At 42.5% G+C, this 72,089-nt stretch overlaps 1 protein-coding gene across 1 annotated transcript; it reads left to right on the top strand.

Moving 5' to 3' along the window:
• The first annotated feature begins 34,961 nt into the window (after positions 1 to 34,961).
• Positions 34,962 to 58,186, top strand: LOC139181030 (P antigen family member 3-like). Its single transcript, XM_070783745.1, has 5 exons — positions 34,962 to 35,220; positions 53,637 to 53,716; positions 54,190 to 54,328; positions 54,743 to 54,868; positions 58,072 to 58,186. The coding sequence occupies exons 2-5, from the start codon at positions 53,645 to 53,647 to the stop codon at positions 58,080 to 58,082; spliced, it is 348 nt and encodes a 115-aa protein (XP_070639846.1). The 5' UTR covers positions 34,962 to 35,220; positions 53,637 to 53,644; the 3' UTR covers positions 58,083 to 58,186.
• Positions 58,187 to 72,089: the final 13,903 nt, after the last annotated feature.

Genomic DNA, 72,089 nt, shown 5'->3' with positions numbered 1-72,089 from the left:
GAAAAAGGTACTTAATAAAAGATGTGTGTGAATTGTTAGGAAGGGGAAAATAAATTCAACTAATAAATAAAGACAATGTGCTAGTTTACATAATTTTTAACATATATACATTTTTAATACTCTTCCTTTGTGATTTATCACAGGAGATTGGAAATAGTTCCCTGTGCTGTATAGTAGGACCTTGTTTTTTATCCATTCTGAATGTAATAGTTTGTTGTCGGAGTCCACCTCCAGCAACCAGGGATTCAACCTGAAGAGATGACGGTGTCAGCCAATGAGACAGCCTCTCATTTTTCTATGGACTACCTGTTTATTCCAGGTTTAAGATTCTCTTTTATACTTTTACAAAAATATTAGGCCAGAGGTTTGACATTTTCAGTTCCCCCTATCCCAGATTTATTATCTCCATAAATCATTGTTGCTCTTCAGAGTTCCTGCTTCAGTGATTCCTCGGAATCAGCCTTATCATCTATTATCTACCTCCTCTAATGTGTCCTATAGTTAACTTGTGATTACATTGTAACTAATGATACATTCGTCAGTTTACTACTTATCTTCCTAAATCCTGTTTGCCCCTAACATCCTGAGCTCACTATCTCTTAAAAAGGCTACTAGCTATAGTTTCTCTAAAAATTCCTAACTTCTATCAGTTCAGTTCAGTCGCTCAGTCGTGTCCGACTCTTTGCGACCCCGTGAATCGCAGCACACCAGGCCTCCCTGTCCATCACCAACTCCCGGAGTTCACTCAGACTCACGTCCATCGAGTCAGTGATACCATCCAGCCATCTCACCCTCTGTTGTCCCCTTCTCCTCCTGCCCCCAATCCCTCCCAGCATCAGAGTCTTTTCCAATGAGTCAACTCTTCACATGAGGTGGCCAAAGTACTGGAGTTTCAGCTTTAGCATCATTCCCTCCAAAGAAATCCCAGGGCTGATCTTCTTCAGAATGGACTGGTTAGATCTCCTTGCAGTCCAAGGGACTCTCAAGAGTCTTCTCCAACACCACAGTTCAAAAGCATCAATTCTTCGGCGCTCAGCCTTCTTCACAGTCCAACTCTCACATCCATACATGACCACAGGAAAAACCATAGCCTTGACTAGACGGACCTTTGTTGACAAAGTAATGTCTCTGCTTTTGAATATGCTATCTAGGTTGATCATAACTTTCCTTCCAAAGAGTAAGCATCTTTTAATTTCATGGGAGCAGTCACCATCTGCAGTGATTTTGGAGCCCCCAAAAATAAAGTCTGACACTGTTTCCACTGTTTCCCCATCTATTTCCCATGAAGTGATGGGACCAGATGTCATGATCTTCGTTTTCTGAATGTTGAGCTTTAAGCCAACGTTTTCACTCTCCTCTTTCACTTTCATCAAGAGGCTTTTTAGTTCCTCTTCACTTTCTGCCATAAGGGTGGTGTTATCTGCATATCTGAGGTTATTGATATTTCTCCAGGCAATCTTGATTCCAGCTTGTGCTTCTTCCAGCCCAGCATTTCTCATGATGTACTCTGCATAGAAGTTAAATAAGCAGAATGACAATATACAGCCTTGACATACTCCTTTTCCTATTTGGAACAAGTCTGTTGTTCTATGTCCAGTTCTAACTGTTGCTTCCCAACCTGCATACAGATTTCTCAAGAGGCAGGTCAGGTGGTCTGGTATTCCCATCTTTTTCAGAATTTCCCACAGTTTATTGTGATCCACACAGTCAAAGGCTTTGGCATAGTCAATAAAGCAGAAATAGATGTTTTTCTGGAACTCTTTTGCTTTTTCCATGATCCAGCGGATGTTGGCAATTTGATCTCTGGTTCCTCTGCCCTTTCTAAAACCAGCTTGAACATCAGGAAGTTCACGGTTCACGTATTGCTGAACCCTGGCTTGGAGAATTTTGAGCATTACTTTACTAGCATGTGAGATAAGTGCAATTGTGTGGTAGTTTGAGCATCTTTGGCATTGCCTTTCTTTGGGATTGGAATGAAAACTGACCTTTTCCAGTCCTGTGGCCACTGCTGAGTTTTCCAAATTTGCTGGCATAGTGAGTGCAGCACTTTCACAGCATCATCTTTCAGGATTTGAAATAGCTCAACTGGAATTCCATCACCTCCACTAGCTTTGTTCGTAGTGATGCTTTCTAAGGCCCACTTGACTCCACATTCCAGGATGTCTGGCTCTCGATGAGTGATCACACCATCGTGATTATCTGGGTTGTGAAGATCTTTTTTGTACAGTTCTTCTGTGTATTCTTCCCACCTCTTCTTAATATCTTCTGCTTCTGTTAGGTCCATACCATTTCTGTCTTTTATCGAGCCCATCTTTGCATGAAATGTTCCCTTGGTATCTCTAATTTTTTGAAGACCCTTTTGAGTCCTAGCCCAGTGTCCCATGAATCCTGAGGTTTTCCACTCTGGGTGACTCAGAAAGGCACTATAACCATCCAAGTCCAAGCACTAGGCAGTGTCCTCTCTACTCCTTTCAGATGTACTTTCCCTGGCCTCACATGCATGGGCTGAGTAAATGAGGGGATCACTTTGATGATCCCTGGGGTTCTCTCGCTTTGTGGCTTTCTGCTGTCTGGCACCCATTGACTTCTAGTTGCCTTCATCTCCTCTGACCTCAGCTCTGTCTTCTGATGTCAGGTCTCCATTGGCTCCAGCTAGGTTCCCCTCCATTAGCTGGAACAGACTGAAAACTCTAGGCAGTAAGCTGGGGCAGTCACTGTTCACACCTCTTTTGTTTCTTCTCTCTCAGGGATCACTGTCCTTCATATTTCCTTATGTACCACGATTTGCCAATCACCGTTTCATATATGGAGTCTGGGTTTTGGTTGTCACAAGTGGGACATTACCACTAGTTATGCAGTGTCAGCAAGAAGCAAGTTGACAGCCAACATTGACTCAAAGATTCCACAGTAACCTTGCACACTGCACTGAGAAGTGTTTCACCCTTTAAGATGCTTCCACCCAAGCTTTAATCCTTGTCTCTCCTTCAGTGGGGTTCATACCAGAATCCAAATCCAACGGCTCTCCCAACTTTCCCTTAAGTCTCACTTTCTCGTGCAGTTACTTCCCCTAATAAATTTCTTGCACTTTGATTTTTGCTTTAGCATCAGCTCCTTGAAAGGTCTGCACTGACACAAAAAGCATATGAACGATACTCTAACCCCACAAAAAACACTGGGGTATGGGAAGTTACGCTCTTTGTGATGTTAACGTTTTCTGTAAGTAGGTCCCGTGTTTTAATGAGTGTGGCCTGAAGATTTGGAGGCATACTTAGAGTTTTAAATGTAAATTACTCCATGCATGAAATTAGGCAGCTCTATTAGGACGAGATGGTTGGATAGCATCACTGACTCAATGAACGTGAGTTTGAGCAGGCTCCGGGAGATGGTAAAGGGCAGGGAGGCCTGGAGTGCTCCAGTCCGTGGGGGTCACAGTCAGATATGACTGAGTGACTGAACAACAAATTCAATCAAATGGCCTTCCCTGGTGGACAGATGGTAAAGAATCTGTCTTCAATGCGGGAGACCTGAGTTTGATCCCTGGGTTGGGAAGATCCCCTGGAGGACGGCATGACAACCCACTCCAGTATTCTTGTCTGGAGAATCCCCATGGACAGAGGTGCCTGGCAGGCTACAGGCTGTGCTGTGCTTCCAGTGAGTCGGCACCTTGAATCAGGTGGCCAAAGTATTGGGGCTTCAGCTTCAGCATCAGTCCTTCAAACAAATATTCAGGGTTGATTTCCTTTAGCATTGACTGGTTTGACCTCCTTGCATTCTAAGGGACTCTCAAAAGTCTTCTCCAGCACCACAGTTCAAAGGCATCAATTCTTTGGCACTCAGCCTTTTTTATTGTGTAACTCTCACATCTGTACATGACTACTGGAAAAACCATAGCTTTGACTACATGGACCTTTGTTAGCAAAGTAATGTCTCTGCGTTTTAGTATGCTGTCTAGGTTTGTCATTGCTTTTTTTCCAAGGAGGAGGTGTCTTTTAATTTCATGGCTGCAGTCACCATCCTCAGTGATTTTGGAGCTTAAGGAAATAAAATCTGTCACTGTTTCCATTGTTTCCCCATCCTTTTGCTGTGAAGTAACAGGACAAGATGCCATGATCTTTGTTTTTTGAATGTTGAGTTTTAAGCCAGCTTTTTCACTCTCCTCTTTCACTTTCTTCCAGAGGCTCTTTAGTTCTTCACTTTCTGCCATAAGGGTGGTGTCATTGCATATCTGAGGTTATTGATATTTCTCCCAATAATCTTGATTCCGGCTTGTGCTTCATCCAGCCCAGCATTTCACATGATATTCTCTGCATAAAAGGTAAATAAGCAGGGTGACAGTATACAGCCTTGATGTACTCCTTTCCAAATTTGGAACCAGTCCATTCTTCCATGTCTGATTCTAACTGTTGCTTCTTGACTTGCATACAGTTTTCTCAGGAGGCAGGTAAGGTGGTCTGGTATTCCCATCTCTTTAAGAAGTTTCCACAGTTTCTTGTGATTTACACACTCAAAGGCTTTAGTGATGTCAATAAAGCAGAAGTAGATTTTTTTTGGATATCTCTAGCTTTTTCTATGCTTCAATGGATGTTGACAATTTGATCCCCAGTTCCTCTGCCTTTTCTAAATCCAGCTTGTATGTCTGGAAGTTCTCAGTTTACATAGTGTTGAAGCTACCTTGAAGGTTTTTGAGCATTACTTTGCTAGCATGTGAAATGAGTGCAGTTGTGAGTTACTTTGAACATTTTTTTGGCATTCTCCATCTTTGGGATTGGAATCAAAGCTGAACTTTTTCAGTTCTGTGGCCACTGCTGAGTTTTCCAAATTTCCTGGCATATTGAGTGCAGCACTTTAATTACATTTTTCTTAAGATTTGAAATAACTCAGCTGGAATTCCATCACTTCCACTAGCTTGGTTCCTAGTGATGCTTCCTAAGACAAACTTGGCTTCACATCAAGGATGCCTGGCTCTAGGTGAGTGATCACACCGTTGTGGTTATCTGGGTCATTAAGATCTTTTTTGTATAGTCTTATTTGTATTCTTGCCACTTCTTAATATCTTCTGCTTCTGTTAGGTCCACGCCATTTATGTCCTGTACAGTGCCCATCTTTGCATGAAATGTTCCCTTGGTATCTCCAATTTTCTTGAAGAGACCTCTAGTCTTTCCCTTTCTATTGCTTTCCTCTATTTGTTTGCATTGTTCACTCAAAAAGGCTTTCCATTCTCTCCTTGCTGTTCTCTGGAACTCTCATTTAGAAGGGTGAAAATATACAGCCTTGACATATTCCTTTCCCAATTTGGAAGCAGTTCATTGTTCCATATCTGGTTCTAACTGTTGCTTCTTGACCTGCGTACAGATTTCTCAGGAGGCAGGTCAGGTATTACCATCTCTTTAAGAATTGTCCACATTTTGTTGTGATCCACACTGTCAGAGGCCTTAACGTAGTCAGTGAAGCAGCAGTAGATGTTTTTCTGGAATTCTCTTGCTTTTTCTATGATCCAATGGATGTTGGCAATTTGATCTCTGGTTCCTCTGCCTTTTCTAAATCCAGCTTGAACATCTGGAATTTCTCAGTTCACGTACTCTTGAAGCCTACTTTGGAGAATTTCGAGCATTACTTTGCTAGCGTGTGAGATGAGCACAATTGTGTGGTAGTTTGATCATTCTTTGGCATTGCCTTTCTTTGGGATTTGAATGAAAGCTGACCTTTTCCAATGAAAACTGACTCTGACGTTGTGGAGAGGCATATCTGAAGTAGAATCCCAAGTCTGTCACTTCGTGCGTGAGCTTAGACAAGTTGCTGTGGTTCTGGCTGCCTGGGTTTCATGGTGTATATTTGAGGGGTAGGAGATATGAGAGGCGGAGGAGGCAATGGCACCCAACTCCAGTACTCTTGCCTAGAAAATCCCATGGATGGAGGAGCCTGGTAGGCTGCAGTCCATGGGGTCGCTAGAGTTGGACACGACTGAGCGACTTCACTTTCACTTTTCACTTTCATACATTGGAGAAGGAAATGACAACCCACTCCAGTGTTCTTGCCTGGAGAATCCCAGGGACGGCGGAGCCTGGTGGGCTGCCATCTATGGGGTCGCACAGAGTCGGACATGACTGAAGCGACTTAGCAGCCGCAGCAGCAGATATGAGAGGCCTAGGCACATTTTGAATTCATGTCAGAGACTTGATCATACCACGCCATTTTCCATACATTCTGTGAGGATGGGGCCCTGAAGCCCAACACTTCCTCCTTTTCCCCCCACCCCCCAGCATGGGAAATGTAAGATGCAAACAGCCTGGTTATGGTTCAGAAGATGTCATAAACCTCAGACCCATGAAACACACATCAGTGAGGAGGGGAAGACTGCCAGAATTCTCAAAAATCTAGTTTAGTTTCACTGCACTCAGCAGTGTGCTACAGCCAGATCACACAAGAATCGTTTACCTGCTCATCCCTAAATTTCCAGGGGTTTTACAAACCGAGTTGTAGATTGTTAGCTGCTCAACATTAGCAGTGGTGACAGTATTTACACCACAAAAATTATTCAGCAAGTGCTACAGACCAATGAAACTCTCTCACATCCCACCGCAGCCAGTTTATCAGTGCAAAACCAGAGTACTGGAGTGGAGGGAGTAGGTGCCATAGCTATGCTGTTCTTTCTTTTTTTAGTTTATTTTGGCTGTGCTGTGTCCTCGTTGCTGTGCCCAGGTTTTCTCTAGTTGTGGCAAGTTGGAGGCTTCTCTTACTGCAAAGCACAGGCTCCAGTGCATGTGGGGCTCAGTATTTGCCCCACGGTGTTTGGAATTTTCCAAGAGTAGGGGTAGAACCAATGTCCCCTGAAATGGAAGGCAGACTCCCAACCCCTGGACTACAGGGAAGTCCCCTATGCTGTTCTTTTAGTTTACACACCAGGGCACAGACATCACTGAGTTGACATCAGGTGAGTTGTTAGGTTGTTGTCATTTTTCAGTTGATAAGCCATGTCCCACTCTTGGAGAACCCATGGACTGTAGCACACCAGGTTCCCCTATCCTTCACTGTCTCCTGGAGTTTGCTCACATTCGTGTCCATTCAGTCAGTGATGCTATCTAACCATTGCATCCTCTGTGGCACCCTTCTCCTTTTGCCTTCAATCTTTCATAGCATCAGGGTCTTTCCAGTGAGTCAGTTCTTTGCATCATGTGGCCAAAGTATTGCAGCTTCAGGTTCAGCATCAGTCCTTCAGACAAATATTCTGGGTTGATTTCCTTTGGGATTGAGTGGTTTGATCTCCTTGTATTCCAAGGGAATCTCAAGAGTCTTCTCCAGCATCACAGTTCAAAAGTATCAATTCGTCCGCATTCAACCTTCTTTATGGTCCAACTCTCATATCTGTACAAGCCGCCGCTGCTGCTAAGTCACTTCAGTTGTGTCTGACTCTGTGCGACCATAGACGGCAGCCCACCAGGTTCCCCCGTCCCTGGGATTCTCCAGGCAAGAACACTGGAGTGGGTTGCCATTTCCTTCTCCAATGCATGAAAGTGAAAAGTGAAAGTGAAGTTGCTCAGTTGTGTCCGAGTCTTAGCAACCCCATGGACTGCAGCCTACCAGCCTCCTCCATCCATGAGATTTTCCAGGCAAGAATACTGGAGTGGGTTGCCATTGCTGGGAAAACAGTAGCTTTGAGTAGATGGACCTTGGTCAGCAAAGTGATGTCTCTGCTATTTAATATACTGAATGGCAGAAAGTGAAGAACTAAAGAGTCTCTTGATGAAAGTGAAAGAGGAGAGTGAAAAAGTTGGCTTAAAGCTCAACATACAGAAAACTAAGATCATGGCATTCAGTCCAATCACTTCACGGCAAATAGATGGGTAAACAGTGGAAACAGTGGCTGACTTTATTTTTCTGGGCTCCAAAATCACTGCAGATGGTGATTGCAGCCATGAAATTAAAAGATGCTTACTCCTTGGAAGGAAAGTTATGATCAACCTAGATAGCATATTCAAAAGCAGAGACATTACTTTGTCAACAAAGATCCGTCTAGTCAAGGCTATGGTTTTTCCAGTGGTCATGTATGGATGTGAGAGTTGGACTGTGAAGAAGGCTGAGCACCGAAGAATTGATGCTTTTGAACTGTGGTGTTGGAGAAAACTCTTGAGAGTCCCTTGGACTGCAAGGAGATCCAACCAGTCCATTCTGAAGGAGATCAGCCCTGGGATTTCTTTGGAGGGAATGATGCTGAAGCTGAAACTCCAGTACTTTGGCCACCTCATGCGAAGAGTTGACTCATTAGAAAAGACTCTGATGCTGGGAGGGATTGGGGGCAGGAGGAGAAGGGGACGACAGAGGATGAGATGGCTGGATGGTATCACTGACTCGATGGACGTGAGTCTGAGTGAACTCCGGGAGTTGGTGATGGAGGGAGGCCTGGTGTGCTGCGATTCATGGGGTTGCAAAGAGTCGGATACGATGGAGCGACTGAAATGAACTGAACTGATGGTAGTTTTAATTTTAGTTTTTTAAGAAAACTTCATAGTGTTCTCCATAGTGACTGTACCAATGTACATCCCCACCAACAGTGCACTAGCGTTTCTTTTTACCACAACCTCTCTAGCACTTATTGTTTGTAGATTTCTTTTGGTGATGGGCATTCTGACCGCTGTGAGATTATACCTCACTGTAGTTTTGATTTGCATTTTTATAATAATTAATGACATTGAGCATCATTTCATGTTTTTGTTGACCCTCTGTATGTCTTCTTTGGAGAAATGTCTATTTAGGGCTTCTGCTTCCATTTAGATTCAACCTGTGTTGGATGAACAAGAATTTGATGTATGATTTCATAACTGATTATTTCCCCATTCTAACATCTGATACTGAACTATGACACTGAATATGTTAAACAGTGTCTCCCAGATTATGTTAGGCTCTGGGATTCAAGGGTGGAAAAGACACACGCAATCTCCACCCTCAGTGACTCCTAGTCTGTTTGGAGACATTCAATAAAACAAGCACTGACAAGGAACTTGGCAAGTGCTTTCTATCAGAGAGAAGGTAATTATATGGACTTGTCAGTACATACCAGGAAATAATCTAATTTCAGAAGGACAGAGAAGCTCCCTAGATAAAGACAAGTCCTGAGAGCTGAAGGTAAGGAGTTCCAGCCAGATGAAGATGGAGGGAATCATCCCTGACAGAAGATAATGAAGTTGTGGAAATTAGAGACCATGGGGGATGTGATGACTAGAAAGAGGTTCAGAATGGCTGGAACATGCCATGCGGGATGTTGATTTGAGATCCTGCCTGAAACATTGTGGGCTTACTGAGTATATATTGAGTTGAATAATCTTTTTATGCTCCTGACTGAAAGAACACTCCCTCAATCCTTGAGTCTGTATGGAGAAGATATCTGTGAAGTCCCCAGTTTATAAAGCATAACCAATTGTTGGACAACCTCTTGTACTCAGCTGCGAGTGTTGCAGGAATAGAATTTTGACTTACTTTACTGTGTTATCACACAAGTAATACAGTTATAATCCCATTGCCATGCCAACATTTACAGGACTCAGTCATTTCCAGAGAAGTTTTAGGATTATTGGAATATATGATTTGGACTGAAATGTTATTTAATTAGTTTCTTTACTTATATCAATTTCAACAGCTTTATTGTTATAAATAAATTGTTACAAATTACATTTACTTTACAAAGCATACAATGGAATCCTTGAACTTGAACATGTCAGTAATATTTAGTATACTCACAAAATTGTGCAACCATCAACACAACTTAGCAATATTTTAATCGCCCAAATGAGAAACTCAAATGCTAGGCATCTACCAGTGCACTTTCTGCCTTTTCTCAACATTGCACATACATGCAATCACACAGTATATTATTCTTTATGACTGGTTTCTTTGCCTTAAAAATAGTTTAAAGGCTCGTCCATGATGTATTTCATTTTTTATTATTGTTGAACAACATTTCACTGTGTATATGTACCATATCTAGTTGTAAAGTTATGGGTATTTCTATTGTTTGTACTTTTGGTAATGATTGATGCTACTGTGAACATCATATACAAGTTTTTTGAGTATACATATGTTTTCATTTCTTGGGCGTATATACCTGAAAGAAGAATTGCTGGGTCATATGATCACTCTCGTTTAACTTTTGGGAAACTGTTGCGTTGTTTTGGAAAGGAGATGTACCATTTTAAACGCCAACCAGCATTGAATCTGGCTTCAAATTTCTCCATGCTTGTTTTTATCTGTCTGCTTTATTGTAGCCATCCCAGCAGGTGTGAATTGGTATCTCATTGTGACTTTGATTTTCATTTTTTTGAAGCTAATGATGTTCAGCACCTTCTCATGTGTTCAGTGGCTATTTGTATATCTTCTTAAGAGAAAGATCTATTTAAGTCCTTTGCCCATTTTTAATTGTGTTTCTTGTTTTTGGATTAAGTTGTGAGATTCCTTTATATATTATGGATACATGTCCCTTATTATGTACATGATTTGCAAAAAATTTTCTCCCATACTAGAAGTTGTCTTCACTCTCTTTTGTTGTTGTTATTTATTTATTTTTTAACTTTGGTTTTTAATTGGTGCATAGTTGACTTAAAATGTTGTGTTGGTCTCTGGGGCACAACAACTTGGATAACTGTGTACACACACACGCACACATCCACTCCCTCCTGTGCTTCCCTCCCACTCCCCCATCCCACCCATCTAGGTCATCATAGAGCACCAAGATGAGCTCCATGTGCTATACAGCTGCATCCCACTTGCTATCTGTTTTACACAGGGTAATATATATATGTCAATGCTACTTTCTCAATTCATCACACCCTCTCACTCCCCAAACTCCATGTCCACAAGTCCGTTCTCCACATTTGTTTTTCTATTTCTGCCTGAAAGTAGGTTCTCAGTACCATTTTTCTAGATTCCATATATATTTTTAATTTTTCTAGATTCCATATATATGCATTTTTCTAGATTCCATATATATGCATTCTTCTAGATTCCATATATATGTATTCTTCTAGATTCCATATATATATACATTAATATATGAAATTTGTTTTCTCTTTCTGACTTATTTCACTCTGTATGACAGATTCTAGGTTCATACACATCACTACAAATGCCCCAATTTCATTCTTTTCAATGGCTGGGTAATATTCCATTGTACATATATACCAAATTTCTTCATCCGTTCATCTGTTGATGGACATCTGGGTTGCATCCATGTCCTGGCTATCATAAACAGCTCTGCAATGAACACTGGCTGCATGTTTCTTTTTGAATTATGGTTTTCTCAGGGTACCTGTTCAGTACTGAGATTGCTGGGTCAAACAGTAATTTTGTTCCTAGTTTCTTATAGAACCTCCACACTGTTGTCTGTAGTGGTTGTATCAATTTACGTTCCAAACAACAGTGCAAGAGTTCCTTTTTCTCCACATCCTCTCCAGCATTTATTGCTTGTAGATTTTTCTTCATGATGGCCATTCTGACTGCTGTGAGGTAATACCCTATTGTAGGTTTTTTAATTGGAAGGTAATTGCTTTACAATGTTGTGTTGGTTTCTGCAGTACAACAATGCGAATCAGCCATAATTATACATATATACTCTCCCTTTTGAGCCTCCCTCCCGTCTCCCATCCCACTCTTCTAGGTCATCACAGAGCACCAGGCTGGGCTCCCTGTGTTATATAGCAGCTTCTGACTAACTATCTACTTTACTCATGGTAGTGTATATAAGTCAATGCTACTTTCTCAGTTCATCCCACTCTCTCCTTCCCCTGCAGTGTCCACAAGTCCACTCTGTGTCTGCATCTCCATTCTTTCCCTGTAGTAGGTTCATCAATAATTTTCTAGATTCCATATATATACGTTAATATACAATATTGGTTTTTCTCCTTTTGACCGATTTCACTCTGTATAACAGGCTCTAGGTTCACCCACCTCATTACAAATGACTCAATTTCGTTCCTTTTTACGGCTGAGCAATATTTCATTGTATATATGTAGCACATCTTCTTTATCAATTTGTCTGTCGAGAGATGTCTAAGTTGCTTCCATGTGCTGGCTGTTGTCAATAGTGCTTCAATGAACATTGGGGTACAAGTGTTTTTTTCAGTTATGATTTCCACAGGGTATATGCCAAGCAATGGTATTGTTGGGTCATATTTTAACTTTACTACTAGATTTTAAAGGAAAGTCCTTACTGTTTCCCATAGTGGCTGTGTCAGTTTACACTCCAAGCAACAGAGCAGGAGAGTTCCCTTTTATGCACATCCTCTTCAGCAGTTACTTACTGTTTGTAGACTTTTTCTTGCTGGTCATTCTGATTAGTGTGAGGTGAAACCTCATTGTACTTTTGATTTGTATTTCTCTCATAATGAACGAGATTGAGTATCATTCCATGTGTTTGTGCACCATCAGTATGTCTTCTTTGGAGAAGTGTCTGTTTAGATCTTCTGTTCATTTTTTGATTGGGTTGCTTGTTCTTCTGATCTTGAGCCCCATGAGATGTTTGTACATTTGTGGGATTAGTCCCTTTTCAGTTGCTTCATTTGCAAATGTTTTCTGCCATTCTGAGGGCTGTCTTTTCATTTTGTTTATGGTTTAGCTTGCTGTGCAAAAGCTTTTAAGTTTAACTTGGTCCCATTTGCTTGTTTATGTTTTTATACTTGTTACTCCAGAATGTGAGTCAAAAAAGGTCTTGCTATGGTTTAGGTCAAAGTGTGTTTTTCCTGTTTTCCTCTAAGAGTTTTATAGTGTCCAGTCTTACATTTGGGCTTGCCTGGTGGCTCAAATGGTACAGAATACGCTTGCAATGCCCAAGACCCAGTTTCGATTTCTGGGTCAGGAAGATCCCCTGGAGAAGAGAATAGCTACCCACACCAGTATTTTTGAGTGGACAATTCCATGGACAGAGGATACTGGGGGGCTAAGAGTCTGACAAGACTGAGTGACTCACACTTTCACTTCATTACTTGCAATTGAACTGTTTATATTTTCTAATTCTTCCTCGTTTCGTCTTAGAAAATTGTATCTTTCTAAGAATATGTCCATTTCTTCCAGGTTGCCCATTTTATTGGCATGCAGTTGCTTGTAGTGTTCTCTTATGATCTTTTGTATTTCTGTGGTGTCAGTCATAACTTCCCCTCCTTCATTTCTAATTTTATTAATTTGAGTCCTCTCCCTTTTGTTCGTGAGCAGTCTGCCTGAAGATTTTTCAGTATTGCTTATCTTTTCAAGCAACCAACCTTTCCTTTTAATGATCCTTGCTATTGTTTACTTCATTTCTATTTCACTTATGTCTGCTGTGATCTTTATGATTTCTTTCTTTCTCCTGACATTGGGTTTTCTTTCTTCTCCTTTCTATGGTTGCTTTAGGTGTAGGGTTAGATTGTTTATTTAAGATTTTTCTTGTTTCTTGAGGTGAGATTGAATTGTTACAAGCTTCTTTCTTAGAATGCGTTTTGCTGCATCTCACAGGTTTATGGTCTTTGTGTTTTCATTGTCATTCTTTCTATGCATTTTAAAATTTTCTCTAATTTCTTCAGTGATCACTTGGTTATTTTGCAGTGCAATGTTTATCTTCCATGTACTATTGTTTCTGCAGTTTTTTCCCTGTAATTATTTTCTAATGTCATAATACTGTGGTTGGGAGAGACGTCTGATACAATTTCAATTTTCTTAAATGTTCTGAGGCTTCATTTGTGACCCAGGATGTGGTCTCTCCTGGAGAGTGTTCCATGTGCACTTGAGAAGAAAGTGTACTCTGCTGCTTTCAGGTGGGATGTCCTTTAAATATCAATGAAATCATTCTGGTCTATTGTTTCATTTAAAGATTGAATTTCCTTTTTAATTTTCTGCATGGATGGTCTGCTCATTGGTGTAAGTGGGCTGTTAAAGTCCCCCACTATTATTGTACTATTGTTGATTTCCTCTTTAATAGTTGTTACCATTTGCCTCATGTATTGAGGTGCTCCTATTTTGGGTGCATACATATTTAAAACTACTATATCTCCTTCTTGGATTGATCCTTTGATCATTATGTAGTGTCCTTCCTTATCTCTTGCAAAAGGTTTTATTTTAAAGTCTATTTTATCTGATATGAGCATTGCTACCCAGCTTTCTCCTGATTTCCATTTGAATGGAATATCTTTTTCCATGCCCTCACTTTCAGTCTATATGTGTCCCTCAGTCTGCAGTGGGTCTGTTGTAGGCAGCATATGCACCGCTCTTCCTTTTGTGTCCATTCAGCCAGTCTTTGTCTTTTGGTTGGGGCATTGAATCCATTTACATTTAAGATAATTGTTGATATATATGTTTCTATTATCATTTTCTTAATTCTTTGGGGTTTGTTTTTGTAGGTCTTTTACTTCTCTTGTGCTCCCTGCCTTGAGAATTTCTTCAGTATTTGTTGTAATGCTGATTTGGTGGTGCTGAATCCTCTTAGCTTAAAGTTTTTGATTTCTCCATTGATTTTGAATGACATCATTACTGGGCAGAGTCATCTTGGTTGTAGGTTTTTCCATTTCATCACATTAAATATATGCTGCCACTCCCTTCTGGCCTGCAGAATTTCTGCTGGAAAGTCAGCTGATAGCTTTATGGGACTCCCTTCTATGTTATCTTCTGCTTTTTCCTTGCTGCTTTTAATATTCATTTTTATTTAGTTTTTGTTAGTTTGATTAAATATGTCTTAGTGTTCTTGCCTGGAGAATCCCAGGGACGAGGGAACCTGTTGGGCTGCTGTCTACGGGGTCGCACAGAGTTGGACACAACTGAAGCGACTTAGCAGCAGCAGCAACAGCAGCAGTGTATTATCCTAGTGTTTATCCTATATGGGACTCTCTGCTCTTTCAGGACTTAGGTGGCTACTTCCTTTCCCGTGTTAAGGAAGTTTTTGACTATAATCTCTTTGAATATTTTCTCAATCCCTTTCTTTTTCTCTTCTTCCTCTAGAACGCCTAAAATTTGAAAGTAAATATTTTTAGTGTGCCCCATAATTCTCTAAGACTGTCTTCAATTGTTTGCATTTTTTCCCCTTTATTCTGCTCCTCAGCAGTTATTTCCACCATTCAGTCTTCCAACTCACTTATTTGTTCTCCTGCTCAGTGAGTCTCATATTGATTTCTTCTAGTGTATTTTTCATTTCAGTTATTGTGTTTTCAACTTTGTTTGTTTGTGCCTTATTTCTTCTAAATCTTTGTCAAACATTTCTTGTATTTTTTTAAATCCATGCCTCCATTGTATTTTCAAGATTTTGGATCATCTTTAATATCCTTACTCTAAATTGTTTTCCAGGTAGTTTCCCTATTTCCTCTTCATTTATGTGGTCTTTTAGGTTTTTTTTACCTTGCTCTTTTGTCTGTAACATATTTTTTGTCATATCATTTTTTTTTTGTTAGGCGGAACTGTGTTCTTCTCTCACTGATTGATTGGCCTAAGAATTTTAGCACTGGAGTTTGCAGGCAGTTAAGTAGGGCCAGGACCAGGTGTTGAGATGTGGCCCTCCAGGAGACCTCACTCCAAATAGTATTCCGTGAGGTCTGAGTGTCTCTGTTAATCCAGCAGTTTGGACTTGGTCCTCCCACCACAGGCGCTCAAGCCCATGAATCAAGATCCTGCAAGCTGTATAGCAAACCAAAAAATAAAGGAAAAGAAAAGAAATGTGGAAGACAATGACAAATAATAAAAAGTAAAATAAATAAGAAAACTAACAGGTAAATTAGAAAAATTAAACATATAAATGAAACAATCACTGGAAGGTAAGACACAGCTACACTAGCAAAATAGGGAAATTTTTAAAAAGGTAGAAGAAACCTTTGCTGTAAGGGCAGGGCTTAGGTGTGGTGGAGCTCAGGCAGGGTGGGCTTAGGCAGGGGTGTGGCCTATGCTGAGTGTGGCCTGGAGGGGGCCCCAGAGTGCCTCCAGTTTCAGAGTACAGAGGAGTAAGCCCCAGGCCTCAGCAGGTTCCTGGAGGTTGAATGGGGGGAGTGGGGGCAGAAACACCAGGTGCATTCCTCCATAACCCCAAAGGTCCTTCCCCATCCCCACAGATCCCCTCGAGGCAAGAGTGCCTCTCCAGGTGTGGGAACTTGTCCTCCCCTAGCTGCACCTCAGGAGCACTGATCCCACCTAGCCTGCACATCTCCTTCCCCCTCGTTTCCCCCTTCCCCACACCATACAGGGTTGTTTGGGTGTTCTTCTGGTCTGCCTGGGATTCAAGGCTCCTTGCCAGTATCCAGTAGGTGCCCAGGATGTTTCACTTTTTTGATAGTGTCCTTTGAAGGATAAAAGTTTTCATTTTGATGATTCCAAATTGCCTGTTTTTGTTTCTTTTGGTGCTTGTGCTTTTGTATCATATCTAGGAAATCATTGCCTAATCCAATATTAACATTTACATCTCTGTTTTCCTCTGAGTGCTTTATAGTTTTGGCTCTTATATTTAGGTTTTTTATCAATTTTTAGTTAATTGTTATAAATAGTGTGAGGTATAAGTCTAAACTGATTTTTTTGGTTGTGAACATCCAGTTATCCCAAGACCATTTATTGAAACATTATTCTTTGTCATTGAATGGCCTCTGCACCCCTCACAATAATCAACTAACTACAGAGATATGGTTTTGTTTCTTGCATCTCCATTCTATTCTGTTATCTGTCTATATACAATCCTTATGTCACTACCATTGAAGGAGGAAACAGGACAGGCTCCATCTTGAAAGCAGGACTCCATCTTGGGCTGGACTGTGGACTTTGAGCTATATGCCCAGTATCTATGGAAACGACATACCAACTGGAAAACAAGAGCCCCCAGGTGGAAGAGCCCCAGGGCTCATACCTAGACTCTCCATCACCTAAAGAATACCCTAATTATCTGTGTAACTGAAGAGAATCATAAATTCTATTATGCTTATTGGGGTATGACCACAAACCTATTGATAATTGTCCACTGTTAACTACCTATGCTTAAGGCATATGAATCACGGGTTAACTTTGACTGTACCTTTCTTTTCCTTTGTTCAGACTAATTTCAGGGAATTTGGGGAAGTGGGTTTGGGCACATACACTTAGGGTATACAAGGTTTTCACAAAAACTGGTCTGGGTCCTCCGCCAAGAGGAGACTCTGCCTTGGGCGCGCCAGTGTAATAAACTGCATTCCACTATCTGTATTGTCCTTCTGAGTGAGTTTGTTTCCTGGAACGCGTGGCTACAACACCATATAATGTCTTGATTATTTTGGCTTTGAAGTGGGTTTTGTAGTTGGGAAGTGTAAGTACTTGTTCTTTCTTCACACTGTTTTGGCTATCCCAGGACCCTTTCAATTCTTACAATTCTAGGATCAGTTTGTTGAAATCTGTGGGGAAAGAACAGTTTGAATTTTGATGGGGTTCTGTTAGGGGAGTACTGCCATCTTAACACAATAGTGTCTTCCAATCCATAAATGTGAGATGCCTTTCCACTTATCTAGACTGTCTTTAATTTCACCCAGCAATGTTTTGTAGTTTTTTTTGTACAAGTCTTGAATGTGTATAGAAATATATCTGCTCTTTGTATATGAGCTTGTATTCTGTAAACCTGTTGAGTCCCTGTATTGGGTCTAATAGTTTCTGTGGGGAGAGGGTGATTCTTTAGGATTTTCTATACACAAGATTATGTCATCTGCAAATTGAAAAGTTTTACATCTTTTCCAATGTAAATTCATTTAATTTTTTCCCCTTGCTTAATTACCCTGTCCAGAAGCTCCAGAACAATGTGGAATAGAAGTGGTAAGAGATGATATCCTTGTATTGTTCCTCATTTTCAGGGGAAGTCAGTACTTCTGCCTTTCATCATTAAGTAGGATGATAGCTGTGAGTTTTTCAGAGATGTTTTATATCAGGTTGAAACTGTTGCCTTCTACTTCTAGTTTGAGTCTTTCTATCTTGAAGGGGCTCTGTATTTTGTTCAATGCTATTTATGTAGGTACTGAGATGATAACATGGTTTTTGTCCTTTATTCTGTTGATGTGGTATATTAATGTATGGATGTGAGAGTTGGACTATAAACAAAGCTGAGTGCCGAAGAATTGATGCTTTTGAACTGTGGTGTTGGGGAAGACTTTTGAGAGTCCCTTGGACTGCAAGGAAATCCAACCAGTCCATCCTAAAGGAGATCGTTCCTGGGTGTTCACTGGAGGGACTGATGCTGAAGCTGAAACTCCAATACTTTGGCCACCTGATGCAGAGAGTTGACTCGTTGGAAAAGACCCTGATGCTGGGAAAGACTTAGGGCAGGAGGAGAGGGGGACAACAGAGGATGAGATGGTTGGATGGCATCATCGACACAACAGCCATGGGTTTGGGTGGACTCCGGGACTTGGTGATGGACAGGGAGGCCTGGCGTGCTGCGGTTCATGGGTTCGCAAAAAGTCGGACACGACTGAGCAACTGAACTGATGATGATGACTGATTAACTTAATTGAGTCTTAATATTAAATCAAAGTTGCATTCCTGGGATAAATCCTACTTCCTCATGCTATATAATTTGGTTTGCTAGTATTTTACTAAGAATCTTTGTGTCTATATTCATAAAAATATTGGTCTGTGGTTTTCTTTTCTTGTGTTGTCTTTTTTGGTTTGGTTTGGTATCAGGGTAACAATGGCCTCATAAAATGAAGCAGAAGAATTATCTTCTTTGGGGCTTCCCAGGTTGCACTAGCGGTAAAGAACCTGCCTGCCAATGCAAGAGAGGTAAGAGACGCGGGCTCAATCCCTGGGACAGGTAGGTCCCCTGAAGGTGGGCCTGGCAACCCACTCCACTATTCTTGCCTGAAGAATCCCATGGACCAAGGAGCCTGGAGGCCTATAGTCCATAGAAATGGAAAGAGTCAGACATGACAGAAGCAACTTAGCATGCATGCACATTAACTTCCTTAATCAAGTTATTCATCCTTATTTATTTTTGAGTGACCTTGGTTAGTCAGTATTTTTCAAGAAATGTTCTCATTTTATCTAAGTATCAATTTTTTGGATGACATTTTTCTGCTCTCCTTTCTTAAATAGTTTATTGAAGCATAATTGATATACAACAAATTGTATATATTTACTGTGTACAATTTGATGAGTTTGGGCATATGCACACAATGATAATATCATCACCAGAATCAAGATAATAGACATATCCAACCCATCCTAAAATTTCTTTGTGCCCCTTTTTGTTTGTTTGTTTTATGTTAAAGTGTGTGTGTGTGTGTGTGTGGTGAGAACACAATTTTAGATTTACATTCAACAAATTTTGGGTCTTCCCAGATGGCTCAGTGGTAAAGAACCACCTGCTAATTCAGGAGACATAAGAGATGCAGGTTCGACACCTGGATCAGGAGATCCCCTGGAAGAGGAAATGGCAACCCATTCCAGTATTTTTGCCAGGAAAATCCCATAGAGAGAGGAATCTGGTGGGCTATAGTCCACAGGGTCACAAAGAGTCCAATACGACCAACCATGCAAAAAATTTTGAATAACATTTTTAAAATCTTCCTTCATTGTACATTTAATATCTGAGAGCTCTGTACTGCTGTCTCCTATGGTATTACTGAAATTGGTAATTAGTGTCACTCTTCCTTCTTTCTCTCTCTCTTTTTTAATCAATCAGGCTATAGGTTTATTATCATATTAATCTATTCACAGTATCAGCCACTGGTTTCAACTGAATTTTTTGGTACTACTGATTTTCTGGTTTCTATTTAATTGATTTCTGCCAAGATGTTTGTTATTTTATTTATTTATTTTTTTGCTGGATTTGGGTTAAATTTTGTTGTATTCTAGTTTCTTAAAGAAGATTATTGATCTTCGAATGATAATTGGCCTTTTCCCTTTTTTAATACAAACATTTAATGCTATAAATATCCCTCTGTGAAGCTTTGGCATCACCTCATAATTTTGATATATTGTATTTTCTATTTCTCCGTTGATCCTTGCATTAATTTGAAGTTTTGTTCAATTTACAAGTAGTTTGTGATTTTCCAGGCCACTTTCTATCAGATCAGATCAGTCGCTCAGTCGTGTCTGACTCTTTGTGACCCGATGAATCGCAGCATGCCAGGCCTCCCGGTCCATCACCAACTCCCAGAGTTCACTGAGACTCATGTCCATCGAGTCAGTGATGCCATCCAGCCATCTCATCCTCTGTTGTCCCCTTCTCCTCCTGCCCCCAATCCCTCCCAGCATCAGAGTCTTTCCCAACGAGTCAACTCTTCGCATGAGGTGGGCAAGGTACTAGAATTTCAGCTTTAGCATCATTCCTTCCAAAGAAATCCCAGGGCTGATCTCCTTCTGAATGGACTGGTTGGATCTCCTTGCGGTCCAGGGGACTCTCAAGAGTTTTCTCCAACACCACAGTTCAAAAGCGTCAATTCTTCGGCGCTCAGCCTTCTTCACAGTCCAACTCTCACATCCATACATGACCACAGGAAAAACCATAGCCTTGACTAGATGAACCTTTGTTGGCAAAGTAATGTCTCTGCTTTTGAATATGCTACCTAGGTTGATCATAACTTTCCTTCCAAGGAGTAAGCGTCTTTTAATTTCATGGCCACAGTCACCATCTGTGGTGATTTTGGAGCCCAGAAAAATAAAGTCTGACACTGTTTCCACTGTTTCCCCATCTATTTCCCATGAAGTGATGGGACTGGATGCCATGATGTTCATTTTCTGAATGTTGGGCTTTAAGCCAACTTTTTCACTCTCCACTTTCACATTCATAGTTAATCTTTATTTTAATTATTTTTTGGTCAGGAAATATATTTTGTGTGATTTCAGTCCTTTTGAACTTAGTAAGGTTTTTAACTGGCATATTTGGTTGAACTTCCATATTCACTTCAGAAGAATATGTATTTACTTGCTGTTGCTCAATAAATGGGCTTCCCAGGTGGCGCAGTGGTAAAGAATCTGCCTGCCAACGCAAGAGAGGCAAGAGACGCGGGTTCAATCTTTGGGTCTGGAAAGTCCCCTGGAGTAAGAAATGGCAACCCGCTCCAGTATTCTTCCCTGAAAAATTCCATGGACACTACGGTCCATGGGGTCTCAAACAGTCGGACACAACTGGGACTGGGCACGTTCTATAAATATCAATTAGGTCAAGTCGGTTAATAGTATTGTTCAAGTCTTCTATATAGTTTTTCATTGTGTTGCTCACTTACTGTATTAATGGCTGAGCGTGAAAAGTGAAAGTCTTCAACTACAACTGTGGATTGTCTGTTTCTCCTTTCCATTCTATCAGATTTTGGCTCCTGTATTCTGAAATTGCATACACATTCCTGACTATTATGTCTTCTCAGTGAATTGAATTCTCTATCATTATGTACTGCCCTTTATCTTGCGTAAAAATCTTCATTCTGAAGTATACTTTTATGATGTTAATTCAGCCTCTCCAGCTTTCGTTTGATTTGGGATTTGGAGGTATAAGTATTTCCACACATTTAATTTTAAGTTATTAGCTTATTTAAGGAAGGTGAGATTATTTTTTTACTATACATAATGTGATCTGACAAAGAAGGTCTTTATTTTTTATCTGGCTTCATGGGTCTTTGCGGCTGCACTCAGGCTTCTCTCTAGTTGCAGTGTGTGGGCTTCTCTTGCTGCGGCACAAGGGCTTAGTTGCCAGACCAAGGATCAAATCTGTGTCCCCTGCATTGGAAAGCAGATCCTGAACCACTGGACACCCAGGGGAGTCCCCCAAAGTAGGTCTTATAATTGACATGTGTAGGCAACTTACAATTAGTGGGTAAATCGTTCAGTTTTAAATCTACTATCTGGATATGCTTTTCTTTATATCACGTATATTTTTTAGTGACAAGTTTCCCGTTTCTTTTCTTCATTTAGATTGGTTATTTCTTTACTAGTCCATTTTATTGCCACTATTGGCTTTCTAGATATACATCTTATTAAAAATCTTTCTAGGGAATTCCCTGGTGGTCCAATGATTAGGATTCGGTGCTTTCATTGCCACGGCCCCAGGTCCAGTCCCTAGCCAGGGAACTAAGATCCCATGAGCTGCATGTATAGCCAAAAAATTCTTTCTAGGGTGGCTCTAGAGTTTACAATATGCATTTTATACTTCTTACAATATGCCTTCGATTAATATTATACCCGTTTCATACATAAGAGCCTTCAGTTTAGTTCAGTTCAGTCACTCAGTCGTGTCCTACTCTTTGTGGCACCATGAATCACAGCACACCAGGTCTCCCTGTCCATCACCAACTCCCGGAGTTCACCCAAACTCATGTGCATCGAGTCGGTGATGCCATCCAGCCATCTCATCCTCTGCCGTCCCCTTCTCCTCCTGCCCCCAATCCCTCCCAGCATCAGGGTCTTTTCCAATGAGTCAACTCTTCGCATGAGGTGGCCAAAGTACTGGAGTTTCAGCCTCAGCATCAGTCCTTCCAATGAACACCTAGGACTCGTCTCCTTTAGTATGGACTGGTGGGATCTCCTTGCAGTCCAAAGGACTCTCAAGAGTCTTCTCCAACACCACAGTTCAAAAGCATCAATTCTTCAGTGCTCAGCTTTCTTCACAGTCCAACTCTCCCATTCATACATGACGACTGGAAAAACCATAGCCTTGACTAGACGGACCTTTGGTGGCAAAGTAATATCTCTGCTTTTGAATATGTTATCTAGGTTGGTCATAACTTTCCTTCCAAGGAGTAAGCATCTTTTAATTTCATGGCTGCAAGCACCATCTGCAGTGATTTGGAGCCCCAAAAAATAAAGTCTGACACTGTTTATACTGTTTCCCCATCTATTTGCCATGAAGTGATGGGACCAGATGCTATGATCTTAGTTTTATGAATGTTGAGCTTTAAGTCAACTTTTTCACTCTCCTCTTTTACTTTCATCAAGAGACCTTTTAGTTCCTCTTCACTTTCTGCCATAAGGGTGGTGTCATCTACATATCTGAGGTTACTGATATTTCTCCTGGCAATCTTGATTCCAGCTTGTGCTTCTTCCAGCCCAGCGTTTCTAATGATGTACTCTGCATACAAGTTAAATAAGCAGGGTGACAATATGCAGCCTTGACGTACTCCTTTTCCTATTTGGAACCAGTCTCTTGTTCCGTGTCAAGTTCTAACTGTTGCTTCCTGACCTGCATATAGGTTTCTCAAGAGGCAGGTCAGGTGGTCTGGTACATGGTGTATTTCCCTTTTCTTCCTGCTATCCTTAGTGCTATTGTTTTCTACATTTTATTTTTACATGTGTAACAAACACCACATTGCGCTATTAATATTTTGCTTTAGACGATTATCATTTCAAGACATTAAATATTTTTAAAATGTGTATTTATAAAAAGGTTTTCACCATTTCCAGTATTATTCACTTCTTTGTATAGATACAAAGTTGCTTCTGATATTATCTTCCTTTTCCCTTAAGAACTTTATTAACAAACTTTATAGGGCACATCTGTTAGCAAAGAATATTCCCAGATGTTTAGTTTAATAATCATCGGTTTAAGTATTTCCACTTCATCTTCATTTTCAAAAAGGTCTTTCCACTAGTTATATAATTCTGGATGGCATAAATTCTGATGAGAATTTTTCTGCCTTTCTTAATTTTGTTCCTGTGTATGAAATGCAGCTTTTTGTTTCTCTTTCTGCCACTGCTGGTGTCACATCAGAATCACTGCTGATGTTTGAGTCAGTCTTCCCATTTGTTGAGCCGACCTTCAGTTATTTTCTGACTATAGCTATTTTCAATCCAATACAATTTTTTACTATATGCTAGACATGGAGAATTTTACCTTGTTGGGTTCTGGATTTTAGGATAAGAGTAATAGCAATAATGATAATTCCTTTCAGTGATGTTGGCATTGATCCTGTGATGCATTTCAGATGCTTAGAAGGAGATTAATCCTTTTCAGGCTTGATTTCAATCATTGTTAGACTGGACAAGAGCAGTCACTAATCTGGGGCTAATTAGCCCCACTACTGAGGTAATAAGTTGCTGAGTAATGTACAAGACACCTGCATATTCTGAGTGTTTTCTTCCTTCTGGCAAGTAAGAAGAACTGTCTCCATCTCTCTCTGAGCTCTGGGATTCCTCCACCCAATCCTTTTCCGTGGTTCCTTTCTTGGCCTTAGGTGCATCCCACACACACATAAGCTGATCAGAATGTGTGGGGGGACTCCCAGAGAACCCTGTGCAAATATCTGTAGTGCTCGATCCTGTGCTGTCTCTCTCTTTCTCTTTCTCTCTCTGCGGTCCTCCTTACTTCCATGCATCTTCACATTCTGTTAACCTGTGTTCCAGGAATTTTACAATATACTCAGTTTCTCAGTTGTGTCCAACTCCTTGCGACTCCATGGACTGCAGCATGCCAGGCCTCTCTGTCCCTCGCCATCTCCCAAAGTTTGCCCAAGTTCATGTGCATTGCATCGGTGATAACATCCAGCCATCTCATCCTCTGATGCCCTCTTCTCCTTCTGCCCTCAATCATTCTGAGCATCAGAGAGTTTTCCAGTGAGTCAGCTGTTCACATAAGATGACCTAAATACTGGAGTTTCAGCTTTAGCATCAGTCCTTCCAACAAGTATTCAGGGTTGATTTCCCTTAAGATTGACTGGTTTGATCTCCTTGCTGTCCAAGGGACTCTCAGGAGTCTTCTCCAAAACCAAAGTTTGAAGGCATCAATTCTTCAGCACTCTGCCTTCTTTACGGTCCAGCTGTCACAACCATACATGATTACTGGGAAGACCATAGCCTTGACTATATGGACCTTTGTTGGCAGAGTAATGTCTCTGCTTTTAACACACTTAAGTTTCTCAGAGCTCTCCTGCCAGGAAGCAAATGTCTTCTGATTTCATGGCTGCAGTCACCTTCTGCAGTGATTTTAGAGCCCAAGATGGGGACATCTGTCACAACTTCCACCTTTGTCCTTCTATTTGCCATGAAGTCATGGGGCCAGATGCCATGATCTTAGTTTTTCTAATATTTAGTTTTAAGCCGGCTCTTTCACTCTCCTCCTTCACCCTCATCAAGAGGCTCCTTAGTTCCTCTTTGCTTTCTGCCATTAGTGTTGTATCATCTGCATATCTGAGGTTGTTGGTGTTTCTCCTGCCTATCAGGATTCCAGCTTGTAACTCATCCAGCTGCGCTTTTCTCATGATGTACTCAGCATATAGATTAAACAAACAGGGTGACAGCAGACAGCCCTGTCGTAGTCCCCTCGTTTACTCAAATATTACATGAGTACGGGGCTGGAGAAAGATTTCATTAGTGTATCAGTACATGGACTACACAGGTCATCACACTCCACATTCTCTGCTTCCAGGGCCTACCACAGGGGTTAGTTATTGGTGCCTCCCTGTTCCTTTCAAACACGTTTCTGTGTATTTAAACCGCACACATACACACTCACACAGAAGAGGCCCCACTTTGGGCTTCAAAATGCTTTTGCTTCCCCTCCCTCAAATATTAACAACACGACCTGAACAAGTTCCCTCTGAGACAAGACAAGGATTTATAACGATTTTTCACCCTGATAGATGCTGCCACAATGCTGTCCATCAGTGGTGCAGGAGAAGTAAAGCTTGTTGACTCCCTCCTCACATCATTCTTGGAGCAGACACTCTGTTACAGTTAACAAGAGGAAACTTGTTAGAGTTTAAAGGTCTAAACGTAGACCTTTGCTCATCATGGAGTTCACCAGTTGTGTAGGAGAGAGATCGAGCAGGGTTAGAAATGCAAATGGAGAAGGCAGTGGCACCCCACTCCAGTACTCTTGCCATGGACTGAGGAGCCTGGAAGGCTGCAGTCCATGGGGTCGCTGAGGGTCAGACACAACTGAGCAACTTCACTTTCACTTTTCACTTTCATGCATTGGAGAAGGCAATGGCAACCCACTCCAGTGTTCTTGCTTGGAGAATCCCAGGGACAGGGGAGCCTGGTGGGCTGCCATCCATGGGGTCACACAGAGTCGGACATGACTGAAATGACTTAGCAGCAGCAGCAGCAACAGAAATGCAAATAGTCAGGTCCCAGCCAGGACCAACAGAGTGAGTGAAAAATGGCTCCCTATGGGGGTCTCACCTCCTGGGGGTGCTGGAAGATGAGGTGTCAGACTGGAACACTCCATTGTGCCTGCAGAGATGGGAGGCACCACCACAGGAGGTGGGAGGTACTACAGGGGAGAGACTTCCATTTGGCAACAATGCAAGTCCTGCGTATGGAAGGACAAAACGTCCACCACGGCCAAGGTGACCAACCTCAGCCTTTGACACAGATAGGGAGGCTGCTATCTTATCTTGGCGACCTAGGCCTCAAATCCGGACCGAGGTGAAACCTCTTTCTCACTGACACATCCCCAGTCAGTGGCTGCTTTAGTGAGGTCACTCAAGGAGTCAGCTGGCATCTGGGGGTGCGTCTCTGAGTTTTAGGTAATCATTCTTCTGAGTTGCAGTGTCCTAAGCACTTCTAATCAAACTCATCACATGGACCACAGCCTTGTCTAACTCGGTGAAATTATGAGCCAGGCTGTGTAGGGCCACCCAAGATGGACAGGTCATGGTGGAGAGTTCTGACAAAACGTGCTCCACTGGAGAAGGTGCTGGCACACCACTTCAGTATTCTTGCCTTGAGAACCCCATAAACAGTATGAAAAGGCAAAAAGATATGACATTGAAAAATGAATGTCCCAGGTTTGTAGGTGCCCAATATGCTACTAGAGAAGAGTGGAGAAATAATATCAGAAAGAATGAAGAGATGGAGCCAAAGAAAACACAATGCCCAGTTCTGGGTGTGACTGCTGATGGAAGTAAAGTCCGATGCTGTAAAGAACAATATTGCATAGGAACCTGGAATGTTAGGTCCATGAATCAAGACAAATTGGAAGTGGTCAAACAGGACATGGCAAGAGTGAACATCAACATTTTAGGAATCAGTAAACTAAAATGGACTGGAATGGGCGAATTTAATTCAGATGACCATTGTATCTTCTACTGTGGGCAAGAATCCCTTCGAAGAAATGGAGTAGCCCTCATAGTCAACAAAACAGTCCGAAATGTAGTACTTGGGTGCAATCTCAAAAACGACAGAATGATCTCTGTTTGTTTCCAAGGCAAAACATTCAATATCACAGTAACCCAAGTCTATGCCCCAACCAGGGATGCTGAAGTTGAATGGTTCTATGAAGACCTACGAGACCTTCTAGAACTAACACCCCCAAAAGATGTCTTTTTCACCATAGGGGACTGGAATGCAAAAGTAGGAAGTCGAGAGATACCTGGAGTAGCAGGCAACTTTGGCCTTGGGGTACAAAATGAAGCAGGGCAAAGGCTAACAGAGTTTTGCCAAGAGAACGCACTGGTCATAGCAAGCACCCTCTTCCAACAACACAAGAGAAGAGTCTACACATGGACATCACCAGATGGTCAGTAATGAAATCAGATTGATTACATTCTTTCCAGCCAAAGATGGAGAAGCTCTAAACAGTTAGCAAAAACAAGACCAGGAGATGACTGTGGCTCAGATCATGAGCACCTTATTGCAAAATTCAGACTTAAATTTAAGACAGTAGGGAAAACCATTAGAACATTCAGATATGATCTAAATCAAATCCCTTAAGAATATACAGTGGAAGTGACAAATAGATTCAAGGGATTAGATGTGATAGACAGAGTGCCTGAAGAACTATGGACAGAGGTACGTGACATTGTACGGGAGGCAGTGATCAAGACGTTCATGAAGAAAAAGAAATGGAAAAAAGGCAAAATGGTTGTCTGAGGAGGCCTTACAAATAGCTGAGAAAAGAAGAGAAGCTAAAGGCAAAGGAGAAAAGGAAAGATATAACCATTTCAATGCAGAGTTCCAAAGAATAGCAAGAAGAGATAAGAAGGCCTTCCTCAGTGACCAGTGCAAAGAAATAGAGGGAAACAATAGAATGGGAAAAATTAGAGGTCTCTTCAAGAAAATTAGTGATAGTAAGGGAACATTTCATGTATATTTGGGCATAATAAAGGACAGAAATGGTATGGAGCTAACAGAAGCAGAAGATATTAAGAAGAGGTGGCTAGAATACACAGAAGAACTATACAAAAAAGATCTTCATGACCCAGATAACCACGACAGTGTGATCACTCACCTAGAGCCAGACATCCTGGAATGCAGAGTCAAGTGGGCCTTAGGAAGCATCACTACAAAGAAAGCTAGTGGAGGTGATGAAATTCCAGTTGAGCTATTTCAAACACTAAAAGATGATGCTGTGAAAGTGCTGCACTCAATATGCCAGCAAATTTGGAAAACTCAGCAGTGGCCACAGGACTGGAAAAGGTCAGTTTTCATTCCAATCCCAAAGAAAGGCAATGCCAAAGAATGCTCAAACTACCAAGCTGGTTTTAGAAAAGGCAGAGGAACCAGAGATCAAATTGCCAACATCCTTTGGATCACTGAAAAGGCAAGAGAATTCCAGAAAAAATATCTACTTCTGTTTTATTGACTACACCAAATCCTTTGACTCTGTGGATCACAACAAATAGTGGAAAATTCTTAAATAGATGGGACTACCAGACCACCTTACCTGCCTCCTGAGAAATCTGTATGCAGGTCAAGAAGTAACAGTTACAACTGGATGGGGAACAGTAGACTGGTTCCAAAGAGGGAAATGAGTCCGTCAAGGTTCTTTATTGTCCCCCTCCTAATTTAACTTATATGCAGAGTATATCATGCGAAATGGCTGGGCTGGATGAAGCACAAGCTGGAATCAAGACTACCAGGAGAAATGTCAACAACCTTAGATCAAACAGATGCCACCCTTATGGCAGAAAGCAAAGAAGAACTGAAGAGCCTCTTGATGAAAGTGAAAGAGGAGAGTGAAAATGTTGGCTTAAAACTCAACATTCAGAAAACTAACATCATGACATCTGGTCCCGTCACTTCATGGCAAATAGATGGGCAAACAGTGGAAACAATGAGAGACTTTATCCTCTTGGGCTCCAAAATCACTGCAGATGGTGACTACAGCCATGACATTAAAAGAGGCTTGTTTCTTGGAAGAAAAGCTATGACCAAACTAGACAGCATATGAAAAAGCAGAGACATTACTTTGCCACCAAAGGTCCATCTAGTCAAAGTTATGATCTCTCCAGTAGTCATGTATGGATGTGAGACTTGGACTATAAAGAAAGCTGAGCACTGAACAATTGATGCTTTTGAACTGTGGTGTTGGAGAAGACTCTTGAGAGTCCCTTGGACTGCAAGGACTTCAAACCAGTCAATCCTAAAGGAAATCAGACCTGAATATTCATTGGAAGGACTGATGCTGAAGCTAAAGCAGCAATACTTTGGCTACCTGATGCAAAGGGTTGATTCAGTGGAAAAGTCCCTGACGCTGGGGAAGATTGAGGGCAGGAGGAGAAGGGGGTGACAGAGGATGAAATGGTTGGATGGAATCACTGCCTCGATGGACATGGGTTTGAGCAAACGCTGGGATATAGTGAAGGAATGGGAAGCCTGGCATGGTGCAGTCCGTGAGGTTGTAAAGATTTGGACATGACTGAGCTACTGAACAACAACAATGTGAAATGTTTCAGTCCCTGATAGCTCAGTTGGTAAAAAATCCGCCTGCAATGCAGGAGACCCTGGTTCAATGCCGGGTCAAGAAGATCTGCTGGTGAAGGGATAGGCTACACACTCCAGTATTCTTGGGCTTCCATTATTGTTTACCTGATAAAGAATCTGCCTGCAATGCAGAGACCGGGGTTTGATCCCCAGGTTGGGAAGATCCACTGGACAAGGGAAAGGCTACCCACTCCAGTATTCGGGCCTGGAGAATTCCATGGACTGTATAGACCATGGGGTCACAAAGAGTCAGACACGACTGAGCGACTTTCACTTTCAGCAGGTGTAGTAGTTGTTTTCCCCCCTGTCTTATTCTCACTTGTCAACCTTCTATTTCAAAAGACAAGAGGAAGTTTTCCACACACTCCCTGCCTGTCCCCAGCACCAAAAGCGCTTCCCAGGTGGCACAGTGCCTGCCAATGTAGGAGACAGGAGGACACGGGTTAGATCCCTGGATTGAGAAGATTCCCAGGGAGAGGCAATGGTAACCCACTCCTGTATTCTTGCCTGGAAAATCCCATGGACAGAAGAGCCCAGCAGGCTGAAGACCATGGTGTCACAGAGAGGCAGACAGGACTGATCACCCATGCACCCACCCCCAACATTCAGGTGACTTGTTCCCAGTGTGTTCAATGCACTCCTGCCTGACACACAACTGCAGGAAGACTTCAATTACTTTTGCAAAGGAGAGGCTAACAGGCATTCGTTTACATTTTGGAATGACAGGAAATGTTGGGAAAAGTTAGAATGGCCTTGTCGTTTTCCCCTTGGGGTGTGACCTCCAGTTCCCCTGCCCTTCTCAGGTTGGAAGGCTTCCCCGGACTTCAGGCCACCAGACAGCTGAGCCAAGGGGCCTCACCAGACAGCAGGGCTCAGAAGCAGAGGCAGGTTTGGGGAAAGCAGACACGTCAATGACAAGGAAGGTTTCCCAGGGCTGGGTGTACAGTGGTGCTCCAAGCTGACAGCTTTGGTGTGGAGGTGATGATGTTCTGCAGGTTTGGGAATAAGTTAAGATAGAGAGAGGGGCAGCTTTATGTCACACAGAGGATATATTAGGAAACAGCAAGGTGTCCCTGCTGCATTTTGTCAGAGTCACAGAAAACACTTGTCCTCCACAATGGCATTTCCACCACTGTGCCTGAGGGAGACCTTCAAAACAATAGCAAGAAACTGGCCCCCACGGAGGGCCTCAAGGAAGGCAACCCCATACCTCAACGGTCTAGACAAGTAAGCCTGGTTGATGGAAGCAGCAGTGGACAAGTTCACAGTCAATTCAGATTAATTAACCTCTCACTTTCTTTCTAGACAGCTGTCAGATGGAGACATCAGGAGGTCACAAACACCTCATGTCTGAAGCCTGGCAAGTGACAAAGTATCTCAATCGAGACATAAATGCCCAAGTGGCTCAGGGTTTCAGTCCCGGCAGCACAGGACCAAAGACAGACCAACCTCCCTCTGGGACCCTGGTCTCCCGCCAGCTGTGCAGCATCAGAGCCTGGATCCAGACTCACACATACCCCAGGGACCTCACACTATGGGTCACAAAACCCAAATTTCAATGATACACTCGGCCAGATACGGACCAAGGAAACAGCAGCTAGCAGACCTCACTGCACTGAACACCCAACACCAAACAATCCACCAAACTGAAACTCCTGGAGACTCGATAAGTGAGGTAAGACACACGAAATCAGCTGAGATGAAAGTTGAATACAGGCCGACATGCATTTTAGCAACTTCATAAGCTGCCATAGAGAAACCCCACAGCTCAGAGACCTCACACCCTGGACACAGAAGTTGCAATCACACAGGTGACACCACAGGACACCATCACACCAACTGCACAGAGCACTGGTATGGTAAAGGCATACAGCTCTTTCACAGTGTTCTATGCAGCTACCACAAAGAGACCTCAGACCATGGTACCCCGCATCCTACAAACCCCAAAGTTCACAGCCTAAGGCATAGTAAACCCCTGAAGGTTTCAGCACCCTCAATCCCTGGCTCACAGACTTATCTCCAGGTCAAAGATGGCACACTCAGAGTGCAGAGCCACCGATGGGGCAGAAACCTCCCATGCTTTGTCAAATACACTTTGTGATGTCACAACCAAGGGTATAGACACCTAGGGTGTTCACGTCCCCTGAAATCCCTACATGGATCATTCCTAGTTGTGGACTTGAAGCTCTTCTAGGGAACTGGACATAAGGAGTCCAGCCTCTTGCCTAGACTTCCCACCCTACAAACGGTGCCAAGATGCCAGTAAAGGCACATTCACTCCCTTGCTCCACTGAGGCCAGTGTGAACTGGTAAAACACCTTTGCAGGGGTCTGTGGCAGCTCCCATCAGTATTTACATTCCATCCTGCCCTCACCCTCAGCCGCCTTTGCCTTCATGAAAGAGGGACATGTGTTAGTCCTATTCTGTGATGCCTCCTTGGCGTTTAGAACAGCGTCAGGCACATGCACATAGTAGGCACTCTATAGAGATGTCTGTTTAGGCAAGGAAGTCTTTGATCCAGCAGTCTCCCTGCTGTGAAAGTGCCTTAGGGATATATTCCCACATGCTCAGAGATGTGTGTACAATGACAGCAAATTTCTAGGGGAAACTCTAGTGCCCATTGATAGTCAGTGACCATTTGTTTCAATTTTCATTCATTTCTTTCAATTGTGTTTTGTCATTTTCAGTGTACAAATCTTACACCTCCTTGGTTAAATTAACTCCTAAGTATATTGTTCTTTTTATTCTAACTGGAATTTTCTTACTTATTAGGAGTATTCACCACTAGTATAGAAATACAGTTGAGTTTTGTATATTGAAGCTGGTGATGAATTCACAGGTGTGTACACAGCTGTTTACATGTCAAACATAACACAATAAAGTGGTTTAAAAAATAGAAATGAAAGCAAAATAAAGGCATTCCCAAGTTAAAAAAAAAAAAAAAAACACCTCAGGGAATTTGTTGGTGGAACTGGCTTACTAGAAAAAAACTAAAGGAAGTTCTTCAGGCTGCAATAAGTGAATTCAGGTGTTAATTAGAACCCATGTGAAAAAACAAAGAGCATAGGTAAAGGTAATTATGTAAAGAAAAATATGAGTTCACATTTCCCTCCTTTCTTCCTGTATTTAAAAAGCAACTGTCTAAAACAATATCACATAAATTATTGTTGTAAATGTGGCAGTTGCTCAGTCGTGTCTGACTCTTGGCAACCACATTACTGTAGCCCGCCTCTGTAGGCTCCTCTGTCCATGGGATTCTCCAGGCAAGAATACTGCAGTGGTTAGCCATTCTCTTCTCCAGGGCATCTTCCTGACCAAGGGATTGAACCCGAGTTTCCTGCATTGCAGGCAGATTCTTTACTGTTTGAGCCACCAGAGAAGCCCAATTATTGTTGGGCCAATAACATATGGAATGTAATATATTTGCAGTAGCAGCACAAAGTTGGGAGCAAAGCTGTATTAGGTAAGGAAACAAGCCAGGATGGTGTCAAATCCACACAAACATACATGAACATATACGAATATATCAGAAATCATGACAAAGAAGGTTAATAGAACAGAAGTTGTAAATATATACCTGATATTCTGTCTTATATCAGCTTTTCATAGACATAACATTATAGCAATATAATAATGATAAGAGTGTATTAATGGGATGTACTCTTTATAGATCTACTACTGGTGACAACATGAGGAAAAATGGAAATTGGAATAGAGCAATATAGGAGTAGGGTTTCTATATCTCATTAGGATTAGTATAAATTTCAAGCTGATTGTGATACAGTAAGATGTTTATTAGTGGCATTAGTAATAAACACCTTACTTTAGAAAAGGAGAGATATACCCATCTGAATGCAGAGTTTGAAGGAACAGCAAGGAGAGATAAGAAACCTTCCTCAGTGATCACTGCAAATAAATAGAGGAAAACAATAGACTGGGAAAGACTAGAGAGATCTTCAAGAAAATTAGAGATACCAAGGGAACATTTCATGCATATATGGGCACAATAAAGGACAGAAACGGTATGGACTTAACAGAAGCAGAAGATATTAAGAAGAGGTGGCTTAGAATACACACAAGAACTATACCAAAAAAAAAAAAAAGATCTTAATGATCCAGATAACCATGATGGTGTGATCACTCACCTGGAGGCAAAGATCCTGGAGGGTGAAGTCAAATGGGCCTTAGGAAGCATCACTATGAACAAAGCTAGTGGGGTAGCTTTTTCACTGACTTCATGGACATGAGTTTGAGCAACCTCTGGGAGTTGGTGATGGACAGGAAGCCCTGCCGTGCTGCATGCCATCGGCTCACAAATAGTCAGACACCACGTAGCGACTGAACTGAACTGAAGTTGTTTATGGTAGCCTATAGCTAAGCAAATAACTTAAAAATAGTGGGAAAATCAGTAAAGAATTTAAAATGGTACACTAGAAAATACCCATTTAATGCAAAAGAAAGCAGTAACATGAGGACCATAGAACAAAATGACATGAGACAGAAAAGTATATTGGCAGATGTAAGTCTGTATCAACATTAAATGTGAATAGATAAAACAATATGACCACAAGGCAGACATTGAGACCAGTTTAAAAATAAAAACAAGATCAGTAAAATAAAAAAAAAATATATATATATAAATAAAATTCAGCATCCAAAAAAAAAAAAATAAAGACAAGATCCAACTGTATGTTGTCTACAGAGGACACAGTTTAGAGCCTAAGATATGTAAATTACCATGTATGTGAGTGTGTGTGTGTGTGTGTTCAGTCGCTCAGTTGTATCCAACTCTTTGGGGCCCCATGGACTGTACCTGCCAGGACCCCTGTTTATGGAATTTTCCAGATGAGAATACTGGAGCGGGTTGCCATTTCCTACTCCAGGGGATCTTTCAAACCCAGGGATCCTACCTGAGTCTCCTGCATTGGCAGGTGGGCTCTTTACCACTAGCGCCACCTGGGAAGCCTTATATGACCCAGCAATTCTACTCCTAGACAATTTTATCCAAGAGAAATGAAAACATGCTCACACAGTGGCCTGTACTCAAATATTCCACACATGTATTCATAGTAGCCACAGGTAGAAACAACCCAACTATTCCATAACTGGTATACAAATGAAAGAAAAGCAAAAGAGTATACCTGTACAAAGGAATACTACACGGTAATAATAATAATAAAAAAGAACTAATGCATGCAACAGCAAGGATGTGTCTCAATGCCCAGCATAGATAAAATGCTTTCAATGTTCTCTGTGACGACAATGATCCCCATAGAGATGTAATCTTCAGTTTATGAAGACTTTTTTCTGAATCCAAAATTGCTGCAATCTGTGGGGTTTTCACCCTAACCTTGCCCTTCTGCCCTTTTCAGATCCTCCTGGAATGGTCCACAGACATCTACATCTGCTGTTACCCAATCCCACCAGCAAGGGGCGCAGGAGATGAATCAGTTCTGTCCTGTGATGTACCACTGAGGAGATGCGGTAAGACCACCCACTCTGAAAGGTACCATTGGGAGAGGGCGTGTGACAACAGAGAGAGGGTCCCCTTACACCGCGTCGGCGGCACTCATGGCGCCCCTGGGCCTATCCCCATTTGGTCCTCTTCATCTTCCCACTGCTTTCGAATCGGAGTGGACACAGGTATTAAGCAGAAACTTTCTTCGTCTCGTTTTCAATTCCACCCCTTCGTTGGTGGGACGACTACGGAGCCAGAGACTGGCTATCGGTTTGGTTGTGGCGTCAGGGAAGCGTTCTGGGGAGTGATTGGCCACCGCGTGTTGCCGGCACTGTGGTCGCAGAACTGGAACTGAGGGCGGGAGGCGCCTGTGTACGCGTGCGCCTGCGTTGGCGTGCGCAGCTTTTCAGAGCATACAATTTTCCTCCGAGTTTTATTGCTTTTCCGAAAGGGGTCTAAAGCTGCCCTGGTTAGTGGCGAGGTTTGGCGCAGTCTCTGGCTGTGCATGGTGATGGCGTTTCAGTCTTGTTCAGCTCTCGCTCAGTCTGGATCCTGTGGCAAAGCAGGGTCATTCACACAAATGCATGCAATTCATGTCCAGGGAGAGGTCCCTGAGTTTGCTGTCTCTCCCTGGAGAATAACCTGTATCTGGCAGCTTGGGATCGTGTATAGCTACGTGTGACAACACAGGTGCTGCTTGGGTACATTTGATCTCCATGAGCCTTTGGGCGGGGTTGTGAGTGATGGGATATTTGATCTGAGTGGATTTTGTGAACCATACTACAAAGCCTCTAGGATGTGTGCCTGTATACCGGGATGTGCATCTTTGGAGCTTGCTGGCTTTTCAGTCCCTGGGTGAGAGATCTCTGTGTAGGCGTCTGCACCCCAGAATGTGAGATCACTGAGCTTTTGATTCTGGGTCTGAAGTTGTGATGCCTCTGTGCTGCTTTAAGGATGGGTCAGTGTAAAGGTGTAAACTATCAGCTGCTTGTGGATCTATGCACAGGTTGCAAGTTTTTCATTTGTCTGGAAACTTTATCTTAAGATTATATGATGTTCTTGGGTTATTAAAACTTCTGTCTTTCTGTTTAGGGGGTTTTGTGTTAGGTCGGTAAGTGTCCCAGTGGTTTGGGAGTCAGTCTCCATGATGTGAAGTATCTGTGCAGTTCTCATTTGTTTCTGTCTGGAAGACTTTGGTCTGTTTGGAGGGTCTCTGTCACAGTGTGTATGGTTATGGTCTCAGTTGTGTTTGAGGGTCTGAGACTCGTGTTGTGTGCTCTCTGTGCAGAGATTCAGTGAGCTCTTTTTGGTGTCTCTGGGTATCTATCTGAGCTGTTTGGAGTCTTTGTGTTAGATATAAAACCCCTTATGTTCTCGGCTGTGGGGGCTCTGTCTGGGAACTGAGGATTTGGAAGCTGGCAGATATGATTCTGAAGCCTGGAACCTGACATGCTGACTGTGTTGTTGAGTGTATCACTTGTCTCCTGAAACTCAGTTTGTATCATAATTAATACAATGGGGCCAGTGACCATCTTGGAGGGTACCTGTGCATGTTAGCAATGTGTGTAAAGGGCCTGGCTCCAGACTCTCCTTCCGCAAATGTTTTCTGAACACCTGCTGTAGACCTGAGCACTACTGGAGGAGTTTGGGACAGGACAAAACCAACCAAGTCTCTCATTTCATAGACTTGGTGGTCAGTAAATAATCAAGGGTGGCAGGAGCTATGAAGAAAGATATTGCTAGATCAGGGGGAAAGGTGTATGTAGGTATGATGTTATTATTTTATTCAAGATAATGAGGGAAAGACTCCCTGAAAGATGGCAAGTAAGCAGAGATCTGGAGGAAGTAAGGGAGCAGGCTGTGGGGTTACCTAAGGGAAGAGCATTCCAGGCATAAGGAACAATAAATGCAACAGTCCTGGCATGGAAATCTACTTGGCGTGCTCCTGAATGTCAAGGAATCCTGTGATGTGCTGTGTTTGGCACATAGCTCTCATTGAAAGGCGCCTGGTGCTGCTATTTCTGTTTCTCCCCCAGTTTGTGGTCTTCTGCATTTCTTAGATGAAGGACTCAAGGCTCCAACATGTGCCCTGCACCTTTTCTCTTACCTATACTTGAAATTAAAGTGAAACCTTCTGGTCCATCATGAGAGACAGAGAGCTTCAGTGTACCAGCTACAGGGATGATAGCATCCACGCTGAATCTCAGCCAAGCAGCGGACATCAGTTATAATCATGGGATTATGAGGCATGGGAATCACGCCTCAAAACATTGCTCCTCTTGATGGAGGGCAGGGCTTAAGAAGGAGAAAGGAACTGAGGCAGAGGAGAGAGGCAGGAAGGGGAAGCTGGAGGACAATGAGAAAACAAGTGGTTTCATCACATTGCTTGGATTTGGCCCATTTCACCTTGATGAAATGATTGAACTAGGAAATGTGGAATCTGTAACCTATTTCTTTCCTGATATTGGTAAGTTTTGTCTTAAGTTATCTTTTTTTTTATTCTTGTGGGTGGAAACTTATGATTTCATATTGACCTTTTGAAAGAGCCAGCTTTGGGTTTTGTTGATTATCTATATATTTTTTCTAATATCTGTTCTGATCTCTATTTTCCTTATTTTGCTGACAGTCTCACTACCAAAGGGGTTTAATAAAGTCCCCGAGAGTTTCCCAAGTATAGTGAAATCTCACAGATTCTAGGGCACTGTTGTAGCCGCACTGAATGAGATTCACTGAGTGTAGATCATGGAATCTGCACTTTTTAAAAGAATTCCTCAGTTCTGATTGACATGGACAACTTTTCTAGGCTCTACCAGAGCAGAGGCATGGTCTTATTTTGCCAACTGCCATGCTCTGTCTTCATTGAGAGCATGTGACAGGGGTTTCCTGCCTTCTCTGATGCCCAAACCCAAGACCTCCAGTCTAGGAGACTCACTGACATGCTGTCTGCTGTTCTGAGGAGGCTCTTGTTTGTAGACCATCGTTGCTACAAAACATCCTGATTCCAGTCTTGTCAAGCCTCCATTTGAAAGATTTCTGAAGAAATCGGATTTCCATTTAGTGTGCATTTCTATGATGTAAGATCAATTTTTGTTATGTGGTAGCTGTTATTCTACATATTTTGCTGTAGCCGTTGGATCTTACCCTTGACTGAATAAATAAATACACCCAGAGTTTTCCACAGTGTGTCTAGACCTGTGGCTCCCTTACTGCTGGGTGACACTGAACAGGTTATGTAGCTCCTCTGTGCCTCATTCCTCTTTTAACCACATGGAAACACTAGCTTCAATTAAATTTAACTACTTCATGGGGCAGTGTAGACCACTGACCGTGTTAAGACATGAGAAATTGTCAGGACAGTACGTGCCATGTGGTACGTTCCAAGTCAGTTCTAACTGTTGTCATTACTGTTGTTAATATTATTGCTGTTCCACATTTCCCTGGAGATTGTTCCAGAGACACAATGTCAAGACCACCTTTGACACACTGCATGGACCTTGCACTATCATTTCAGGCCTTTCAGGGCCTCAAGAATGGAGTGTATGAGGTATGAGGGGGGGTTTTTGTTTTTGTTTTTGTTTTTAGCACAGTGAGTATCCTGCTCTTCTTATGGGGATATTGTGAAGCTTAAAGGAAATATTTGGGTTTCATCATGTGCTCGTATGAAAAAGTTTAGTGAATATTCTATGTGAAGTTAGGCGTCTAATGACCTCTTCATAGGATTTGCATCATGACGGGAAAGCAAGTTACCACTGGACAGTTATAGAACATGAGTATATAAATTTTAAAAAACATTGCCCAGGGAAATTAAAAGGCCAAGAAACCTTATCACATGGCCTTTTTTTGCCATTATTTTTATCAAGTCTAATTCTCAATCAAATCTGAAGATCTGAATCTGATGAAGATATGAAAATGTTAATAGTCAAACGATCATCAGTAATGCTTTATTTCTTGTGTAGTTTTCACATTTCCAGTTTTGTTGTGTTTCTTATTTCTTCCACTAATACTCATGATTGTTTAATCCAAGGGTGATGATATGGATATTTTCCAAGGTAAATCATGAGGAGATATTCAGCTGTGTTTTGGGATGCAGAGTCTGAAGACAGGGGCACAGATCAGAGACGACACAGATCAGTTGGGATTGGGGAGGTAAAGGCATGGGGGCAGGGACAGGGGGATATGAGTAGAAGCAGAAACGGAAGTGAAGAGAGAGCTCACCCTTCTGGATCGTGCTTAGCTCTCCATATGTACACAATGTGCATATGTACTCCATATGTACTCAAAAGTCTTTGAGTACTCATAGCAAAATTTAAGGTGAGCATTTTTAATGCTATCATCCCTTTCTGCAGTTGAGGAGCAGAGACACACAGATGTTAATGGGTGAATGCATTTGCACAAAGTCACCTAGCTGGCAAGAGCTGAGTCAGATTGGTGCCCAGGCCAGAAAGAAACAGACAGGCGTGGTATCTGACTCCCAGTCTGGAATACAGTGCAGTGTCTAGTCTACTGTGGGTCAGAAGGCAGATCAACATGTCCATCCGCATGAAACACTATGATGGATCTGCATGTGGATTGAACACAGTTTCTCCTAAGTGCATGAAAGTCTGTGGGGTGTCATGTCAACATGCAAAAATCACAGAGAACAGTTCCTAGTCCATATCAAGCTCTAAACATGTATTTGCCGTGACAGACATTAGTGGAGCACCCTCATCATTCTGGAAAGTAGCATAACCATAGAAATAATGTAATGATAAACAGAACAACAAATACAATATCATGAAGACATTACCTCGCCCATCTCCTAATTTTCTTAAATGCTGATTTGACCTGAAATGCAATAGACCACGTGTTAAATTTTTTTTCTCTTAAGTGTGACATTCTAGATAATTTCCAAATAACATTTTATTAGTATTTTAATTTGTTGTATCTTCATTGTTACATAGGCAGTTTTTCTTTTTTTTTTTTTTTTTGGTTTTAATTTTATTTTATTTTTAAACTTTACATAATTGTATTAGTTTTGCCAAACATCAAAATGAATCCACCACAGGTATACATGTGTTCCCCATCCTGAACCCTCTATTATAATTGAAAGATGGACTTTCTGAAAACTCGTTCTCTTCAGGTATCTTGAGGTTTCAGCACAAAAAGTTGTGTTGGTATCCCTGCCAGGTGAAAACCCAATCGGCACACTGAAGTCAGAAGTATGATTTTTGGTACAGTAGGTAGGGGGCTGTAGGGGAGGAGAGAGGTCCTGATGGAAGGTTAGCTAAGCCTGCAAGTGTTGTGAAAAAGGTTACTGACTCTATAGGCCCAAACCAAACAACAAGTCACAGGTCCCTAGGAAGACACTGGTGTTCTATCCACATAAATGTCTGTGTTAGGACTTTCAGACCATTGCTCTTTTGGCTCCCATGATGCAGTGGGGCAGCTTGTGACACTTATAACACAGTCCTGCTTTGACTCAGGCTGTGGACGAGAGTCACAGCCTCCCCTGCAGCACCGCCCCTTTTGTGGGTGATCTGGAGCCCTTTTTGTGATGTCTGGGAGTCGACAGATTCTGACGGCAAACGAGGAAGAAAATATATAGTGCAGGGCGTACATGCACCGTCCTTGATAGAGATGCAGCTGCAGCTTGTTACAGTAACCAGTTGGGGATGAGAAGATTTGATTTGGTGACTCAAAGAAGAAATGTGGAAGTGAACTCAATGCAAAGGGAGAAAACATATTAAGAGTGGCTAAGCAGCTACAACTCCCATTTTAGTAGCAGGCAGGGTGCTCCATTACTGTTGTGAGAAGGCTCCGTGCTCTGAGCTCTGGGAGGGAGTGATGAGTGTTCTAAGGACCCGCCATCAACCCTAAGCAGGGGACGCTGAGTGTGTAAAGAGATAAGTCTGAGCCTTTAGCACTGACAGACAGAGAAAGCTTAGCCCCGTTGAGAGTGGGGCTGTGGCACCTTAGGGAAACTCAAAGGTAAGGTGGTGGTGGTGGTTCATTTTCAATCGCTCAGTCGTGTCCGACTCTTTTCACGAGACCCCATGGACTGTAGCACCCCAGGCTCCTCTGTTCTCCACTATCTGCCATTGTTTGTTCAAATTCATGTCCGTTGAGTCAGTGATCTGATAGAGCCTAGATCTGATAGATAGAGTGCCTGATGAACTATGGAATGAGGTTCATGACATTGTACAGGAGATAGGGATCAAGACCATCCCCATGGAAAAGAAATGAAAAAAAGCAAAATGGCTGTCTGGGGAGGCCTTACAAATAGCTGTGAAAAGAAGAGAAGTGAAAAGCAAAGGAGAAAAGGAAAGATATAAACATCTGAATGCAGAGTTCCAAAGAATAGCAAGAAGAGATAAGAAAGCCTTCTTCAGTGATCAATGCAAAGAAATAGAGGAAAACAACAGAATGGGAAAGACTAGAGATCTCTTCAAGAAAATCAGAGATACCAAGGGAACATTTCATGCAAAGATGGGCTCGATAAAGGACAGAAATGGTATGGACCTAACAGAAGCAGAAGATATTAAGAAGAAATGGAAAGAATACACAGATAAACTGTACAAAAAATATCTTCACGACCCAGATAATCACGATGGTGTGATCACTGACCTAGAGCCAGACATCCTGGAATGTGAAGTCAAATGGGCCTTAGAAAGCATCACTATGAACAAAGCTAGTGTAGGTGATGGAATTCCAGTTGAGCTATTTCAAATCCTGAAAGATGATGCTGTGAAAGTGCTGCACTCAATATACCAGCAAATTTGGAAAACTCAGCAGTGGCCAACAGGACTGGAAAAGGTCAGTTTTCATTCCAATGCCAAAGAAAGGCAATGCCAAAGAATGCTCAAACTGCCGCACAATTGCACTCATCCCACACGGTAGTAAAGTAACGCTCAAAATTCTCCAAGCCAGGCTTCAGCAATACATGAACCGTGAACTTCCTGATGTTCAAGCTGATTTTAGAAAAGGCAGAGGAACCAGAGATCAAATTGCCAACATCTGCTGGATCATCAAAAAAGCAAGAGAGTTCCAGAAAAACATCTATTTCTGCTTTTTTGACTACGCCAAAGCCTTTGACTGTGTGGATCACAATAAACTGTGGAAAATTCTGAAAGAGATGGGAATACCAGACCACCTGATCTGCCTCTTGAGAAATTTGTATGCAGGTCAGGAAGCAACAGTTAGAACTGGACATGGAAGAACAGACTGGTTCCAAATAGGAAAAGGAGTACATCAAGGCTGTATATTGTCACCCTACTTATTTAACTTATATGTAGAGTACATCATGAGAAACGCTGGGCTGCAAGAAACACAAGCTGGAATCAAGATTGCCGGGAGAATTATCGATAACCTCAGATATGCAGATGACACCACCCTTATGGCAGAAAGTGAAGAGGAACTAAAAAGCCTCTTGATGAAAGTGAAAGTGGAGAGTGAAAAAGTTGGCTTAAAGCTCAACATTCAGAAAACTAAGATCATGGCATTTGGTCCCATGACTTCATGGGAAATAGATGGGGAAACAGTGGAAACAGTGTCAGACTTTATGTTTCTGGGCTCCAAAATCACTGCAGATGGTGACTGCAGCCATGAAATTAAAAGACGCTTACTCCTTGGAAGGAAAGTTATGACCAACCTAGATAGCATATTGAAAAGCAGAGACATTACTTTGCCAACAAAGGTTCGTCTAATCAAGGCTATGGTTTTTCCTGTGGTCATGTATGGATGTGAGAGTTGGACTGTGAAGAAGGCTGAGCTCCGAAGAATTGATGCTTTTGAACTGTGGTGTTGGAGAGGACTCTTGAGAGTCCCTTGGACTGCAAGAAGATCCAACCAGTCCATTCTGAAGGAGATCAGCCCTGAGATTTCTTTGGAAGGAATGATTCTAAAGCTGAAACTCTAGTACTTTGGCCACCTCACGTGAAGAGTTGACTCATTGGAAAAGAGTCTGCTGCTGGGAGGGATTGGGGGCAGGAGGAGAAGGGGATGACAGAGGATGAGATGGCTGGTTGGCATCACTGACTCGATGGACATGAGTCTGAGTGAACTCTGGGAGTTGGTGATGGACAGGGAGGCCTGGTGTGCTGCGATTCATGGGTTCCAAAGAGTCGGACTCGACTGAGCGACTGAACTGAACTGAGTCGGTGATGCTATCTAACCATCTCATCCTCTACTTCCCCCTTGTTTTACTCAACAGGCATTACAAGATTCTCGAAAAGCTCTATCAGCTCTTAAGCCTGAACAAATACAAATTAAAAAGGTGGTTTTACAAAACAGATTGGCCTTAGATATTCTGACAGCTGCACAAGGAGGAACTTGTGCCATTATTCACACCCAGTGCTGTACATATATACCTGATATGAGCACTGCTGCTGCTAAGCCACTTCAGTCGTGTCTGACTCTGTGCGACCCCATAGACGGCAGCCTAGCAGGCTCCCCGGTCCCTTGGATGGAGAATCCCAGGGCAAGACCACTGGAGTGGGTTGCCATTTCCTTCTCCAGTTCAGGAAAGTGAAAATTGAAAGTGAAGTCGCTCAGTCGTGTCCGACTCTTCGAGACCTCATGGACTGCAGCCTACCAGGCTCCTCTGCCCATGGGATTTTCCAGGGAAGAGTACTGGAGTGGGGTGCCATTGCCTTCTCCGTGACATGAGCACTAATGTTACTCATTTTACTAAACACATGAACAAGATGATTCAGGCTATGGATGCTCCTGAAGCCTCAATTGCCTCACTTTGGGACACGTTAACTAGTTCCCCATGGTGGAAAACTATCTTGATTACAATAATTCTGATTGTTCTGTTTTTGCTGTGTGCTCCCTGCACCTGTAACTATGTAGCTGGATTTGTTTCTAGTCGCATGAAGGTTTTTAAGTTGCAAATGTTTGCTCAGACTCCTGCGCCTGCTGCAGCTTCCTCCAGCTACGATTTGGGACCCCTGGATCAGAGACCCTCAATATGAGGGTTAGGACAATATGTTGCCTCACCAATTTTGGGACACTGCCCCTTATCAGCTCGGAAGCAGTTATGGAATGAAAATGATGCCCCTTTCCCTAGGCAACATAATTCTCCTAAAGGAAAAGAGGGGAATGAGAGCGTAACAGGCAGGAAGGCCAGGGGTCTCCAAACAGAGGAAATAGGCTGCAAGTGTCGGACACTTTTTTCTCTCTCTCTTAAGCGGCAGGAGGAAACAAACTAGTGTTATATTTTTTCCCCTTCTCTATACAAATATAAAAAGAGATTTCTCTTAAAATTTTGAGTTGCCATAATGACACCTGCTTCCACCTGAACTTAAGTTTTCTCAAACCTTGGGCTAGCCAATGCATTTTTCTTATGGAAATGCTTGTCTTAAGCTATGTTAATGTTTTATGCATTTACCCTAGACTCTGTCTTTAAGGTGGTTCTGCCTAAAGGCTCAGAACCCACTTGACAAACCAGTATGTTAAACTCATACCTTGTTCTCCTAATCTACGTTAATGAAACTATATACTTGTATGGAAATCTGCCTTTCTTCAAGATTCAAGTCAATCGTTTTATGGCCCAGGATGACTCACCTGGCGCCAATGTTATCTCAAAATGCATGTTGTGGGTGAGGGGCCTGGTGCCATTCTCTGAGTTTTGAGACATTGCCTTTCTTTAATTAGCAGACTGCTAGTCGCTATATAACATCCAGCTAAAGACTAGCAGGGGGCACTCTTTCTGCCCCCTCTATGTCAGAAGCTTTCTCTATCTCTTTTATACTTTAGTGAAACTTTATTACACAAAAGCTCTGAGCGATCAAGGCTTGTCTCTGGCCCCGGAATGAAGTCTTCTCCTCCAGAGGCCAAGAATCCCACCGTCTTCCATGGTTCAGCAACAACCTTTCACTGGGAAGGATTGAAGGCAAATGGAGAAGGGGAAAGTAGAGGATGAGATGGTTAGATAGCATCACCAACTCAACGGACATGAATTTGAACAAACTATGGCAGATAGTGGAGGACAGAGGAGCCTGGGGTGCTACAGTCCACGGGGTCTCGTGAAAAGAGTTGGACACGACTGAGTGATTGAAAACGACCTTGAGAATCTATCGGACAGCAAGGATATCAAAACAGCCAATCCCAAAGGAAACCAACTGAATATTCACTGGCAAGGCCTATGTGGAAGCTGAAGCTCCAATACTTTGGCCACCTGATGGGGTCGCACAGAGTCAGACACAACTGAAGCGACTTAGCAGCAGCAGCAGCAGCAGCAGCAGACATTAGACGTCCTTTTTCAGGAGGTAGCCATATAACCTCATATCATCCCATATTTGATAAACGTCAGGTAAAACGCCACTAGATCTAGACCTATTTACCTTATGTGTAGCGAAATAGTCATTAAACCAAGACAATGTATAATCAAAATTAAAAGCCACGTTATGTCCGTAGTGAAAGTACAAAGTGTCGCACCAGTCCATCTTAGGGTTGTTAGATGTCATCAAATTAAGAAGAGGCATCACATGCGATTGTTGTCGAAGGTATTCACAGACTTGGAGATAGTCTTTTCCTTGAAATGGAGGTGTACACCATAGGAAGCCTTCCACTGATGAAGAAGGGAGCACTCTGCAGACCCAGCAGTTACACTGATTGTGGAATGCAGCATAGGAGTGAGCCCAGGACAGGAAGGCATTGTCTTGAGGATCAAACGGCAAACTCAGGATTTTTGGAGTCAGCAGATGTAGGCTCACACTGATTATCATGTCCATCTGAAGAGTACAAAGTCAGAGCATAGAAAGTAAAGACATAAAATGACGTGACTTAGTTCTGGTCAGGGTGCCACCTCTTAAACTCGAGTGTGATGCACCCATGAATCAATTCCTGGCACTTTGACAGCTGTGGGAGAAGAAAGAATAACCTGGTAAGGGCCTTCCCAGAGGGGTTCGAGGGATTGGCCCCCAGATCCCAGTGTTTTTATCAGGACCTCAGTTCCTGGCTGAAATAGAGGCTTGCTTGACTCAGAAGCTGAGTCAGGAGTCACCTTCTGGAGTTCCATTAATGCCTGTTGAAAAGCTGAGAGCTGAGTTACATAATTAGTTAATTCTAAGGGTTCAGGGTCTATAACAAGGTCTGTGCATAGGAAAGGCCTTCCATAAATACATTGAAAGGGGGAAAGCCCCTCCTTCTGGGGGGCAGTCCCAGCCCTCATTAAAGCTATGGGTAGAACTTTAATCCAACTGTCCTGTGTCTCTTGAGTTAATGTGCACAGATGTCTTTTGATAATGTCGTTAGCTGTTTCAACCTTTCCTGAGGGTTGGGGTCTCCAGGAACAGTGTAAGTGATATTCTATTCCTCGAGCGTCAGACATCCCCTGAGTTAGAGCCGCTTTAAAGGTGGAGCCATTGTCACTCTGAAGCCTCTGTGGCAGCCCAAACCTGGGGATAATTTCATGGATTAAAATTCTTATAACCTCCTTAGCCTGTTCACTACGACAGGGAAAAGCCTCAATCCAGACAGTAGAAGTATCCACCCAAACTTGTGAGCAAGAATATCCATTAGCTTGTGGCATATGAGTAAAATCAATTTCCCAGTCATCTCTAGGATATTTTCGATTTTGTTGTAATCCAGATTTTGCTAGCTTTCCAGTCTTTGGGTTATTTTTCTGAAAAACTTAACATCTTTTGATAATGTCCTTTAAATTTTTCATTACATTTCTACCTTCAAACAAATGAGAAGCCATCTGGTAAGTACTCTCTTGAGAAACCTATATGCAGGTCAGGAAGCAACAGTTAGAACTGGACATGGAACAAAAGACTGGTTCCAAATAGGAAAAGGAGTACGTCAAGCCTGTATATTGTCACCCTGCTTATTTAACTTATATGCAGAGTACATCATGAGAAATGCTGTGCTGGAGGAAGCACAAGCTGGAATCAAGATTGCTGGGAGAAATATCAATAACCTCAGATATGCAGATGACACCACCCTTATGGCAGAAAGTGAAGAGGAACTAAAAAGCCTCTTGAGGAAATTGAAAGAGGAGAGTGAAAAAGTTGCCTTAAAGCTCAACATTCAGAAAACGAAGATCATGGCATTTGGTCCCATGACTTCATGGGAAATGGATGGGGAAACAGTGGAAACAGTGTCAGACTTTATTTTTTGGGGGTCCAAAATCACTGCAGATGGTGATTGCAGCCATGAAATAGAGAGGGTAACAGGCAGGAAGGCCAGGGATCTCCAAATGGAGGAAATAGGCTGCAAGTGTCAGACATTTTTTATCTCTGTTAAGCGGCAGAAGGAAACAAACTACTGATATTTTTTCCTTCTCTTTACAAATTTCAAAGGAGGTTTCTCTTAAAATACTGTGTTGCCATAATGACACCTGGTTTCACCTGAAGTTAACTATTCTCAAACCTTGAGTTAACCAATGCATTTTTTCTTATGGAGATGTTTGTCTTAAGCTCTGTTAATGTAGTATGCATTTACCCCAAACTCTGTCTTCAAGTCTGTTCCACCTAATGGCTCAGAACCTACTTGACAAACCAGTATGTTATACTCAGACATTGTTCCCCTAATCTATGTAAATGAAACTATTTGTATGGTAATCTGCCCTTCTACAACATTCAAGTCCATCATTTTATGGCCAGGGATGAATCCTCTGGTGCCAAGATTATCCCAAAATACATCTTATGGATGAGGGGCCTGGTACCATTCTGAGTTTTAAGACATTCTTTTCTTTCATTAACAGACTGCTAGTGACTATATATAATATCCAGCTGAAGACTAGCAGGGGGTACTCTTTCTGCCCCCTTCTGATGCCTATGTCAGAAGCTTTCTCTGTCTCCTTTATACTTTAATAAAACTTTATTACACAAAAGCTCTGAGTGATCAAGCCTCGTCTCTGGCCCTGGAATGAATTCTTCTCCAGAGGCCAAGAATCCCAGCGTCTTTTCCTTCAGCAACAACCTTTCAAAAGTAAAAGACGCTTACTCCTTGGAGGGAAAGTTATGACCAACCTAGACAACATATTAAAAACAGAGACATTACTTTGGCAAAAAAGGTCCGTCTAGTCAAGGCTATGGTTTTTCCAGTAGTCATGTATGGATGTGAGAGTTGGACTGTGAAGAAAGCTGAGGGCCGAAGAATTGACGCTTTGAACTGTGGTGTTGGAGAAGACTCTTGAGAGTCCCTTGGACTGCAAGGAGATCCCACCAGTCCATCCTAAAGGAGATCAGTCCTGGGTGTTCATTGGAAGGACTGATGCTGAGGCGAAGCTCCAATACTTTGGCCACCTCATGCGAAGAGTTGACTCATTGGAAAAGACCCTGATGCTGGGAGGCATTGGGGGCAGGAGGAGAGGGGACGACAGAGGATGAGATGGCTGGGTGGCATCAGCGACTCGATGGTCATGACATGTGTTTGTGTGAACTCCAGGAGTCGGTGATGGACAGGGAGGCCTGGCGTGCTGCGATTCATGGGGTCACAAAGATTCGGACACGACTGAGCGCCTGAACCGAACTGAACTGACCTGAAGTACTCTCTACAGCTAAACGAAATCTCTGGTGTAAACCCTTAAGAATTTTCCATTGAGTATTTTCAGGAATTATTAATCGTCCATCCTCAGACTGTAGCCATCCTTTATCAGTAATCTTTGCTCCTCTTTTCTCATATCTTTCTAATTCTTCCTCACTATATTGTGGGTTTTCCTGCTCCAGGGGACCTGTCCAGATCAAAGGCATCTGCAGTGAAGGGGTTTCCTAAAGTGCTGCTTTTCTGGTTTGACAGTCAGCCAGCTGATTACCTTCAGCTACTTTACTCCCATCCCTGCTGTGCCTTTTGCAATGCATAATGGCTACTCCTTTAGGACAATATATAGTAGTTAAGTCTCTGGATCTCTCTGAAATGCTTAATAGGTTCTCCTGTTGTCCTTTTAAACTGTCTTTCCTTCCCCATTGCAGCATGAGCCTGTAAAGTCAAATAAGCATACTTAGAATCAGTGTAGATATTTGCTCGCTGCCCTTTGCTTAACTCTAGAGCTCGGGTCAGGAGAAGGCGATGGCACCCCACTCCAGTACTCTTGCCTGGAAAATCTCATGGACAGAGGAGCCTGGTAGGCTGCAGTCCATGGGGTCGCTACGAGTCAGACACGACTGAGCAACTTCACTTTCACTTTTCACTTTCCTGCATTGGAGAAGGAAATGGCAACCCACTCCAGTGTTCTTGCCTGGAGAATCCCAGGGATGGGGGAGCGTGGTGGGCTGCTGTCTAGGGGGTCGAACAGAATTGGACACGACTGAAGCGAGTTAGAAGCAGCAGCAGCAGCAGAGCTCGGGTCAGAGCCACAAGTTCCGCTACTGAGCACTGGTTCCCTGGGGGAGAGATTTTGCTTCTAAAACCTGTTCAGCAGTCACCGCGGCATAACCTGCATTACGCTTCCCATCCTGATCACCAGCATCAGGGTCTTTTCCTGTGAATCAGCTCTTCCCATAAGGTGCCCCAAATATTGGAGCTTCAGCTTCAGCATCGGCTCTGCCAGTGAATATTCAGTTGGTTTCCTTTAGGATTGGCTGTTTTGATATCCTTGCTGTCCGAGGGATTCTCAAGTGTCTTCTCCAGCACCACAAACCGAAAGCGTCAATTCTTTGTCACTCAGCCTTCTTAATGATCGAACTCACACATCTGTACATGACTACTGAAAAAGCCATAGTTTTGACTATACGGACCTTTGTCGGCAAAGTGATGTCTCTGCTTTATACTATGGTGTGACATGGGCTTCCTTGGTGGCTCAGTGGTAAGGAATTCGCCTGCATGGGTGTACCTATGGCTGATTCTTGTTGATGTTTGACAGAAAACAACAAAATTCTGTAAAGCAATTATCCTTCAATTAAAAAATAAATAAAGTGGCAAAAAAAAAAAAAAAAAAAAAAAGAATCTCCCTGCAATGCATGAGATGCAGGAGTCATGGGTTTCACCCCTGGGTTAGGAAGATGCCCTGCCATGCCCCATGGGAGGAGGGCATGGCAACCCACTTAAGTATTCTCACCTGGAGTATCCCATGGACAGAGGCACCTGGCAGGCTATGGTCCATGGAGTCATAAAGAGTCAGACACGACTGAAGCAATGAACATGCATGCATACTAACTTTGTCACGGTTGTTCTTCCAAGGATCAAGTGTCTTAATTTCATGGCAGCAATCACCATGCACGGTGATTTTGGAGCCTCCAAAATTCAATCTGTCCGTGCATCCACTTCCCCCCTTCTGTTTTCCGTGAAATGATAGACTGGATGCCATAATCTTATATTTTTGAATGTTGACTTTTAAGCCAGCCTTTTCACTCTCCTCTTTCACCCATATCAAGAGGTTCTTTAGTTCCTCTTCAGTTTCTGCCGTTAAAGTGGTATGATCTGCACATCTGAGCTTGTTGATATTTCTGCCAGCAACCTTGATTCCAGCTTGTGAGTCATCCAGCCCAGCATTTCCCATGATGTGCTCTGCATGTAAGTTGAATAAGCAGAGTGACACTATACAACCTTGTCTTACTCCTTTCCCAATTTTGAACCAGTCCGTTGTTCCATGTTTTATTCTAACTGTTACTTCTTAACCCTCATACAGGTTTCTCAGGAGACAGGTCAGCTTGTCTGGTACTCCCATCTCTAAGAATTTTCCACAGTTTGTTGTGATCCACACAGTCAGAGGCCTTGAGGTAGTCTAGTCAATGAAGCAGAAGTAGATGTGTTTCTGGAATTCCCTTGCTTTCCCCATGATCTAACGAAGGTTGCAATTTGATCTCTTGTTTCTCTGCCTCTTCAAAACCAGCTTGTATATCTGGAAGTTCTCGTTCCATATACTGTTGAAGCCTGGCTTGAAGGAGTCTACTAACCGGAGGCTTCAGAAATATGGGACAATCTAAGCTTGAGAAATTGGAGCGTATGAATGAAGCCCAATAAGAGAGAGAAGAAGGGGATTCTTTCCATGTTGTTAGCAAGCTGGACAAGGGCTAGAACATACTTTCAAGTTCTTGTGTAGGACAGTAGCCTTTATCTAGAAAGTCATAAACAGTTCTGCAAATGTAAGAGAGAGAGGGAGAGGGTGGTGAGTGGGAGACAGGCACCCTGAGTGGATGTGAGAGACCCGTTAGAAGGGGGTTGACAATAAAATTGAGGGGAGCTTTGGACTAGAGCAGATGTGGTGGACATGGGAAAAAGTCGATGCATTAGACATTTTTGAAGTAGAATTGACAGAACTCAGCAAGAATATTGACTTGAGGTGAAGGAGAGGGAATTGTAAACCTGGTTAAGACCAAGTTTCTGTGTCCTGTCATAAGGGTACAAAGGTGTCATGGGGAATCCTGGAAGTTGGCCGGGTCTGGGAAGAATTTCAAATAAGATTTTTATGTTTATGAGCTCAAGGTCTAGATGGATACAATAACCAGTATTTACATACTTAAAAGATCCTTTTCCTTTTTTAAAAAAGTGAGAAGTATTGAGATATAATTTATATACAATAGAAGTCAATGCTTTAAAGCATTACCATTTGTCGAGTTTTGACATATGCATACCATTGTGTAAATGCTACCACAATAAAAATGTAGAAAACGTCCCACTCGTTTGAAAATGCTTCCTTGGGCTATTTGCATTCAGACTCCTTCCTCCAGTCCTATACCCTGGCAACTACAGATATATTTCTCTGCCTATAGTTGTGCTTTTCCAGAAATCCATTGACATGAAACCATATAATACATAGCTTTCTGTGTCTGACATCTCTCATTGGCACAGCTGAGATGCATCCTTGCTGTTACATGCATTAGTAGTTCCTTTTCAAATGACTGTGTAGTGTTCTTTTGTACGAGTATACTCTTTTGTTTTTCTTTCATTTTTATACCAGTTGTTGAATAGTTGGGCTGTTTCTAGTTTTGGCTATTAGGAGTACATGAGTAGAATATTTGAGTAAAGGTCCTTGTGGGAACATGTTTTCCTTTCTCTTGGGTAAATTTAAAACTCCTAGGAAGTACGAAAATTCCTGCTATAATTGAAAAAGAAGAACGTGCTACTGGAGAAGAGTGCAGAAATAGCTACAGAAGGAATGAAAAGGCTAAGCCAAAGTGGAAACAATGCCCAGTTGTGGATGTGTCTGGTGGTGAAAGTGAAGTCCGATGCTAAAAGAACAATACCGTATAGGAACCAGAGGTATATTCAGAGAAACTAGTTACCAGTTCAGAGATTTAAATGTGCAGTGCACCAAGCAAAAAGTGGAAACAGAGGCATCTATTTATGTACTTATTCCATGGAAGTGAGTAAAGCCACTGGGAGTATGACAGAAAACCCAGAAGCAGAGAAGGAAATGGTTCATCCAAGCATGCATAAAAATAGATATTTAAAAACGTAATATCTATTTCTGTCATGACTGTCTTTCTGAGACACATTCTCCACTAAGGGTAACCTGGGACTACCTATCACCACAGTTTGTGGATGCATAAGAAAGACTGCAGTGGAAGGAAAAAAATACACTCTTCAAGCCCCTTTTTCATCCTCCAGAGACCCTGCGGTTCCAAGACTCTACCTCAATGGCAGGAAAACCGCAACCTGCACTGCACATGCCCAACTCAGTGAGCATGCGCAGTGTGTGCGTGCACATCCGTTGCTGCGCATGCGCCTTGGTGCGCATACGCCTTCCTGATCGTTCTGTGAGGAGCGTTGGGCCTGAGACGGGTCTGTTTATTCAGTCCCGGTTCTTTCTCACTACTTGAGACTCACCAGGTAGGTTCACAGGTCTGTCCTGTCTGGAGTTTAAGTATGTGTGCGTGTGAGGGGGAGCCAGCGAGTTTCGGGCGGGTCGGGCAGTGAGATCTGGGGCCTTTGAGGAGGAAGGCCCTCAAGGTAGTCATCTTTCTCCTCACAGGTGTCCCGACGCCATAGTTCTTGCCTTGGTGGCGGGAGAGGAAGGGCAGTGGGCAGAGGAGGGCAGGGGGTAGGATGATGGTGGGGGGAGACTTGGGGGTGCTATTTGAGATATTTGGTTCATTGGGGCCCTGGAACTGACGACAGAGCACAGAATCTGGGGCCGGCAGTGGGACCTGGGCAGGGGTTGGGGTGGGCGATTAAGGAAAGGCCTAGAAACCGGACCACAGTGGGGTTGTGACTGTATTGCGGGTTTTGTGGTAAGGTGCCAAGAGAGAAGTGGACCGGTTGCTCTGTATGCAGCCTCACCTCAGCCCCAGACACTGAGAAAATCGCCATAGTCATGCTGTAAAGACTGAGCCTTTCTTTGTGTTCCAACTGAATTCCAAGGGAGTTGGGGAAAATAGGTCTGGTGAATAGGAGTGTGACATGAGCAATAGTCCTGAGCTTTTGAATTCCTAGCAGTATTTCACTAAAGATCTTTATGATGGAGAATTCTGTTGTGAAATCAAACGTCCTCACAAAAATTCAGCCTTCTTGTGTACCTTAAGGTGATTTCTCTGCCAGCTTCGCAAAGACACAAATGGCTTTGCAAAAGACTGTATTTGGTGTAATTGAAATGCTTGTACAGTCATACTTAACCAGAGTTTTCTTTTGAAAGTATTCACATTAAAAAAAAGTAAGTCAGCATAAGGTCATAAAAGTGATCAAATATAGCTGTACTCTTAAATACATTTTCCAAATCACAATATTCTGCTTTCAGGGAGAAATATGAGTGGGCAAGTGGCATCAGCATTGGGACCTACAAAGCAAGATTGCTCCCAGGTGGATGAACCTGTGGTTGTGAGTAACCTTACCATTTGGTGTTTTCTATTAGCACAAGTTTATTTTTGAGAAAATGTTAAGTAGTACAGATGCGGTGATAAAGGTCTTCGATGCTGATAAAGGGTGACACTTTGTCTTAGGAAGTAACATTGATCCAGATATATTATAGTCTGGCGTTGCCTGGATGATTATACTGTTAAATTCCCTGGAAATGTGCCCAGTGACTCTCTCCTCCTGCTTATTAACAACAGGCTGCATACTTCCATCCCAACATAGATTTAAATAACTTCCAAAGTCTTTCTGGGTAACTCTCATTGGGAGCTAACTCTTCTCTGTGGGAAGAGTAACTTTATTAAAAGTAAGTACGTAGAATTCTGTTGGGAAAATGTTGTTAGGTTTACTTATGATCAGATATATCTATGTATTATGTATATTTACGCTATTAGATGTATTAACAACAAAAGTTTTTATTTGCATGCACACTCTACTAGGACCAGCAACCCAGTGTTGAGCAACCTCAACAAGAGGAACCACCAGCTGAGATTCAGGATATCACACCTAGAAAGGAGGAAGTACATGGAGAGGATCCAGTGAATTGTGATGAAGAAGAGGAGAAGGATCCCTTTGAAGGTAAAGTGTATCTGTGTGTCATGCCTTAAGACATAACGAGTAAGAAGAGGAAAGGAAACATTAGAAAAGGACTTCAGACAGTTCCTAAAAAACTGAGGAGAGTATAGTTTGCAGGTCAGTGTGGTCGCTCAAATTTTCCCTTGTTTTCAAGACAAAGAGAAGGGGGCAACTAAGGTGTCTGAGGACAACCCTGGAAAAGGAAAATGGTAATAACAATCGGAAAATTCTGCTTTCCTTTTTCTCCAGCAAAACATTCCCGGAATAATGCTCCTGAGGTTCTTATTCATCACATTTTTAGCATACTAACCTAAGGCTTTTAATTCATAACACCGAGGGAATGAATATCATCATTCCCTTGTTTATATTGTATGCTTTACAGCTGAATTGATGCTTTTTTTTTTTTTTTTTTTTAAGATTCTGGCCTGGAAGCTGATCTCCAGCAATTGGCTCTGGCAGAGACTGGGAGTGAAGGTGGAGATGGTCCCGATGTCAGGGAGGAGTTTGCATCAAATATAGAGCCTGTTGAAATGCCAGAAGCAGGTATGTCGTCCATTCAGAAAGTAATTTATGTGGTTTCTGTTTTTCAGAATATTATATCTTTACTAATATAGACAGAACATTACTATTATTTTAATAACAGAGTTCCCATATTCTTTGAAAGAAAGTTCAGACCCCAGATGCCTGAATGCCTGACTTAAAGACTTTCAAATAAACAGACAGGATCAAAGCCATATCGAATTGAAAATAGGAAACGGTTTTTTTCTCTTGAGTATAAGTACTTTAAGCAACAGCTAATAATTTTCAGGTTCTTTTATAATTTCTGCTTGTAGCCAATATGGAATGCATTTGTAATAAATATCAGTTTATATGAAATAAGCTTAGGCATCCAAGTAGGTTCTAGTACCAGCTTTAGCATAATGTGTGTGATTCTGTGAAATCCCTTAACTTCTAAACTCAACTTTACTCATGTAAGTTGTGAATTCAGAACAGATACACGAAGATGCTGATTTTTCAATGCTAACTTTGCATTCTCTGATTCTCTTTGATGGAAAGCATACAAGAATACTCTGTTTTGTATGATGTATTTATCATAAAATATCATCGAGTCAAATTATAACAGGGGAATTGAGATTTCATTTTCTGACGGGGGACACATGTACACCTGTGGCTGATTCATGTCAATGTATGGCAAAAACCACCAGAAGATTGTAATTAGCCTTCAATTAAAATCAATTAATTATTTTTTTTATAAAATGAGCCAACATTCTGCTTGATGTATGTTAAATTCTCTCAAATTCTGAATTCTCTAGCTCTTTAAAAAATAGTTGCATTTTAAATCCTTTCCCCAGGGAAGCATGAAATGACTGAATAATAAAATGGCCAAAAGGCAGATGTGAGTAAGATACATCTGCTAAGCACACTACCTGCCCCCACGTTTGTTTTGTTTTGTTTTTTTTTTTGGTGGGGGGGAGGTTGCTTATTTTAATTGGAGGATCATTACAATACTATGAAGATTTTGCCATATACCCCACTCTCACTCTTAAAGAACTAATAAAAATCTGAGCCTCATGATATAATCATCTCTTAACCGTATGAAGTATGTTACTTTTCCTCTTTGATACATGAGTTTAAAAAGTTTTGAAAGCCAAAAATTGTAACTCTAGTTCTTCCCGTGTAATCAACTTACTATCTTTCACATACCTGTTTTCCAACTTGCTGACAATAAATTGCATGGTTCTGATTTTAAAGAAGGAACTTCATAATTAGGGCAGATTTTACTATGTATTAGCCTTCTAAATACTTTCACTTTACATTTTTTTTTCCATTCCATTTGAACAATTAGATGAAAATACAACTTTCGGACGACTTTCAAGTAACTAGAGATCATGATTAAAATGTTCTCATGGAAAAATCTTATCCCTAAATATGTGTGGTATTTAAAAAGAAAAATACATAAATTACAAGGTACATAAATACAAAATCCTACATCCAATATAAAACGTAAGAAAAAGAGCAACAGAATAAACCTAAGGGAAAAAGAAAAAGATACTTATTAAAAGACAGGTATGAAGTGTTAGGAAGAGGAAAATAAACTCAACTAATAAATAAAGACAACGTGCTAGTTTACATAGATTTTAACATATATATATACACACACACACATTTTTCAATATTCTTTTCCATTGTGATTTATCACAGGAGATTGGACATTAGTTCCCTGTGCTGTATAGTAGGACCTTGTTGTTTATCCATTCTGAATGTAATGGTTTGTATCTGCCAACCCCAAACTGCCAATCCATTCCTCTAGTTTACATCATTGTGAAGCAAATGGACAAAGCCCAAGTACACATAATTAGAAATATGAACAAGACACTGCTGCTGCTGCTGCTAAGTCGCTTCAGTCGTGTCCGACTCTGTGCGACCCCATAGATGGAAGGCCACCAGGCTCCCCTGTCCCTGGGATTCTCTAGGCAAGAACACTGGAGTGGGTTGCCATTTCCTTCTCCAGTGCATGAAAGTGAAAAGTGAAAGTGAAGTCGCTCAGTCGTGTCCGACTCTAGCGACCCCTTGGACTGCAGCCCACCAGGCTCCTCCATCCATGGGGTTTTCCAGGCAAAAGTACTGGAGTGGGGTGCCATTGCCTTCTACACTAACCGTTAGTATAGTACAGAATTAAAACAATACAATCTGAAACTCAAATATTTTCAGAATATTGATGAAATGGCTAGTAGGGTAGAAAAACATATTATTTAACATACCCCACAGTAACTAAATAACTAAACATCACAAATACCGTGGATGAACTTTTGAAATTGGTCAGAGTTTTCTCTCAAAAGCCATTATCATTTAGAAACAAAAAATTTTGCTTTTCCAGATTTTCTTTCTCTCCTACTTGCTTTACTCTCTCACTCATACTACCTCTTGCTCTCCCTTTTCTTTTCTCCTTTTTTTCTTTCCTTTATTTTTTTTTTTTTGGTGTGGTTGTGAGAAACAGTCCTTTTTCTGCTTCACATTTTGATGTCACCATGTCACCAGTGATAGTAATGACTTAAAATTAGTGTCACATATAATGTATTATACCAACTGGAATGCTTTCCAGGGTGAAAAGAAACATTTAGAATTACATGAGGGCCACAGGTAAAAAAGGGGACAAATGTTTAACCGACTTAAAACCACCATATCAGGGATAAATTAGAACAAATGAAAATTTCTGCAGTTTTCCACAGTAGAGAAGAAACAAATGTAATACTGGCCTTTTTATTTACTTCACTTAAGCAGTAACAGAGAGAACAACTGTTTAGCTATCCTATATTCGGAATATTATTTCAAACCAACGCATTTAAATGATACTTTTTTGGGATTTTTTGTTTCAGTTTTTGTGTATTTTGTTCTCCTTTAGGGTGCTTTTTGTTGTTAGATATTTTACTGAATGTGTACACAGTTTTGCCTTCTACTGAAAACTACCTTCTGATAGGCTCCATTGATTTCATTTCTTCTGAACTCAGTGTCCTTCTTTTCTTGTATAACTAGGAAGAGTAGTGTGTTTTTAAAAATACTGGTAATGTGCCTGAAAACTCTATAAAATCTCTATAGAGGATTAACTGAAGGTAAGCCAAAGGGTCGCCCTTAGTGTTCCTGTTTTAGTCCATTTTATAAAACTACAACTGCAGTGAACTTTGTATACCTCTCCTGTCATCAAAATAAAGTTCTGCTAAGTAACTTTTTTAATGTTTATATTATAGGTGAAGGGTAACCATTTGCTTGAAAGAAGATAAACTGAAACCATCTATGCTGTTCTTATGATGTGTATTTGACTATTAAATTTAGGTCAATAAAGTTTCGTTTTCTACTTGCACATTTTTTGTTAAATTTATCCGTGGGTATTTAATGTTATTGAAAATTGATGGTTTGTGATTTTTATTGTCTAGTTGAGGCTGTCTGTAGAGATAGAATGTCTATATATAGATTTTCTGTCCAACAATTCCTCTAAATATGCATATTAATTCCACAAATTTAGATCTAGATTATTTTTGCTTTTCAAAATATACTATTTGAATATCAACAGTTTCTACTGGCTTAAACCTTAAACCTGTCCTCATTTTTCAACATTGAACAAACCTGGGCAGAATAGTCTTGACTAAAGCAGGTGATAATCAGCTTTTTTCCCAATAGGAAATGAAAAATCTACTCCATTTCAACCTGTTTACGTTGCTTTTTTGTAGATATACTTTATCAGAGTAAGTTCCATTCTATTCCTAGTTTGCTGTCTTGAATATAGATTAATTTTCATCAAACACTTATATTGCATCAATTGTGATGATCATAGAATTGTTTTCCCTCCATTTTTCTATTAATGTGGTGAATTGCATTGGTAACCTTATACATTTAAACTACCCTTGCACTTCTAGGGTTAAAAAAATTGGGTCATAACATATTCTTTAGGTGTAATCTACATGTTAATGCATATACATACATATATATACCCACACATAAAAAATTCATAAAAGCCTTTGGTCTTCTCTTGAATAAATGGGTTTACAAAATGTGCCACCCAAATCTCATACGGTGTCCCTGATGAAATCATTGACAGAGAAACATTTTTAAAAACTTAATATATTTGTATTGTCCTATAGAGAAATGGAATGCCAAAGCCATTGTTAAAGGTTGTAGGGAGACAGGAAAAGAACTGCTGTCAAATTCCATGGCAAATGGCACAGCATATCTTTCACACATTTCTGACTTGCCTTCCAACTTTTTTTGGGTGCAGGGAGAGAGCAGCCACAAACATCTTTTCTTCTCCATGACGTCCTCCATTGGCTTGATAGTCACGAGATCTCAGAAACCCTCCAGTTGTCTGTGAGTGTGTGTGTGTGAACCACTTAGTCGTGTCCAACTCTTTGCAACCCCACGAACTACTGTAGCCCGCCAGGCTTCTCTGCCATGAAATTTTCCAGGCAAGAATACTGGAGTGGATTGCCATTCCCTTCTCCAGAGGATCTTCCCAGCCCAGGGATCGAACCCTGGTCTCCTGCAGATTCTTTACCGTTTGAGCTACAGGGAAGTCCTCCAGCTGTTTGATTCCTCCCTTATATCCTTTTTATTAACATAATAACAAAACGCTTACATCTCTGAGCCCCCATCTGCATCCTCATGCACCAAAAAAATATATTTCTGCAACAAAGGACCTATTCAGACTTCACTCTGCTTAGCGAATAACAGGGGATTATAAATAGCAGCTGTTGTGCCCTTATAGAGGTATGAAAATCCAGGTCCAAAAGGATTGAAAATGGGAGGTTCAAATCTACCATTAGACAGTATCCCATCTTAACAAAAAGTATGTGAAAAAGCCCCTAGGTCATGGAGCTGTCTGACAAGATTAGATCCTAGCTAGAAGAAAAGGGAAAGGAATGAGGGGAACTTCGTGAGACAAAATGACTTGAGTCTTATCTGCTCTGTCTCCTTATTGGCTATGACATGACATAACTGGGCTTCCCTGGTGGCTCAGATGGTAAAGAATCCACCTGCAGTGCTGGAGACCTGGGTTTGATCCCTGTGTTGGGAAGATCTCCTGGAGGAGGCCACGGCAACCCACTCCAGTATTCTTGCCTGAAGAATCCCCATGGATAGAGGTGCCTGACGGACTACAGTCCATGGGGTCGCAGAGTCAGACACAACTCAGCGACTAAGCACAGCACGTGACATAACTAAGAGTATCAGTACTGGCTCTGACACATACTGAGTGAAGGTGAGGAAGGTATTTACATCCTTTGGATCTGTTTCCCCATTTCTAAAATGGAAATTACAATTTTACACTAAATATTTGTTATGAAGAATAAACAAGATAACGTGAAGTAGGCATTACACTGCAAATGGATTTGGCTTATTCTACTCCATTTTTTCATTTAAACATTTACCTTTACAATTACAATTCTCTCACAAGTGATACAGATTTTGAATTTCAAGTAGACTATAAGGTTAACTTTTAAAATGAATTGGACTTCAGAAACATATTTTGTCTAAATAAATATATTTATTCAATAGCAGATTCAATAGCTGGTATCAGACATGGCATCCATTCTAAGGTTGGTTTGTTAATGAGGACTGACAAGGCTACCCTAAGTCATAGTATGTAATGAAAACTGTGCTCCTTGCTGTGTGTGATGACAAAGAAAATAAGCCAGTATTCTGGTCACACAACATCACACAACACCAGACTCTGTCACGTAGTCAGGCAGCCAGTCCCTAAGTCACAGCGCAGGAGCTACAGGGCCTCAGGGCACCACTGTAGTTGTTAGTTTGGCTTGTCACCTTCTACGGGCTTGGCCAGTAAAGAGACAATGAACCCGAATGGATTCAGATTCTACCTTACAGACAGTGCAGAAGCAATATGACCCTGGTGTCAGTTACCTTGTCCCTAGTCCCGCGGTTTGCCACTGAATTGGAAGGCCTCAGTAACAGGCACTACAGGTGGTGGGTCTCTGCCAGGAAGGAGCCCGCAGTTGTGCCCTATGGCAATGAGCAGCTGTGTAGTCCACAGCTGTACTCAGCTGGGGCTAGGCAGACCATCCTATGTTCAACTGAAACCACAGGTGGATGAGTAACAACTTTGTGTCACCTCCAGCTGGATGAGGAGGCAGGTGAGAAATGGCCTCATAGCAGCTCTTCATCAGGCTGCTTATCTCCCCTTGCTGCAAGAGCAATCAGGAGGTTCTCTGCCAAGATTCAAGTCAGCCTGCAGTTTAGCCTTGCCTACGTAGCCTAAGTGGGGACATGCAAGGGCACCAGGGCACCAAGACAGAGTCACACTCCTACAGTGTCTGGAACAAGACACAAGGCATTATGTATGGTGCTACAAATATGACACCTATATACTGACTCCTACATGGAGGAGATGCTTTTCCTGTCAGTCATTAAAAATATTCCTTCATTGAGTACACACACATTGATTACTAGCATGTCTCAGGACGTGTCTGCAATGCTTGAAATAACAAGACCAGTGATGTGAGGTGGATGATGGGAATATCACACTGGTGAACCAGACAGACACATAAACAGAAAAGAAGTGCAAAGGAGAAACACAGGGAATGGACCTAAGGGAAAAGCAAAGCAAAACGGTGAGCAGGGTGGCCAAGAAACAGGAGGAAAGCTAGAAGATAAGGTTCATTCTAAGAGTGAAAGAGGTTATATATAACACAGCCATGCTTTGACCCAGGCTGTGGATGAGAGTCACAACCTCCACTGCATCAATGCCCCTTTTGAGGGTGGTGTCTGGGAGTCTAGAGATTCTGAAGGGAGAGAAGGAAAATACATAGTGCAGGGGGTACGTGCACCTGCCCTGACAGAGATGCAGGTGCAGCTTGTTACAGTTACCAGGTGGGGATGAGCGGAGTTGGATTCGGTGACTCAAGAAGAAATGTGCAAATGAATGTAAAGGGAGAAAACACGTGGAGAAGGGGTAAACAGCTCCAACTCCCATTTATGTACCAGGGTAGGTGCTCCATTACTGTCATGAGAAGGCTCCCTGGTCTGAGCTCTGGGAGGGAGTGATGAGCATTCTAAGGACCCACCATCAGCCCTAAGCAGGGGGCACTGAGTGTATGAAGAGAGAACTCTCAGCCTTTACTACTGACATATACAGAAAGCTTCTTAGTCCTGCTGAGAGTGGGGCTCTGGAAACTTAGGGAAGCTTCAAGGTAAGGTGGAGGTGGTGGTGGTTGTTCAGTCGCTCAGTCGTGTCCAACTATTTACTACCCATGGCCTGCAGCATTCCAGGCTCCTCCGTCCTACACTATCTCCCTGAGTTTGATCAAATTAATGTCCATTGGGTTGGTGATGCTATCTAATCATCTCACCCTCTGTCACCCCCTTCTCTTCCTGCCTTCAATCTTTTTGCATCAGGGTCCTTTCCAATGAGTCAGCTATTCGCATCAGGTGGCCAAAGTATTGCAGCTTCAGCATCAGTCCTTCCAGTGAATATTCAGTGTTCATTTCCTTTAGGATTGGTGGGTTTGTTCTCCTTGCTCTCCAAGGGATTCTCATGGCTCATCTCTAACACCACAATTCAAAAGCATCAATTCTCTGGCACTCAGCCTTCTTAATGATCCAACTCACACATCTGTACATCACTACTGGAAAAACCATAGTTTTGACTCTACAGACCTTTGTCAGCAAAGTGATGGCTCTGCTTTTTAATATGGTGTCTAGGTTTGCATTGATCTTCCCTGGGGGCTCATCGGTAAAGAATCTGTCTGTTATGCAGCACACTTAGGAGATATGGGTTAAATCCCTGGGTCAGGAAGATCCCCTGGAGGAGGGCATGGCAACCCACTCCAGGATTCTCATCTGGAGATTACCCTGGACAGAGGAGCCTGGTGGGCCTCTGTCCATGGGGTCATAAAGAGCCGGACACTACTGACATGCCTGAGAATTCATGTAAGCTAGGTTTGTCATAGCTTTCCTTCCAAGGAGCAAGCGTCTTTTAATTTCATGGCTGCAATCACCATTTGCAGTGATTTTCGAGCCCAAGAAAATGAAATGTGTCACTGCTTCCACTTCAGTTCAGTTCAGTCGGTCAGCCGTGTCTGACTCTTTGTGACCCCTTGAACCGCAGTACACCAGGCCTCCCTGTCCATCACCAACTCCCAGAGTTCACCCAAACTCATGTGCATTGAGTTGGTGATGCCATCCAACCATCTCATCCTCTGTCGTCCCCTTCTCCTCCTTCCCTCAATCTTTGCCAGCATTAGGGTCTTTTCAAATTAGTCAGTTCTTTGCATCAGGTGGCCAAAGTATTGGAGTTTCAGCTACAACATCAGCCCTTGCAATGAACACCCAGGACTGATCTCCTTTAGGATGGACTGCTTCCACTTACCCGCCTTCTATTTGCCATGAAGTGATAGGACCAGATGCCATGATCTTAGTGTTTTAATAGTTGAGTTTTAAGCCAGTTTTTTCACTCTCCTCTTTCACCCATATCAAATGGTTCTTTAATCCCTCTTCACTTTCTGCCATTAGACTGGTATCATCTGTGTATCTGAGCTTGTCGAGATTTCTCCCAGCAATCTTCTTCCAGCTTTTGAGTCATGCAGTCCAGCATTTTGCATGACATACTCTGTGTATAAGATAAATAAGCAGCATGACAACAGCCATGTTGTTCTCCTTCCCCAATTATGAAGCAGTCATTTGTTCCAACTCTGGTTCTAACACTTGCTTCTTGGCCCCCATACAGGTTTCTGAGGAGACAGGTCGAGTAGTCTGGTACTGCCCTCTGTTTAAGAATTTTCTCTATTTGTTGTATTCCACTCAGTCAGAGGTCTTAGCATAGTCAATGACACAGAATTAGATGTTTTAGAAAAAGTAGATGCATTAGACGTTGATGAAGTAAAATGGGCAGAACTCAGCAAGAATTTGGACTTGAGGTGAGGGAGAGGGAATCGTAAACATGGTTAAGACCAAATTTGTGTGTCCTGTCATAAAAGTACAAAACTGTCATGGTGAATTCTGGAAGTTGGCCAGGCCTGGGAAGAATTCCAAATTAGATTTTTATGTTTTTGAGCTCATGTTCTACATGGATACAATAACCAGTATTTAAATACTTAAAATTTCCTTATCCTTTAAAAAAAGTATTGTGGTATAATTTATATACAACAAAAGCCATCACTTTAATGTATTACCATTTGTAGATTTTTGACAAATGTATACCGTGGTGTAAATGCTACCACAATAAAAACGTAGAAAATGTCTCAATGTTCAAAAATGCTCCCTTGGGGTATTTTCCGTCAGACTCCTTCCTCCACTCCTGTACCCTGGCAACCACAGATACATTTCTGTGTCAACAGTTGTGCCATTTCCAGAAATCCATTGACATGAAATCATATAATATGTAGCCTTCTGTGTCTGGTTTCTGTCAATTGCACAGTTGAGATGCATCCTTGCTCTTACATGCATTTGTTACTTTTTTAAAATTATCATGTAGTTTTTGGGCTCCAAAATCAGTGCAGATGGTGACTGCAGCCATGAAATTAAAAGACACTTACTCCTTGGAAGGAAAGTTATGACCAACCTAGATAGCATATTCAAAAGCAGAGACATTACGTTGCCAACAAAGATTCATCTAGTCAAGGCTATGGTTTTTCCTGTGGTCATGTATGGATGTGAGAGTTGGACTGTGAAGAAGGCTGAGCACCGAAGAATTGATGCTTTTGAACTGTGGTGTTGGAGAAGACTCTTGAGAGTCCCTTGGACTGCAAGGAGATCCAACCAGTCCATTCTGAAGGAGATCAGCCCTGGGATTTCTTTGGAGGGAATAATGCTGAAGCTGAAACTCCAGTACTTTGCCCACCTCATGTGAAGGGTTGACTCATTGGAGAAGACTCTGATGCTGGGAGGGATTGGGGGCAGGAGGAGAAGGGGACAACAGAGGGGACGACAGAGGATGAGATGGCTGGATGGCATCACTGACTCGATGGACGTGAGTCTGAGTGAACTCCGGGAGTTGGTGATGGACAGGGAGGCCTGGCGTGCTGCGATTCATGGGGTCACAAAGAGTCGGACACAACTGAGCGACTGAACTGACTGAACTGAATATTCCGTTGTACAGGTAAACTCTTTTGTTTTTCTTTCATCTGTATACCAGTTGTTGAATAACTGGGTTGTTTCTACGTGTGGCTATTAGGAATACCCGTGTGGAATATTTGAGTGCAGCCCACTGTGTGAGCATGTTTTCATTTCTCTTGGGAAAACTGCCAAGAGTAGACTTGCTGGGTCATATAAGGCTTCCCAGGTGGAGCTAGTGGTAAAGTACACATCTGCCAATGCAGGAGACTCACGTTCAATCCCTTGCTCTGGAAGATCCCCTGGAGAAGGAAATAGCAACCCGCTCCAGTATTCTTGCCATGAAGAGAGGTCCTGGCAGGTTACAGTCCATGGGGCCCCAGAGAGTTAAACACGACTGAGCGACTGAACACACACACACATACATGGTAATTTGTGTATCTTAGAATCTAAACTGTGTCCTCTGTTGGAGAAGGCAATGGCACCCCACTCCAGTACTTTTGCCTGGAAAATCCCATGGACGGAGGAGCCTGGTAGGCTGCAGTCCATGGGGTCGCTAGAGTCAGACATGACTGAGCAACTTCACTTTCACTTTTCACTTTCCTGCATCGGAGAAGGAAATGGCAACCCACTCCAGTGTTCTTGAATGGAAAATCCCAGGGACAGGGGTGCCTGGTGGGCTGCCATCTATGGGGTTGTACAGAGTCAGACACGACCGAAGTGACTTATTGAGCAAGCAACTGAACACACATACATACATGGTAATTTGTGCATCTTAGAATCTAAACTGTGTCCTCTGTAGACAACATACACATGGATGTTTTTTTAACTGTTCTGTTTTTTAACCTTCTGGTTGGATTGTTTTATCTATTTACATTTAATGTTGATACAGACTTACATCTGCCAATGTATATTTCTGTCTCATGTCATTTTGTTCTATGGTCCTCATATTACTGCTTTCTTTTCCATTCAATGGATATTTTCTAATGTAGAATTTTAAACCCTTTACTGATTTTCCACTACTTTTAAGTTATTTCCTAGCTGTATGCCACCGTAAACATCTTACTTTATCACAATCAGCTTGAAATTTACACAAATTCTAATGAGATACAGAAACATTACTCCTATATCGCTCTAATCAGGTTTCCCTCTTTTCCTCATATTGTCACATGTATCATAAATCTATAAAGGGTAAGCCCATTAATACATTATTATTATTAAATTATATATAACGTTATATGATGAAAAGCTAATATATGGCAGGATATCAGGTATCTATTTATAACTTGTTATATTCACCCTCTTTGTCATGATTTCTGATACTTTGCATATGTTTGTATGGATTTGACACCATCCAGATTTGTTTCCTTACCTAATACAACTTTGATGCAAACCACCTCCTTTGTGCTGCTACTGCAAATATATTACATTCCATATGTTCTTGGCCCAACAATAATTGGGCTTCTCTGGTGGCACAGACAATAAAGAATCTACCTGCAATACAGGAGACGCGGGTTCAATCCCTTGGTCAGGAAGATCCCCTGGAGAAGGGAATGGCTAACCTCTCCAGTATTCTTGCCTGGAGAATCCCATGGACAGAGGAGCCTGGCAGGCTACAGTCATGGGCTTGCCAAGAGTCAGACGTGACTGAGCAACTACTGCTTTCACAACAATAAATTATGTGATATTGTTTTAGACAGTTGCTTTTTAAATACAGGAAGAAAGGAGGGAAATATGTGTCCATAAAGAATTTTTCTTCATATAATTACCTTTACCTGTGCTCTTTACTTTTTCACATGGATTCAGATTAACATCTGAATTCACTTATTGTAGCATGAAGAACTTCCTTTAGTTTTTCTTGTAAGCCAGTTCTACCAACACATTCCCTGAGTTTTTTTTTAATTTGGGCATACCTTTTCTTTGCTTTCATTTTTATTTTCTTAAACCACTTTATTGTGGTATGTGTGACATGTAAAATGCTGGGGTACCATGGTCTGAGGTGTCTTTGTGGTGGCTGCATGGAACATTGTGAAAGAGCTGTATGCGTTCACCATACCAGTGCTCTGTGCAGTTGGGTTTCTCCATGGCAGCTTATGAAGTTGCTAAAATGCATGTCGGCCTGTATTCGACTTCCTTGGCTAAACACACATCTGTGGAGTACCTACTATGTGCATGTGCCTGACGCTGTTCTAAATGCCGAGGAGGCATCACAGAATAGGACTGACACATGTCCCTCTGTCATGAAGGCAAATGCTGCTGAGGGTGAGGGCAGGATGGAATGTAAATTCTGATGGGTGCTGCCACAGACCCCTGCAAAGGTGTTTTACCAGTTCACTCTGGCCTCAGTGGGGCAGGGGAGTGAATGTGCCTTTACTGGCTACGCTTTATTGACTGAGAATTTACCTTGAGTCCCCGTCCTTCATTCATTGAGGAAGTAGTTCTAAGCAGGGACCAGACCCTATGTCTCCTCCTACTGCGGCTGGATTGGTTAGGGATGATGGGGACTGTCCCCTGCAAGCAGATGACTGCCACGAGCTCTGTGGCAAAAGCGATGACAGGATTTAAATTATAGAACTCTGGCAACACAGAAGAGAGCATCTGACCCCTGCCATATGTCCGGGGGTGGGATGTGGTGTGGGTCCATAGTGAGGACACATTCTTGGAGGGACGGGGAGATTTCTTGAGGTGGCACTTTGACCTTCCACAGTTTACACACACACGAGCAGAAGAGCACAGACCTGGACACAGGTAGAGCCAGACAGATTTCATTCCCAGTTGTCTCCAGAGCACCATGGCAGCTGGGTCATCTCCAGCGCTGTCTTGCAGCCACTAAAAACACTTCCTGTGCTTTGGCATGCCTCCCGATTCCTTATATCTGATAAATAGAGTGAGACTGCTGGAGACATAACTCGGGTGGGGGTTGGTGCAAAGCCTCTCTGATATGGCAGAGTGCCTCCCCACAGGGGAAGTTAAAGTCCTGCTTGGTGTTGCCTCTGGAGCAACCCTTTCCTACCAGCGGACTCCAGTTTCTTGGCTGCAAGGCAGCTCCTCCTAAGGCGCACACACAAAGGGGGTTAGAACCTTTCAGGGTGGCTTTGCCCTACTGTGTACCCGCGTTTCACAAGCGGACAGGAGATTGGGACACTGATGGCTCTCCTCTCATGGAACAACATCTGCATCTCGGTAACTGAAACACAAGCCACGCGTGTTGTTGTGACTGCAGAGAAGACTGGCTTTGCACTCAAGAGAAACTAGGGCATGACTCCCAGATCCAGCTTTTACTACATCAGCCACCTAAGTTCTTTCAACCTGCTTCCTTGTCTGTGAGAAGGCTGGGGTACATCCTGACCCCTCTGGGTCTGTGGGGAATAAAATCCCACATGCCCGGCTCCCACAAACTCCATAAGTAGGCTCCAGGTGAGTCATTTACACTGCACCCTGTGTTACGGACACATCAGTGGAGAGGGAGGCATGCCAGAGCCCCTGAGAGTCTACTCCATCCTCTGGCTGGGGTGAGGGTTGGGGTGGGGGTGGTGGAACTGGTGCCATGTCCTACCATTTAATTGGCTTTACATACCACAGGCACACACTTCATTTCATATTTAGGTGTGTTCTGCTCAGAGGAGTTGTAGTGAAGGAAGTCAGTCATCACAGTTGAATCTGTAGCAGGTAGAAGCAGCAGTGGGGTCGCTCCCTCCACTGGCCATCACAGGAACTGGCAGTTTCTTCCATGGGTTGATGTCACCAGGTGGAGACACCTGAGAAGTTGCAAGAAGGTGCTGTGACATTCCCTAGGAGGGTCCCCATACTGAGCTGGCAGCTCATCCTTGCCTCCCTGATGACCACAGGGACTAGTAAATCAAACCCCTGCATAGGGAGGATGTGTTAATATACTTCATCTTGTCCTAACAGAAACTCAGACTATAGAGTGAAAAATAGTGAAAATCTCATCAAAACATAGTGTATGGGTAGGGCGGTTCAAATCCTGTTCAATGTACTGGGTCACAGACATGGTAAAGTGACATTGTGAAATTTCCATGCTTCGGCTTATCCCTCCTCACTGTGAAGCAGGTGGTCACCCTGGATCCCTTTATGCTTCCAACTCTGTGACCAAATTCAAAAGGCCATATTCAAACACAAAAACAGGCCTATTTAAAGCACGAGGAGAGCTTTTCTGTCTGTATCCTATGCTTAGCAAGGAAGCCTTTCTCAGCAAACTCTGCCATCTGATTGCATTTCTCGTCAGCTCATCGTGTAGCAGGGATTCATAGTGAAATCCCCACCACCTTCCATTTGGTAAAATATCAATCTGTCAACTGTGACTTTTCTCCCAGGTAATTCTCAGGAAAAATGGAAATTGCTCTACCGAGCCTGACAGCTGAACTTAAGAAGGAATCAGGCAGATGAAGAGGGAGTAAGGGCATGTTAAGATGGAGGCAAAGGCAGGAGTGAGATTGTGAATTCGGTGGGTGCGGAGGGAGTGAGAGGGGGCGGGGGGCGGCTAGGGAGTAGGAGTGTGAGCACACCGGCCATCTGATGAACAAAGAGAGGTCTGGGTGGCTGAAATATCAAGTGGGGCGTGGAGCAGAAGGAGGGTGTCTGGTGAAGATCGGGCATTTGGGGGCAGACAAGACCTACTGTGCCTAGTCCAGGAGGCTGGACAGTATCCTAAGAGCAGCAGGCAGCCCGTGCAGAGTTTTGAGCAGGGGTGTCATGCCCAGATTGCACTGAAGAAAGCTTCCCTTCCTTAGGCAGCAGGACAGACCATGTGTTGGAAAGTATCAGGATTGCTGGTGCTTGTCAAGGGGAGAGACGAGGGTGACCTGGCTTAGGGAACTCACTGTGCTGATGGGCAGAAGGAACAGGATCTTACTTAGACTTAGGAGGCAGAGAGGTGAGGCTTGATGATTGAGAGTGTGGTGAGAGAGAGGCAGCAGGCAAGGATGGCTTTAAGCATCTCTGGCCTAAGCAGCTGGGGAGAAGGCTGCCTTGCACTGAGTCAGGGGACAGTAAAGGAGGTGCAGCTGTGTGGGGAGCGGGGGTTGGGGGTATGGGTGCAGTTTGGACATGTTGAATATTCCTTGCCTGGGGGACTCAAACACGCACTATCAGAACGACTTAGGGGAGCTGACCTAACTTCTCTGTGCCCATGATGCCTCATCTGTGATGGGGGAATGAGACTAATAATTAAGAAAAAGACTAATTTCCTGTTTCATTGCTTTAGTCTAGGAGAATATTCTCCTTTTACAGAGAAGTGCTGTCTTACTATCAGGTATTCTGTCGGTAAAATGGGAATGTATCTGCTTATCCATATATCCGCTTGGTTTTACATATCTGCTTTGTGTATTTTCACCATGTGGTATGTATTGTCAACCGTAAAGAGAAATAAACTCAACGGAACAAGTGTTTCTTGTCACATGCATGCAGAACGGCAGTCCATCAGCCTGTCTCTCAGAGAAACAGCCCCCTTTAGAACCTCCTGTAGCTCCTCACTCCCTCCAGGGGGTGGGTAGAGGCCTGTGGGACCCAGCGTGTCTTTCACTTCTCTTCCCTGTGAAGGCATCTCCGGTGTCCCAGATGTTGCCTAGCACTTGTTGAGTGCAGTCTCCCTGCAGGCCTGTCAGTTGACTAGGGGAGTCTGTAGTCAAGAAGAGAGTGCTGAGCCTGATATGTGGATCTGGAAACCATCAGCCTGTGGTGCCAAGCTGGGAGGTGATGAAGCCACAGATACCTAGATTTGAATCAAGGTCCCACCACTTATTCCTTCTGTGACCGTGGGCAAGTTACTTACACTCTCTGTGACTTAGTTTCCTGAATTGAAGAGGATGATGATCCTATTCTGCGATAATGACTCCTTTTTGCTGCCTTCATTTAGATTACCAAAAAAAAAAAAAAAAACACCTTTTGAGAACTATACAGTGATGTTCAAGTGTTGATTACTTCCAGAGTAAAAACGGAACCTGTCAACAAAGACATGAAAAGATGCTCAACCTCACTCATCGTGAGAAAAATGCAAATCAGAGCCACAATTAGGTATCTTGTCACAGTGGTCAGAATGGTCATCACTGGAAAGCTACACACAATAAATGTTGGAGTGGATGTGGAGAAAAGGGAATCCTCCTATACTGTTTGTGAGAATGAAAGCTGATACAGCCACTATGGAGAACAGTATGGAGATTTCTTTTAAAACTGGGAATAAAACTACCACGTGCTGTGCTGTGCTTAGTTGCTCAGCTGTGTCCGTCTCTTTGCAACACCATGGACTGTAGCCCACCAGGCTACTCTGCCCATGGGGATTCCCCAGGCAAGAATACCGAGGTGGGTTGTCATGCCCTCCTCCAGGGGATCTTCCCAACCCAGGGACCAAAGGCGGTCTCCTGCAGTGCAGGCGGATCCGTTATTCTCTGAGCCACCAGGGAAGCCCATAAATACTGGAGTGGCTAGCCTATCCCTTCTCCAGGGGGTCTTCCTGACCCAGGATTTGAACTGGGTTCTCCCACACTGCACATGGATTCTCTACCAGCTGAGCTACCACGGAAGCCCATAAAACTACCACATGACCCAGAAATCACACTATTGGGCATACGCCCTGAGAAAACTATAATTCAGAAAGACACATGTACCCAAATGTTCCTTGTACCAGTATCTACAATATACACGACATGGAAGAAACATAGATGTCTGTCAGTGAATGGATAAAGATGTTGTGGTACATGTATACAATGGAATATTCATCAGTTATAAAAGGGAACGAATTTGAGTCATTTCTAGTGAATTGGATGAAGCTACAGCCTGTTATACAGAGTGAAATAAATCAGAAAGAGAAAAACAAATATCCTACATCAACACACATATGTGAAATTTAGAAAAACGGTACTGATGAACCTATTTGCAGGGCAAGATTAGAGTCTCAGTCATGGACAAGAGAATTATGCACACAGCAGGCAAGAATAAGATGGATTGAATTGAGAGAGTAGTACTGAAATATACAGATTACCATGTATAAAATAGCTAGTGGCAAGCTTCTGTATTGCGCAGGAAGCTTAGTTTGGTGCTCTGTAATGACCTAGAGGGGTGGGGTTCGGCGGGGGAAGAGAAGTTCAAGAGGGAGGGGATATATGTATACACTTATAGCTGATTCACCCTTGTCCTACAGCAAAAATTAGCACAACATTTAAAGCAGTTATAATCCAATTTTCAAAGGTGA

The sequence above is a fragment of the Bos indicus genome, chromosome X (genome assembly GCF_029378745.1).
Source record: "Bos indicus isolate NIAB-ARS_2022 breed Sahiwal x Tharparkar chromosome X, NIAB-ARS_B.indTharparkar_mat_pri_1.0, whole genome shotgun sequence".
Classification (NCBI taxonomy): Eukaryota; Metazoa; Chordata; class Mammalia; order Artiodactyla; family Bovidae; genus Bos; species Bos indicus.
The sequence above is the reverse complement of the archived record's forward strand: the minus strand, read 5'-3'. Positions and strand labels throughout refer to the sequence as shown.

Bases quoted from the DNA above. Each gene is read 5' to 3' on its own strand.
- LOC139181030 (XM_070783745.1), top strand. From the start codon at position 53,645: ATGAGTGGGCAAGTGGCATCAGCATTGGGACCTACAAAGCAAGATTGC. The intron at 53,717-54,189 runs GTGAGTAACCTT...ACACTCTACTAG, and splicing joins AGGTGGATGAACCTGTGGTT to GACCAGCAACCCAGTGTTGA. The intron at 54,329-54,742 runs GTAAAGTGTATC...TTTTTTTTTAAG, and splicing joins GGAGAAGGATCCCTTTGAAG to ATTCTGGCCTGGAAGCTGAT.